At 19.5% G+C, this 72,089-nt stretch overlaps 17 protein-coding genes across 17 annotated transcripts in view; 16 read left to right on the top strand and 1 right to left on the bottom strand. All coding sequences in view use genetic code 6, as the record gives it.

Moving 5' to 3' along the window:
• Positions 1-109: 109 nt before the first annotated feature.
• Positions 110-1,171, top strand: TTHERM_00609490 (hypothetical protein; the record flags this gene model as incomplete). Its single annotated transcript, XM_001010590.2, has 1 exon — positions 110-1,171. The coding sequence occupies exon 1, from the start codon at positions 227-229 to the stop codon at positions 1,169-1,171; it is 945 nt and encodes a 314-aa protein (XP_001010590.1). The 5' UTR covers positions 110-226.
• A 1,031-nt stretch (positions 1,172-2,202) lies between these two features.
• Positions 2,203-2,487, top strand: TTHERM_000609489 (hypothetical protein). The gene has a single exon (XM_012796189.1). The coding sequence runs from the start codon at positions 2,265-2,267 to the stop codon at positions 2,448-2,450; it is 186 nt and encodes a 61-aa protein (XP_012651643.1). The 5' UTR covers positions 2,203-2,264; the 3' UTR covers positions 2,451-2,487.
• A 3,948-nt stretch (positions 2,488-6,435) lies between these two features.
• Positions 6,436-7,569, top strand: TTHERM_00609460 (hypothetical protein; the record flags this gene model as incomplete). Its single annotated transcript, XM_001010587.2, has 1 exon — positions 6,436-7,569. The coding sequence occupies exon 1, from the start codon at positions 6,478-6,480 to the stop codon at positions 7,567-7,569; it is 1,092 nt and encodes a 363-aa protein (XP_001010587.1). The 5' UTR covers positions 6,436-6,477.
• A 1,120-nt stretch (positions 7,570-8,689) lies between these two features.
• On the top strand, positions 8,690-9,154 carry TTHERM_000609459 (hypothetical protein; the record flags this gene model as incomplete). Its single annotated transcript, XM_012796188.1, has 1 exon — positions 8,690-9,154. The coding sequence occupies one exon, from the start codon at positions 8,690-8,692 to the stop codon at positions 9,152-9,154; it is 465 nt and encodes a 154-aa protein (XP_012651642.1).
• A 9,191-nt stretch (positions 9,155-18,345) lies between these two features.
• On the top strand, positions 18,346-19,219 carry TTHERM_00609440 (hypothetical protein; the record flags this gene model as incomplete). Its single annotated transcript, XM_001010585.2, has 2 exons — positions 18,346-18,741; positions 18,821-19,219. 2 exons carry the CDS (start codon positions 18,346-18,348, stop codon positions 19,217-19,219), a joined length of 795 nt encoding a protein of 264 aa, XP_001010585.2.
• Positions 19,220-19,450: 231 nt separating this feature from the next.
• TTHERM_000609439 (hypothetical protein) lies at positions 19,451-19,910 on the top strand (the record flags this gene model as incomplete). Its single annotated transcript, XM_012796187.1, has 2 exons — positions 19,451-19,536; positions 19,625-19,910. The coding sequence occupies 2 exons, from the start codon at positions 19,451-19,453 to the stop codon at positions 19,908-19,910; spliced, it is 372 nt and encodes a 123-aa protein (XP_012651641.1).
• An 8,101-nt stretch (positions 19,911-28,011) lies between these two features.
• Positions 28,012-29,058, top strand: TTHERM_00609420 (hypothetical protein; the record flags this gene model as incomplete). The annotated part of the gene is made up of 1 exon (XM_001010583.1): positions 28,012-29,058. The coding sequence occupies one exon, from the start codon at positions 28,012-28,014 to the stop codon at positions 29,056-29,058; it is 1,047 nt and encodes a 348-aa protein (XP_001010583.1).
• A 2,389-nt stretch (positions 29,059-31,447) lies between these two features.
• TTHERM_000609419 (transmembrane protein, putative) lies at positions 31,448-31,775 on the bottom strand (the record flags this gene model as incomplete). Its single annotated transcript, XM_012796186.1, has 2 exons — positions 31,448-31,568; positions 31,636-31,775. 2 exons carry the CDS (start codon positions 31,773-31,775, stop codon positions 31,448-31,450), a joined length of 261 nt encoding a protein of 86 aa, XP_012651640.1.
• Positions 31,776-35,423: 3,648 nt separating this feature from the next.
• Positions 35,424-36,518, top strand: TTHERM_00609400 (hypothetical protein; the record flags this gene model as incomplete). The annotated part of the gene is made up of 1 exon (XM_001010581.1): positions 35,424-36,518. One exon carries the CDS (start codon positions 35,424-35,426, stop codon positions 36,516-36,518), a length of 1,095 nt encoding a protein of 364 aa, XP_001010581.1.
• Positions 36,519-37,209: 691 nt separating this feature from the next.
• TTHERM_00609390 (hypothetical protein) lies at positions 37,210-37,580 on the top strand (the record flags this gene model as incomplete). The annotated part of the gene is made up of 2 exons (XM_001010580.2): positions 37,210-37,284; positions 37,365-37,580. The coding sequence occupies 2 exons, from the start codon at positions 37,210-37,212 to the stop codon at positions 37,578-37,580; spliced, it is 291 nt and encodes a 96-aa protein (XP_001010580.2).
• A 5,620-nt stretch (positions 37,581-43,200) lies between these two features.
• TTHERM_00609380 (hypothetical protein) lies at positions 43,201-44,229 on the top strand (the record flags this gene model as incomplete). Its single annotated transcript, XM_001010579.2, has 1 exon — positions 43,201-44,229. The coding sequence occupies exon 1, from the start codon at positions 43,216-43,218 to the stop codon at positions 44,227-44,229; it is 1,014 nt and encodes a 337-aa protein (XP_001010579.2). The 5' UTR covers positions 43,201-43,215.
• A 3,950-nt stretch (positions 44,230-48,179) lies between these two features.
• Positions 48,180-48,611, top strand: TTHERM_00609370 (hypothetical protein; the record flags this gene model as incomplete). Its single annotated transcript, XM_001010578.1, has 1 exon — positions 48,180-48,611. The coding sequence occupies one exon, from the start codon at positions 48,180-48,182 to the stop codon at positions 48,609-48,611; it is 432 nt and encodes a 143-aa protein (XP_001010578.1).
• A 2,253-nt stretch (positions 48,612-50,864) lies between these two features.
• TTHERM_00609360 (hypothetical protein) lies at positions 50,865-51,941 on the top strand (the record flags this gene model as incomplete). The annotated part of the gene is made up of 1 exon (XM_001010577.1): positions 50,865-51,941. The coding sequence occupies one exon, from the start codon at positions 50,865-50,867 to the stop codon at positions 51,939-51,941; it is 1,077 nt and encodes a 358-aa protein (XP_001010577.1).
• Positions 51,942-57,332: 5,391 nt separating this feature from the next.
• Positions 57,333-57,716, top strand: TTHERM_000609359 (hypothetical protein; the record flags this gene model as incomplete). Its single annotated transcript, XM_012796185.1, has 2 exons — positions 57,333-57,519; positions 57,592-57,716. The coding sequence occupies 2 exons, from the start codon at positions 57,333-57,335 to the stop codon at positions 57,714-57,716; spliced, it is 312 nt and encodes a 103-aa protein (XP_012651639.1).
• Positions 57,717-64,654: 6,938 nt separating this feature from the next.
• Positions 64,655-64,984, top strand: TTHERM_000609358 (hypothetical protein; the record flags this gene model as incomplete). The annotated part of the gene is made up of 1 exon (XM_012796184.1): positions 64,655-64,984. The coding sequence occupies one exon, from the start codon at positions 64,655-64,657 to the stop codon at positions 64,982-64,984; it is 330 nt and encodes a 109-aa protein (XP_012651638.1).
• A 2,362-nt stretch (positions 64,985-67,346) lies between these two features.
• On the top strand, positions 67,347-67,824 carry TTHERM_000609357 (hypothetical protein; the record flags this gene model as incomplete). Its single annotated transcript, XM_012796183.1, has 2 exons — positions 67,347-67,386; positions 67,559-67,824. The coding sequence occupies 2 exons, from the start codon at positions 67,347-67,349 to the stop codon at positions 67,822-67,824; spliced, it is 306 nt and encodes a 101-aa protein (XP_012651637.1).
• Positions 67,825-71,167: 3,343 nt separating this feature from the next.
• Positions 71,168-72,089, top strand: part of TTHERM_00609320 (hypothetical protein) — a gene marked incomplete at both ends in the record, with an annotated part of 1,083 nt that continues 161 nt past the window's right edge. The window contains one exon of the mRNA XM_001010573.1: positions 71,168-72,089. This exon is cut by the window's right edge and continues 161 nt beyond it. Within this exon, the coding sequence (XP_001010573.1) occupies positions 71,168-72,089 (922 nt within the window).

The raw sequence follows: 72,089 nt of genomic DNA, 5'->3' as shown, positions 1-72,089 counted from the left end.
CAAAAGAATAACTAAATTATTTTAATTAATAGGCTTTATACTTATTAAAAAACACTTTGTTACATTAAATTACTTAAGAATGGAAACAGATTGAAAGTAAGTTAAATTGAACTTGATTAGTTTGTAATATTTTTTCAAATAGTCTAATGAAACCCTCAATCAAATATAAATAAATAAATTAAAAAAATTTAACTATAAAAACAATAATAATAACTATCAACGAGAAATGCATTATTCAAATATTTAAGAGGAAATAATAGTGAATAATATACTCTACTTAGCAAAGAAAAATAAAAAATTGATTGAAAGTGAAAGAAATCTACTAAATAAATGGTTCTAAGATTCTATTAAAAGTTATATTTTGGAATCTACTGCATCTACTTTGATATATAAATATCTTAGGTTAAAATCTTCTGCAGATGTCAGAGCTTTCATCCATAAGCATACAGACAAATATAAACCTAAATATATGTCAATAATTGAATAGTATTTTATCTATATCAATTAATGCAACTAAAAAGACCACTTTTTAAAAAATCTTAACAAAATTCTTATGGATCCTGTTGATATTACTCATTTAAATACAAACGAGTAAAATTACATCATTTTAAAAACTGTAAGAAAGCAATTTGTGTGTCTTCTAATCCTAAAGTACTTTGAAATTTTTGGATAGCTAGAAATTCCTTCATTTTATGAATTGTGGAATACCTTCTTTCCATAAGCAATTCAAATTAAAAAAAAACGTTCAAAATTTGACAAATTACATGAAAGAAAAATGCCAGCAAGTGATATTAAAAATCAAGCAGAATTAAATAACTCGCTTTAAAATTCTTCTGACTCTTTTATTAATTAAACTTCTTTTGATTTTTCTACCAACTAAAATCTCTCAAATTAAAAAGAATTACCTTCAGATTTTTCTTCTTCACAAATAAATAACTTTGATTAATAAAATCTACAATAATCTGAAGAAGAATTAACATATTAAAAGGTCCTCTATTCTTAGAAGTAGCCTATTAACAATAAAATATTTGAAGAGGATAGCTACTAATAAGAATCCATGAGTCATTTTCTCGAACTTCATAATAATTATCATAAATTTTAATATATGGAGGACTTGAGTAACTAAAATATATGCTAATAAAACTATTTAGAAAATAATGAATAAATCTGAATATGAATGAATTATTATGAATATATTAATAAAAACCTAATTATTAACTATAAAAAAACAAAAATTAATAAAAAATAATCATCAAAAAATTAATTCAAATAAGATCCTTTTCTAAAATCATCATAAAATTATAAATTTTATTAACTTATTCTTTATCAACACTCATTCCATTAATTTACAAAAATAATAAAAACCTTATTCATTGTAACAAATAATATAATTAAGAAATTTATTAAAAGTTTTTTATATTTATTTATCTATTATATTACAAAGTAAAATAAACAAATTTTAAATTATCTGATCGTAAAACTTTTAATATATTTATTTAACTATAAAATATTTTTGTTTCTCATTATTTAACTTTAAAATATAATTTTAAAAATATGTAAAATAGCTTGGCAATAAAAATCACAACTAAAAAATGAGATATTATATTTTTTGAGGATAATCAAATTAAAATATGTTAGTTTTAATAATTTCAAGGTTCATTTAGCAAGAAGAAACCTTTTTTTTCCATGCCATCTAAAAAAATAAATACCCCCATTCTTTCTAAATTCTCTAGTAATTGTAATTCTATTTACTAATTTACTTGGCTTACTTACCTAATAACGCATTTATATATTGGTTAGTTAATTTTAATTAATTAAAAAATACCAATAATATTAATTGGGAAGAAAGTAAAGAAGACTCAAAAAAAGCTAAATATGCAGAATGCAATAGTTAGTTGTAAGCGTTTTAAATACCTCAAATAACTCTTATTGAAAATTCTCTCAAATACTATTGAGATATCATAAAATTAATTTTAATAATGTTAAATAGTTATTTTATTTTTGATACTAAATTATTTTATATATCAAAAAAGATATATACCCATTTATTAATATTACTATTATTTATAATTTTTATAGATTATTAAAAAAAGATTAAACAAAATTAGTTTTTTATTATTAATAATTAAATCAAATTTATTAATAATTGTATGATTTTCAAGTTATTTCTTCTAAAATTGCTCTAAGTAATTCTTCCTTTTTTAGGCTGATTTTGAATAACTTCTTTTAATTTTTTAGTAATTGCACACAACGCTTGCCATTTTATGAAATAGAAATATTTTAAATTTTAGTTTGGATTTGAATTTAGTTAGTTAGTTAGCATAGATAGAGTTTTTAAGTTTAAGTTTTAAAAATTTATGAAAGTATCTCAACTAATCATTATTAAGATGACAACTAATAAAAATCTTATAGACTTTAAGAGTAATGGAGATAAGAGGAAAGCGTTTTGAATTATAATACAGAATATTCCATTTTTAATTTTTGTACTAAAATATTTAAATATCTAGATGTATATAAATAGAAAAGCGATAAAAAATTATTGTAAAAAAGGAATGACTAAATGTCTAAGATGATATTTTTTACCATCAACGCTTAAATATGATTCCTTCTTTTCAAAAATCCAAATTTATTATTTACAACATCATCACAAAAAATAAATACTTATCTACATAAATTCACATTAATGATAGTCATAGCCATTAATATTGCATTAAATGACTGAAAAAAGTTTTAAATAATATATTTGATATTAAATATTATATGATTGCTAATTTGTTCTATCTTTAAACTAAACTAAACTCTACTTCTCTATCTTATATTTAAGTCAGCTTATATAAAAATAATGTTTGGTATTTTATTTTTATCAATTAAATATTTTATAAAGTTATAGCCTTCTTGCGGTGAACAAATAAAAAGGTAAAAAAAGCAAAAAAAATAGCTTAAAATTACAAAACTCTAGGTTCAAGATATTTAAAGCAAAAATAGACTCATCAAATAAGACATTCATGAATGAAATGATAGATATTGTGTAAAATAAAATAAAAATTATCAATAAAAGGGTATTTTTAAAAGCTAATTAGATAGTATATAGAACTTTCTTAGATATATTGCTTCTCTTTATCATTTATAAATAATTAGATGTTTAAAATTGATGATATGGTTCTAAAATGAGCTTATTTAGCAATTTTAATTTTGTATTATACATTTTTTGGCTCTAAAATATTATGGATTATTTTTTTTTTAATTTGCGAAGCTAGATTATAATTCAAAAATTCAGCTAAAAAGTAGGGTCGAATGTGAGAAGTAACTTTAAAAATAGTGATTAGAAATATAAATTCAGTAGCGCTTGAACATTTATACATCTGAAACTATTCTAAAAACTTTTTTTAGGGAACAACATTCTATTATGATATATGCTGTCTGTATTAACTTTTTAATTAAATAACTTTTTAATTATAAATTTAAAGAATTAAATAATTAATATAAAAAATAAAGTTTTCTTTTCTTTGTTTGTTTGTTTACGAAATTTTGAAAAATTTATCAAATTATTATTGAACTTTAGATATATTTGTTAATGAGATAATTAATATCTTTATCAATTATATTAAAAAGCATAAGTCTTTACTTCCAATCATATTTGAATGTATTTTTTTTTATTAACTTAACAAATTTGCTTTTCCAAAGATACAATTTCATTCTTTTTTCATATTTATGGCAATATGATTTTCGTTTGATAAATCTAAATTATTTTATATTTTTAAGTTTCAAAAATATAATATATTGCTAATCCTGAAATTAAAATATCACCCCAACTAACTGTTTTAGTACAGATGACTATATTTCATTTAGTTTTTATGATTTTAAGCTAATTATACTCTATCTATTTTTTAATTGTTTTTATCATTCTATTTTTAAATATTGAAAAATTTTGAAAAGCACTTAATGTCTTTTCTCAAATATTGAGCTTAAAAAAATTCTTTTTACACATTTTAGAAAATAAACATTTTTTTTCCCATTTCTAATGATTGTTCAGTTTGTTTGTAAGGGTAACAATTTAACAAGTTTTACTGTAGCTTAATAAACTTCAAAAATTATTTGTTGTATTTATTAAATATGAAAGTATGTAATCTAATTAATCAAGATTGACTTTTTCAAAAACAAATATTGGTTTTAGTAGCAATTTATTTCGGTATTACAATTTAAAATTATGTGTTTTGCTCTGTATCTTTATTTATAAATTTTCCTCATAATCAATTTGCTTGGTTTATAAAATTTTACAAATTTATTCATTTTACATTATGAAATTCATTAACAGGTAAGAAATAACCAACGAGTGAGTGATTTCTTTTAATTTATGGAAAAGTAAATAGAAGTAAACGAAAAAGCATTCTCGATCTCATGCAAAATTTTTAAAATAAATTACTTCTAAAATTTAATAAAGACATTAACAACTCATTATTTTTTTCCTTTTTAAAAATTTTGGAAGCAAATATTTCTTTTAACCCAATCATCTTTAATAAATTAAAGATTTTTATTCTATCAAATTTATTTAAATGTATAAAAAGATGATTTTATAAGCAATCTTTTTTATAATATAACTTGGTGTATTTCCATTAATTAATAAATTTGGCTTATTAGTAATGTTTAAATTAATAAAAAATGAACTAATGAAAAGCGCCAAAATATTTCGTAAAGAAAATAAAGTTTTTTGTTTAACAAAAATCATAAAATTATTCAGTTTTTAACAATTTATTTATAATTATTGCCATATTTAACTTTCATATTAATTAAATGACCTTTAGATTTTTTCCCTTTCATGTAAGCTTGATTATTGGTAAAATTTTGATGTGTTATATGAATAAATTTTTGGATTGGCTCAATATAAAAATAAATAAGACTAGCGCATACATGATTATTTACTTCAAATTACATTAATTTTAACATTTTAATTAGAGACTTATAGTTAAACTTGCATTATTATTTATTTTGATTAATTTTGCATAGAGGCTTGAGGTAATTAAAGTTTTTTGATATGTGTTTTAAATAAATTTAACTTTGCTAAGATGGAAGCTATCGAATTTCATATTAATGGTTTAACTATTATATGACTTCGATGCTATTTTTAAATATTAAAGGGAGTTATATTTTCAGATATAGATTCAAATAGAAAAATAAGTTTCTAAAAAAAAGAGTTTTAGTTGAAGTAAAAATTAAGAGAAGATAAATATTAGCTTAGTGTTTTTTAATTATGCTATGCAATTTAAAGGATGTAAATTAAGATCATATGAATTACTTTAATTGATCTTAAAAGGGTAAATAGATAACTTTGTTTTAATGAATATATATATATCTTTTTCTTAATAATACATCTTTAATATTAGATAAGTAATCTAAATAAATAACAAATTTTGAAATTTACATTAAATTTATATAAATTTTAATTCAGAAATTTTATAATCTATTTTGTTTTCTTCTTCAATTTGTAATAATTTCTCATAGTGTAAGCAAATTAAATAGGATATTTATGAAATGGTTGATTATTTAATTTGGTCGATTTTAGAGATAGCTTAACATCAAAATAAGTGTTATATATTTTGTCAATCACATTATCTAAAATTAGTATCAAATAATTAATCAAATAAGTAAAAATGCAGATTTAAGAAAGAAAAATAGAAAACAACAAGGTTCTTAAATAATCAATCATTCTTTTTATTTTGTTTGATTTGATTGTGAAATTTTCAATGTGATTTAATTTCTGTGTATATATTTATTTTTATTCTTTCTTAAAAATTTTAATCAAAGTAACTTTTTTAAATATGATATTCAGGCCTAAATAGCAAAACTATTTTATATTTAGTTTTACAGTTTTATTTGTTTTGTCGGTGAAATAGAAAATATAAAATATCTTTCTTTTTATTTACATATATTTCGTGGTTTTAAGAGCAAGAAAATCTGAAAATATGTAATTATTTAATCAAAATGTATTTCATCAGATATTTATTTACATCAAAGGGGTATGAATTTTTCTGTGTTTTAAGATAAAATCTTTTCGTTTAATCAAATAAATTATTATTACTATTAATAAGTAATAATAAAATGAACATAACGATGGTTGATAAAGAGATTTTTACCTTGAAGAAATGCGTCAGTGTTTAGCCGATCATAAATTATTATTCTATACATTTGATAGTAGATTACTAATTTCTAAATAATTTATGAAATGGAGCAATTTTGAAAATAAGATGGATAGTTATTAAATAATATTAGCACAAGTAGTGCCTCTTTTATAAATTAATTTAGTTTATTTAACATTAAACTAATCATTTGCATATCTAATTAAGTGAAAAATTTGTATTTAAGTTAAATTTACCTCATTAGATTTTGTATTACATATTTTGATATTATAGCTCTTAAAACACATAAACAATTAATTAGATAAAAAGCAACAAAAAATAATCTCAAAAAATTACCAAAGAAATGAGCTAAATTAACTAAGATGAGTTGATTATTATGAAGAACGTTCTCTTTTTGGCTTAATCAAGCAAAAAAAGCTTATAAAGCTAAAGAAATTTACTAAATAAATGGTTTTAAGATTCTATTAAGAGCTATTTTATGGAATCACTTGCATCTTCCCTAATCGCTAATCACCTTAATTTATAATCTACTTAATCAGTTAAAGCATTTATCCACAAATAAATAGACTAAAATAAGCCTAAATATATGGGAATCATTGATTAATATTTTAATTATATCAAAAAATACAACTAATAATACTCTTTTACGACAAAGCTTCAACAAATTCTTTTGGAACCCATAGATATTACTAATTTGAGTGAAGGTCACTCTTAAAATTGTATGAAAAAAGCTAGAAAATAATTTGTATCTATTCTAATCTTAAAGTATTTTAATTTATATGGCCAACAAGAAATGTCATCTTTTTACGATCTTTGGAACATCTGTTTCCCTTAAGTTGTTTAAGAAAAAAAGAAACTTTCTAAATATGATAATTAGAGCAAAAGTAAAAGGTCATAAGCCAATCTTAAATAAAAGCTAGCTGAAAACGAGTCTTTAAAAACTTCTTTAAACCTTTTAAATTGCAGTAGCTCTGTTTCTCATACTAATAGATCAGAAATCACTAGTTTAAAAGTAATCGAAATCCCAAATATTCAGACAATTAGTAAATCAGACTCTTATTAAGAAAGCAAGTAAATACATTTCCAAAGTAACTATAAATATGAGACTAGTTCTTAAAAGTAAATAATTAATAACCATATCTTTGAAGAAGACAGCTATTAAGTAGAATATACTAAGTATTTTGAGCAAAACTGTAATTAATCTACCTTGTAGTATTATTAAGGCTATTTTAACAACTAAGTTAATAATTAGGCAAACCATTTCAATCATGAAGATTAAAAAGTATTCCAAAAAAACTAGTAATAATTTTTCAAAAACTAATAAGAATATTAATTTTATTAATAACATCAATTATATTAAAATGACTACTAATAAAGTTATTATCCTAATCATAATAATAACCACTAACATATTAACCAAATTAATCATAATTGATAAATTATTACCAAAAATCAAAAAATTAATCTATTTCTAATTCTTACTTACTTACTCTAAAAACAAAACTTAATATTTATTAAATATTATATAAAACATAAAATAATTTTGTGTTAAAAATTTTACTTTTATTTATATAACAATTTCAAAAAATTAATTAACTTTATTATTTAAACAATTAATTGATTTATTTACTAACGTTAAAAAATCATTTATAATAAAGCTTATATTTATATATAATATGTTTTGTAGTTGTAAATTATAATAACATTAATAATAGTAAATATTGTAAAATGGACATTTTAAAATTATTTGTTTTATTAGTTAAATATTAAAATTAATTTTCAACATAAATAAATAGAAGGTATTTTCTTTTAAATATTTGAAATTTATTAATAATAATATAAGGATAAATAGCAGATTTTTAATTTTGGGATTAAAGAAACCCAATCAGTCACAGTCAGATTAATTTATATACACTATTAAGCTAATAAAAAAAATACTAATAAAGCTAAAAGCAAATATAAATGATCAAAATAAATATTAAATAGATTAGTTTGTAAAAAGAAGAAACCAGCATTAAAAATATTAAAATAGAAAAGCACACTTTCATAGAGACCTCATCTAATTAGATGATACTAATATGCTGGAAATAAAATTATTTTTTAATTCTAAAAATATATGGTAATGGTTTTTTCTGTGTAATTTAGTGATTGCATAAAATAGCTTAATGACTTTTTAACTAAGTAGTTATTATGTTAATAATGGTAACTTAAATCGACAAATTTGAGTATAAATTTCTCCCTATTAATAAATATATAGATTTACTTTTGTTACTAAATAATTAGCCTGTATTTAGTTAGCAAATTGAGTCAAAAATGTTAAAAATGAGAGCGTACATTTATATTGATGAAAAGTTTTATTTGAATACAAAAACTAAAATAAATAATTGAGTCAAACATCATCTAAAAGGCAAAAAAACTAAAGATAAATACTATCTCAAAATTAATTTTAGTTTTATAGTTAAATACACTATTTTACATTTAATTACAAAAACTAATGCACTCTCTTTATTTAAATACTAAGATAATTGTTAATAATATTTCGAAGTTTAAAACTAATGGTTAAATACAAAAAAGAAATAATATTTTAAATTATTTTTAACATTAATAATATATTAATAACAATTATAGAATACTAGGTTCATATAAAAAGGAATGATGCAGTGACAAAAATGAATTTATAGCTAACAAATTATTTTTTATCATCTAATAATGATTAATTTTATAGATGTACAGAACTCATCATTTTAATAAACACCACAATAACTAGTAAGAAAATGATACAAATTAGTCATCAGTTTTACCAAATAATCAAAAGAAATGAGCAAAATAATCAATTATACTTCATAATTTTCTAACAGTAAAACTTCAAAGCAAGCAATGAAGCTAAAAGATTTATTATCAATAAAAAAAACAAAACTCTAAAAAGTAAAAATAGAAAAAATAAATATATGCTTTCTAAACTATTTACCTTATTTATTCTACATAGCGATCTAGCAAAGCTCTTAAATTTATCTAAATGACTCATCACTCATTTAGATAAAAATTTGGCTATGCTTATTATCTAAGAGAATTTTTATAAAGGAGGTAACAAGGTAATCTTTATTAATAAATGTTATGGTAATCAAACAGTTAGAAATCTAATATTTTAAATAGCTTATAAAGTTAACTAAAATGTTTAAATATGAATTATAATTGTTAAATAAATTCTTATATATTAATATGTTTTATTGAATTATCTTTTCAAATTTACAATTTTCTGTTTGTATTTAAAATTTAGTCTAAAACAATGATAATAACCTTAACATTTTTTAAAATTAACGAACCAAATATTTGATTTGTTTCTTGATTTATAGAATGATTTGAGTTTTTTTATTTTATGGATATATCTATAATATGAAAAGAAATTATAGATGGAATATGCAAAGTTGAAGATAAAATTGTAGCCTTAATAATAATATGAATACATTAAACAAAAGAAATAACATTTCTTTGGTGTAGAATTATAGTGAACATTATTGGTTTTGTTGAAAAAAAAGAAAACTTTTACCTTAAAATGAAAACAATTATGAAAAATATATTTAATTTAAAATTAGCTAACCAATTTCTTAATTAATTTCCTTACAATATTTAAACATTTTCAAGTAGACTATTAAAATAAATGTTTCTAAAAAAGAGTAAAAGAAAATAGATTTTACTTGAGTAAAATTGTAGTGAAAATTTGCTTACTTTAAATTTAAATACTTTAAGTTGACATTTAGATAGCTTTTACACTATAATTAAATAAAAATTCCTTAATTATTTAATCCTTATCAAAGAAGTAGCTAATGAATATTTAAATAATTAAATTTTATATAATATGAATCTTCATAGATCAATATTTCATTTAATTGTATAAATTGTTTTATAAAATATAGTATTGATAGTTTACATGAAAATCGTTTAATAAAATTTTTTTCATATTAATAATAGCATACATTATTTATTTATTTTAATTGTTTTAAGATTTACTAGATTTAAAATTTACTATTAATAATTTAATTTGAAATTTGTAATTATGATTTGAAATACTATATAATATTAGTTCTATTCCCTGATTTTTTATAGATTAAATGATACAAAATATTAAAACCTAATTTTGAGAAAAAACAAAGTATTACAATGAGATTACAATTTAGCAAATTAAATATTATAGTTTTTTAGTTTTAATGAAACTAATTATTTAAAATTGTTTTTTTTTAGTACAGTCAGTAGACTGATTTAATTTAGTAGTCTTTTTTAATAAAATAGCTTTTTTAAATACAAAAAATAAATATATGCAATTAAATTTTTTTATGGATATATTGTTTATTTAAGGAAAATCAATTAAATTTATCTCATACACGCTAAGGTTTTTTATTCATAATTTTTCTTTTGAAAATAAATTCAATATTTGTGGTAATATTTATTTTAATTTAAGTAAAATAAAAGTATGTAAATATCAATTCTTAATTAATACTTCTATAAATTTTGATTTATTAAAAAACTTAGAATTATTTTAGGTGAGATAAATATCAAATGTCCTCCTATTTAGGTAATAAGCTGATAAGATCAATAAATTGAATGAAGATATTTAATTAATTTAATGTATCATACAAATTTTAGATTTGAATGTTTCTAATGATTAATTTGATTGATAAAATAATACATTATCCTTAAGTGATTTATACTTAACTCTTTTATAAAGAAAAATAATAAATATTATGATATATGGCAGATAAAATATATTAACCTAAGTTAAAATTGATATCTTTATATATTATCAAATTTTTAAGATTTACCTAAATATATTTTAAATAATATTTACTTTAACCAAATTTGTCTTAAAATTTAATTTTAAGGGAAGAAATAACAGAAATATTTATTTGCCAATTTGATTAAAATCCAATTAAATAAAAATTTATTTGAAGTAATATTAAACAATATTATCTTTCCTTAATATAATAAACTATCTATCTAGCTTTTTTGATTATCATATATATTATATAAGACTGAAAACTTAAATGATTTTTCATCTTAACCTGTATTTTTTTCAATCAAGTTTTTTTAAAACTTAAGCGCAAATATTTTATAAAAAGTTATCACATCATTCGTTATTTTGATAAGCATGTATGGATTTTTATTAAATATTTATTTAGTCAAAATTAATCTAATTTTTCTTAAAATTAATTTTAAGGAAAGGAATAACGGAAATTCGTTAATTGTTTTTTTTAAATATTAGATTATGAGTTTGATGAAAATTTTGATTAAGATTTAATCAGATATAAATTAATTAATTGATTCTATCTAGTGGGTAATGATTTGATACATAATCTTAATTAAATTAAGCTTTTTGAGGTGTAAGTAAGTAATTGCATTCATTTTGTTTTTTTTATCAATAGATAGGATTTTTCTATTTTTAACTAACAATAATCTTTATGAAAATAAAATATATTCATTAATTTAGATTGTTATATCAAACAAAAACAAATTTAAATATTTTAGCTTTTTTAGATTTATCATCAGCATCTTTCTCGATGAAAAGAAGCTAAAAACCAATTCTTTTAAATATTCTTTTGATGGTTACTTTTATTAGTTTTTGCAGCGTTATTTCCAAACAAATGAAGAAGCAAATAAGAATCAATTATTATATTTGAAAATTGTAAGTAAAAAAAATATATCTACTAAAAATATTGATATAAAAATTAGTTAGAATTTAAAAAAATTATTCTGAGCTAGTTTTAAATGATGTCAATTGAATTTTAAGTATTCAAAATATTTTATTTTATTTTTGGTGAAATAGTTATATTTATTTTAAAAATTAGTTTTATAAAATTTAGTTGATATTTCATTAACATATTTTCTCCTTTTCATTTATGCAAGTTTACTTTGATTTAAAATTCTGATTAATACTAAATTAAAGATTTTGTAAATAGCTAAACATCATTTTGTGATCTGAATTGATTTTGATAATAATTTAATTTATTGATGATTACTGATCAATCTTGATTATATTAATTAAATAAATATTTATTTTATGATATTAACGAGGGTAAAAAAGAATAAATTAAATTGCGATCATTTAATCATTAATCAAAATGAATATATATTAACTATGCTTAACTTAGATTTATTATTAAGCCATATTATCTAATACTTTTTCTCATGTTAAAAAATTTCTACATTCATTAAACACAAACTTTTAAAAGTGATTTTTTAAATGTAATAAAAATCAAAAAATAAAAATTAGTTTACTAGGTAAATAAGGGTTTATATGTTAACAGTAATAAGCATAAACTGATGCAGATTATAAGTTAATAAATTAAGATTAAATTATTTCATTAATTCATTTACATTAAACTGATTATCCATTAGCAGTTTTTTTGAATTTCGAATTTTGTAAATAAAGAAAGAAATTTTTATATTTAAAGTTATTTTAATAAATCAAAATGTTTAATACGAAATTGATAGTTAATTTTACAAACAAATTATAATTAAGTTAGACTAATTTTATTTTAAGGTAAATATTTTTTTTTATTAAAGTAAATTAAGATTTTAATTAGAACTCTTTAACATAACGCCCTAGATTAATTATTCAAATACTTAATTGCATAAATGATAAAAAATATTTTTTTAATGAGCTTATTAGCTAGTATAAACCATAAAAATTATTTAATTGAATTCCTAAAAAGAATATTTATTAAATATTACTAAATTATTTTGTTAAATAATCATTTTAATATTCTTCTAGTTAAAATATTTTGTTTTTCTTTAAATAATTTATTCTTTTTAAATATTATTTATATTTATAGTCTTTATTTTTAAGATTAATTTTTATCTATTATTTATAAATTTGAGTCAAACCCTTCAAATAAATATAAATAATTAATTATGATTAAATTAAATAAAATCTGGTAGAAAAAATTAATAATAAAATGTTTTAACCAAAAGAGGACTAGTTGGTAATTATGAAAAATATACTCTATTTAGCTGAGAGAAACAAAAAATCCATTCAAAGTGAAAGAAATCTATTAAATAAATGGTTCTAAGATTCTATAAAAAGTTATATTTTGGAATCTATTGCTTATCCTCTAATATCTAAACATCTTAAAATATACTCTTCCGCAGGACTCAAAGCTTATATCCATAAGAAAACCGACAGTAAAAAACCTAAATATATGGGTATCATTGAATAATATTTTATCCAGATCAACAAATACAACTAAAGTGATATTTTTCTAAAAAAACTTAAATAAATATTGTTGAACCCTATTGATATTACTATATTAAGCGAAGAATAAAGCTACAATATTTTAAAAACAGTCAGAAAGCAATTTGTGTGTTTTCTAATCCTAAGATACTTTGAAGTATATGGTATACTAGAAATTCCCTCATTTTATGAATTGTGGAACATCTGTTTCCCTTAAGAAGTTCAAATTAAAAAGAAACTATCAAAATTTGACATGTATGCGAAAAATAAGTAGTAAATCTAAATAGATGATTAATTGGATTTAAATAATTCATTTTAAAATTCTTCTAGTTTTATAAATAGTAGCACTTATCTTAATTATGCCATCTATCCAGATATCTAAAATTAATAAGAATCGCATTCTAATTTTTCGTCTGAAAAAATAAATGATTTAGATTAATCAAATATATAATTATCTGAAGACAATTTGATGAGATATTAATAGGTTTTCTGCTCTTAGAAGTAGCTAATTAATAACCAAATATTTGATGAGGACAGCTACTAATAAGAATCCATGAGTGATTTTCTAAAATTTCATAATAATACTTATAATACATTATAAGAAGAGTAATGACTCTCTCACTAAAATAATAACAAAAAAAACTATTAAGAAATATAAAAAAATATGTATGAATGAATTCTTATGGAATTATGATTCAAAAGTTATTTGTCTCCTTAAAACAAAGATTCATATAAAAATTATTAAAAAATAAATCAAATCTAACAAAATAACTAAAATTAGTATCCCTATCAACTAAATATAAATTTTATTAAAATATTTTCTTTGATATTAATTCCAGCTTAATTTATTATTTTAAGAAAATGAAATACCTTCTTTATAGCAATAAATAACAAAATTAATTATTTAAATAACTTTTAATTGTATATCTCTACTCTTAAAAAAAATAGAATTTAAATATAATTTATCAAATTTAATATTACTTCTTTTAGGTGAATTATGGAAAATGTTTTATTTAGATATTGAGTTTTTTCCTCATACCTCGCATTCGTACATAACAAACCTCATTTTCTATAAAGTTTCGAGATTAGTCATAGCTTCAATTTATTAATTTTTTTACATATTTTTGGCATTTATTTTATATGTTTTTAAAAAAAAAAAAATAATTAATTCTAATAATTTTCAATTTAAATCTTTTAAATAATTAAGTATTAAAATAGAAAAAATATAAATTCTTTGTTATTATCAAAAATAAGATAGATAATAACCAAATTATAATTATGAATACCTTATTTTAATCTTAAGAGTTCTAAAACATAAAGAAAAGGAATATAGATAAATAAAAGGTTTATTTAAATAAAAATAAATTTATCTTTTTTAAGCTTTATTTTTTCTATAATTTTAGATATTAGATTAAAGAAATTTTTTTTTTTCAGATAATTTAAAAGAGGAAGGTTTTGATAATCAATAAAAAAATAATTAATTTTTTATCAGAAAAGTGTTTATTGAGTATCAAAAAATATGTAACCAAAAATTATTTGATTTTAAAGAAAAATAAAAAAAAGGTTTGATTAATTGAATTATGTAAAAATTAATTAATTTTGATTTTTAGCGTATTTTCAAAGGCGATTACAATCAAATCTTAATTTCTCACACTACTTTAATTGAAAGATTCACAATTATGTGAACATTCTTTAATTTTGAATTAGCTATTACTTCCTATAAAAAGTTAATAAATTTAAAGCTCAAAAAGATTCTTACAAATTTGGAAAAGAAATTAGAAAAATTTTATCTATTAAAATGGTTCATTCAATATACAATTAAGAAGGATAACGTTTATGTCTTTCTATTTTATTAGGAATATTAGATGAATTAAATATATTATCAGTATTTAAATAGAAATTTGTTACACTTTGTTAAAATCAAGAAACTTTTTATCAATTATCTCGAAATTTTTAGATTTCACCAATCAACACTTTTTAAATGTAATAACTGGTTTTTAGGTAAAGTAATGTGTAAAAAATAACTTTTAATTATTGATATATAAATATATAAAAACGTATGATAATAAAATATATATATTGAGTGGAGTTTTAATAATAAAAATAGTAATCTGTTAAAAAACTTAAAAAAAATGAATCAATGAAGAATTATGTAAATTTAAATGAAATTTTAAAATCAATAATGTGTTTTTATTGTCAAATTAAGATTCAAATATTGATTCTTTTTCCTGTTTTCTTAATTACCATAATCAATAATGATTTTTATAATAATACAAATTACCCACCTTATTTTAAACTTTGTAGCTATTCATTTATTTGCTAATGTATCATCATAGGTAAGTCTTTGAAACAATATTCTTTTATTGATGAAACAAAAATTAAAGCTTACTTATTACCTATTGTTTTTGCTCTTTATTTATATTCCATCAATAATTCACTTAATAATGAGGACTAAGTATCAAACTAAAACAAAAAATTTTACTTCGAAAATATGAAATCTTATATTAAAAGTATTTAGATAATTAATATGCAAAAGTAAGCTTTAAAAAATAAAAGTACTAAGGTATATTTTACTCAAAACTTATTAATTATATTTAAAAACTTTTGGAGTGGGTAATTTTTTTTAATTTTTTAGCACTTCTTTGTCATAATTTAAACATGAAGATTGTAATCAAATTTTAGATTTACCCTTATTTGTGGTTATTTATTAATAAAATAGATTGATTACGCTAGAAATAATTGAGATAATGTAATTGTATTGATTTTTATTAACTCTTTGATTTTATATAATCAGAAATCAATCTATGTAATTTATTTGAATGCCTAAAAAATTTTATTTTTGTGAATTTAATATTAGTTACTTCTTTAACAATATACAAATCCATTTCTTCTAATTTTTTTATTTTAAAGGGGGATACACACTTAATTACTTTAATATTTTTTATCTTATTTATCCTTAATTAAAGTAGGTAGATTTATTTCTATTGTAGCGAGAAAGATAAATACTTCATATTTTTAGAAGGAAAAGAAAATTATGATGCTTTTATAAAATAAAATAAGCTGATTTCGTTTAAATTATTAAATTAGATTTATGAGAAAAAATTCATGCACATAAGCAATCAAAATACATAAATAGCTTTTTAAATAGTGAGTAATTAATTTGATGTATATTAATTAAAACAGCAGAATTATGACGTAAATAAAAAAATGTGTATCATACAGTGTAAATAAGTAAACGTCTAAACTGGGAAATATATTTATATCAATCATTATTTGAATCCAATTATATTTTTTGGTTGATTAAAAAAATTTCATTACACATATATTAGAAATTGTCAGTTTTAAAATGTTTGGTATGTAAATTACATAACTTTAAATGAAGATAGAATTTAATTAAATGTTTGGATATTTAACTATTATCGAAAACTAAATAAAGTGTAAAATATTACTTTTATACAATTTGTAACCTATTAATCCTTAATTATTACAGCTTCATATTCTGAAGAAAAAAATGTAATCAATCACCAAAAAGTGATTTCTGCTCATTTTTTCTTTTAAATAATTTTTGATGTTCTACTTAATACTGAAAAAACAATCATTGTTATAGTAAACTTAATTATTAAATAATTAAAATAATACCATTAATCAATAATCAATTAATTTTGCTTAAAATAAAAGGCCATATTTAGTCACAGCTTATATTTGTAATTTGAAAAAATAAGTAGTAAATTAATTATTGTTAACTTTTTTCACATATTCTAAATTTTAGGAAAATTATTTTTTAAATAATTTGTCTTTAAATTGGCTTTTTAAATTAATTTAAAAAAATGAACTGTATATGCAATCAACAAGAGCTTAAATTTTTTATAAAATAATAAAACTTATATAAAAATAATATAACAATAATACAGTATCATACATCAAAAACTTTCAATAAATTTAAAAAATTGATAATTGAAATTAAAAAAAATTATTCTATTTTAATTTAATATTTAATATCTAAAAGTGAACATTTTAATCTCCTTAAAATTAAAATTTAAAATGTGTGGCAGTAATAATTCAAAATTATTCAACTTTTTAATTTATTTTTATTAATTAATTTATTATATTTTTAAAATTAAATTAATAAGTATATAATAAAAGTAAGAATTTATTATTATGACAAATATTCTCTTATTAGTTTATAAAAATAAAAGATTTAGAAGTTAACTAAATAAATATAAATAAATCATTTTAAGATTGGGATAAAAGCTATATTATAGAATCTATTGATTCTCCTTTAATTATTAAGTATCTTTATTTAACCACTTTAGTTTGAGTAAAAGCCTTTCTCATAAGCAAATAAGAAATAAATAAATCTAACTACTACATGATATTAATTAAATAATATCATACTCACATCAAAAATCGCAATTAAAAAAAATTTTTTATAGAAAAACAACTAAATATTTTTGAACCTTACCTCTTTTATTCAATTATTCAAGAGAACTAGTGATAAAATAAAAGTACATTGAATTTTTAAAAAATAACTTGTCTGCTATCTAAATTTGTGTTATTTTGAGCTATGTAATTAATTTAAAATTCCAACTCTTAATGAGCTGTGACAAAAATAATCAATAATACTCAATCAAATTAATGAAAAGTTCAATTTAATTAAATAAACTTATCAACCAAAATACTGTATTGTTAAATAAATTTATGGATAATCATTTCTTCAATTTTTATAAATAAACATATTTCATATGTATGTTTAGAGTTTTAGTAATGTCAAAAAATATTAAAAGCAATATGAATTAAGAGTTAAATATGATTTACTGAATTTGCAGTTTAATTATATTTATACCTTAAAGTAGAAAAATTGTTGATTAAATAGATAGCAAGTTTGTAACATTTAAGGATTTGATACATAAATAAATTGATTCTTTGCTAAATCCTACTAATGAATATTCTCAACTTATTATACTTTAGGTGATTCTTAACCTAAGGATGGTCATCCTTTTAATAGATTCTTAAATATCAATCAAATTCATTCATACTAGCATTTATCGCTCGATTTTAGGCCATGATTAACCATCTCCTTATCTTAAACTGTTTCCTTATTTTTTACCTATTTCGTTTTTATTTTCATGGAAATGGGAAATGGAATTAGAGAATAGTCTATCAAACCAAATTGTAGGGATAATCCAGGAAGAAAGGAAGAAGATCGAAACTATATACTTAATCTGCTTTTCTTTTAATGAAAAAGCAATTGTAGATGAAGTAATCATTTTATAAGCAAATGTACTTTTGATATAGGCAGAATAAGAACGTTAAGATCTGATACCAATTATTTACAGACTCTTAACAAGGATGATATTTAACATGGAAATGGAATTATCTTAAGTAACTATTACTTTTATGGAACAATATAGAGTTTACCTATCATCAACTAATTAATAAAGATGATGATAAACTACTATAGGATATCTATGAACTTAATTTGTTGCTAACTGCATCTATCTTAAGTAGCTCAGAGAATTTGAAACATAAATTTGTTTTTGCTAGTCTTGATTATTTTGAAAAAATGTTGGAGAAAGTTAAAAGCATGGGGATAAAATAACCAGGGTTATCAATATAATATGACATTTTTATCTGGAAGATGATGAATAAAGGTATCCCTTACCTACCTATGAATAAAGAAGCATTAAGAGCAATAGCTGATGGATTCAAGATGAAAATAACTTTTGATAGTAATCAATCAAAAATACGAAAAAATAATAAATATATGCTGTAAGGCTCAGTACCTAATGGGCTGAATAAATAGCATCAAATTTTTTCTCTAGAAATCAATTGCTAGAATAATAGTTAAATCAAAAAATGATTATCCAAAAAAATCAACCCCTTTAATTTATCAATGAAGCTATGATAATCTCAAAAATAGATTTCTTGTAAGAAATTAGTTTAAGCTAAACACATGGCTTCCCACACTATACATTAGAGTGATAGAGAACATCAAGAACTTTCCCAGATAGTATATCTATAATCTAAAAATCAATCAATCGTTCAAGTGAAAATATAAGAAATAAATCATTAGTATTTACTTATATGTGAAATGGAAGGAAGAACTAAATTGCAAAGCCAAATGTTATATTAGAAGATATAGGAACTGGAAGTACTGATATAATAAATCGGAGTTAGGTAATAGAAATTATTACATCAAGTAGAATTTACTAATATATGAATCAGAGTTATAATAAATTTCTACACTTCAAGTTATTAATAAAAGGAAAGATGTTGCAAGAATCCAAGCAAAGGCCCACAAAGACATCCTATAAACTTTAGAGCATTATATAAAAAAAATATCTTCTACCTTACGAGATATTTTATCTAAAATAAATACAGAAAACATAGGCCAAGAGTTTTAAGTTTACTAAGAGTTGGAAAAGACTATTCACCCTTAGAGAAAAACATAACAAAAATTGAGTTAGATAATAAATAATATTAGTAATTAATAAATAAATGAATAAGGAAGATCATCTAGAACTGATGAAAAAAGAAAGGAGTTATTATGATGCACTTCCTTTTCTATGATTAAAAACATGATTGAATCAATTGTGAATTAAATATAGGAACAATATAATGAGATAGCTACCAGACTTAAAAGTTCTCAATTGAACATGAATGATTAATTTTCATCAAAATTGAACTCAGATACTTTTTATACTTATATAAAAAATAGAGACTGTTCTTAATTCCATATCAAAAATATCGGTAGGAGAATTTGATTATTTAAGAATTTTAAAAGAAAATAATCAATCATATAAACAGGATAATAGAAAACACACAATATTAAAAAGATTTGAAAAACATTCCTACCTAATTTATCCATCAAATAAATGTTGGAATTGAAGAAGCATTAACCCTAATTAAAGATATTAAAGAAGGAAGAAATAGAATACTTGTCTGCACAGATAACTCATTGGAGAATATTTAGTAAATGGGAGAAATTTTAGATAATATAATGGAAAGAGCGTTCTAATCCGAATAATTTACTCAGTCTATAATGAAAATTGTGAGAGCAGCAAAAAGAACACATTATAAAATGTTAATTATTATTATATTTATAAGTTAATACTTGTTATGTATAGATGTATGAATGTAATAGCAAAATCAAGGAATTTTAAGTATGCTAAATAATTACAATCTATTTATTAAAAATGGAAATGGAGATAATTTTAATATCAATAGCTTGTAAAGAATATGGGTTTATGTTTAAAAAGATTAATAACAAGGATGTGATATATGATCTATTTGCTTGAATAATTGGAGTGATATACTTAAATAATTTTACTTAAAAATTAAAGTCTTGTCTTTGTTTCTTATAATATAAGCTATTATCTTTATTTAAAGTTAAATTATTCTATAACTAATAATTTTAAAATAAATAATATTATTTTCTATTATTCATAAATTTTTATATTTATTCATATTTTTTTACCATTTATTTATTAAAATTATAAACATATTTCAAATACAACTAATCTTTTTGATTTAAGTCACTTGTTTTGTTCTCTACTTTCAATTCTTCTGATTTATTGATACTTTTTTAACTTTTTATATAAATTAGTTTAAATTACTAAACAAAATTAACTAGAATAAAATGTTTAAATTTTAAATGAAATTTAAATCAATAAATAAAAATAATTTTAGCAGAATAAAAAGAAAAATAAATTATATTAAAAGTTAATAAAAAAAGTTTATTACAGCCTAAATAAATAAATAAATTATTTTAAGTAAATGTATTTTAAGAAAGCAAAAATATAATTTCTTTAACAGTACTTTGAGCAAATTCACAGTATCTTTCTTTTACTAAATCAAATCTTGTATTTTTTTTGTATAGTTGAATGAAATATCATATAAATCTATTTATGGAGAATATCCTTTCACATTATTATATAATAAACTAAAAATATAATATTTCTTTTCTTTTTAAAAGTGTTACTCTTAAAATTTATTAAATATTAAAGTCATCTTATAGCATTAGAACATCAAAAACTGTTTTATTATTTTTTTCTTTCAGATATATTTATTTTTAATCAACTTATTGGTTTTCTTTTGAATATTATAATTTTATTTAAGCAGTTCAAGATAATTAAAACTCCTTCACTATTTTGAATCTGCTTCTACATAGAATTTTTAAATTTTCATGAGTTAAAAAAAAATTATTTTATTTTATATTAAATTATTTGTTGATTTTTAATTTAATTTAATAGTAGTGTCTAATATATGTTAAGTAGTTACTATAAAAATAGATCGCAAAATATAATATTTAGAAATTAAATAAATAATAGTGGGTAATTTATTTTGATAATTTATAATTATTCTATATAAAACTAATTGTATTATATATAATATTATGATTTATTTATTTGAAATTAAAAAATATTAACCAGATTATCTAAACTTTTTATTAATTCTCCTTGATTAATGTTTTTCATATATCTTTCAGATGTGAATTTTGTAAATAATTTTACTATAACATCTTAGCATAATCATTAAATAAATGACTTTAAAATAAATTATTATTAAGAAATTAACAAAAAAAATGATATGTTGGGTTGAAATGAATATTAAATAGCTTTATTTGGATAATTTTTAGTACTAGTATTAATTAACTAATTGATTAAAATAAAGTTAACACTATTTAAATTAATAAACATATCTTTTATTGTAATAATATTCTAAAGTAAAGTAATGATTTTAATAATTGAATATTGAGAGTAATAAATCATTATATTTACAATAATATTAAAATCTTTATTTTTATTTATAAGCTATAATAAAAAAATTTAGAGAAAGAATTAGCTAAATTATTGATAATTTTAATAATTGATTGATAGATAGATTATATTGTGAAAAAATGTTTTTCTATATTTTAAATTAGTATTTAAAAATTTAATAGCATCTAATTATTATTCTTATATATCTTCTAATTTTAAATCTACTGCTAAAAAAAAAATTTTGTATTAACAAAATAATTAATTTATCGACTAGTAAAAGATTATCATTATTAAAATAGACATTCATATAATTAATTAGTAATACAAATGATTTATCGACTAATTTTATATTTTTTTATTAATAATAGACAAATTAATATTTTTAAAAATATTTTTAAATATCTTAAATAAGATTTGGAAATTAAACATCATGTTAATTAATTTATTTTAATTTTTACTTATAATTTTTAAGATTTACTATCTATAATTATTTTTTTATATAAACCAAATAGTTATTTTATCTATCAGTAAAATAAGGTTATCATTTAATAATAGATAAATGATTATATTTTATAAATATAATATTTTAAGGGGAAGTAATGATTATAATTATTCAACATTAAAAAAGAATTATCTTAATTCCTCATAATTCGTAATCCGCAAAAAAATAGTGAGGCTGTGGGTAAAAATGATAGAAAAATCATACATTTTAAAAAAATTAGCAATTAGTAAAGCAGTACCTATCGAGGATTTACGGTAATATTTTTATTACTAATATTTAATTTACCATTACAAAAAACTTTGTAGAACTAACAAAATAAATGATATTTTAGCTAGCTTTAAAAGACTATATAATTTTATAATAGATAAATGTATTATTAAAAAATATTTTTTCTTAATTTTAAATAAGGATTTAAAAAATTATAAATCATATGAATCAATTTCAATTAATTTTACATCTAATTTTAAAATCTATAAATAATAAATAATTTTTTTGAAAGTTACTGTTATAAGATTCTCATTTTTAAATATTGACATGTTAGTTTTTAGTAATACTTTTACGCAAATTAATAATTTAAGGAAAAATAATGTTTTAAGTAAAGTAATATTTTAAGGAGATTAATATTTTAAAGGAAAATAATGATTTTAATAATTAAGCATTTAAAGTAAATAAACTCACTTTTTTACCTTTAATTTTATTTAAAAAACCTTATTAACTAAACAATTACTGTATTTATCAACTCATCATTAATTCATACTATATTTAATAATAGACTAATTTCTGTATTAAATAATCATTTTTTAATAAAAAGTTAGAATTTAAATGCAAAAATCAAATAGAAAAATTTCATGCTTTTTAGTTAAATTTTTTTTTTACTGATAGAAAATTTTTTTAGTACTAACCAATCAAATCGACTAATATATAATACCCTGAGACACTGCCTTTTTCAAGGCTACATACAAAATTTGTATTGAATCGACATATTTTTAATTTCTTATCATTTTTACAAAAAAAAATTACTAAAATAATGATAATTTTAAAAGAAATATACTGTTTTAGGATAGAATATTTTCTTTAAAAAAGCCACTGTTGTCTTAAATTTGCTTTCTTTAATATATTTTACTTTTCAAATAGAAATATATTTTACAAATAATTTAAAATGTCTTATAAAAAAGAAATTTAGTTTTTAAATTTCCGGTTGTTAATCAAGCTTGATTTATTTATCTACTTAGATTATTAATTTAAATTTTATTAATTTTTCTATTGAAGTTGACACAAAATATAAAAGAAATATAAACCAAAAAATGTGATCTATTATTAATATAGATAAAAGATTAGATTATTAGAAATCTTACTGTGTTTATAGTTATTATTTTTAAGAAAAATCATATCTAATAACAAAAATTTTCTTAACGTTATTACTTGACATCTTTGGAGTGAGTTAAAAATATAATAGTGTTTTATAAATTTTTCTAAACGAATACTTTTAAGTATTAAGAAGTATACTTTCTTTAAAATAAAATAATGTAAGTTTTCTATTTTCTAAAAAATAGAAGAGTAAATTTTGTCAATTTAAACAAATTATTTAAATATTTTTAATTAACACTTAATGATCATTTTATTTATTGAATAATTCGATAATATCTAAATTATACTATTTTATATTGTTTTATACCATTAAATTACAATTTGGCAAAAATTATTTGAATATTTTAATTTACACTTAATGATCTTTTTATTTATTGAATAATTCGATAATATCTAAATTATACTAAATTCCTTTTTTGTAATGTTTTATACCTTTAAATTACCATTTGTTAATTATGAAATTTACATTAAATGGTATGAAAAATTATTTTAATCAAGAATTTTTAATATTGACTTGATTTGATTTGAAATCATTTTTCGATTTAGCTTTGCTAAAAAATGGTCTTCGTAAAAAAAGAGATCCAATAAAATTTAGAAACATCAATTATTTATTAATCCCTCCTCCCTGTACATAAAACAAAGTTTGTTAATTAAAAAAGCAAAATTGATATTACATCATAATCCTAATTATTTAGGATATTATTACTTTTTTTAAATTTCTTAGAGATTTTTAGTAAGTAAACCTGGTAAATAATAATTGCAAGTGAAATTTTTAATTAAAGAGATAGCGTAAATTGATTTATTTTTAGGATGTGTTTTTTCCATAGCTTCCTTCAAATTAAATAATGACTATGAAAGCGTAATGCAAATTAAAATAGATAAAGCTAAAAAAATTAAGAAATTATTACAATTTAAACAATTTATCTATCTAATTACACTAAATTTTTAAAATATTTTTTATTCTTTCTTATTTAATGCTTGAATTAGTGAATCCTCCTTAACTTTAAATGTTTGATTTTTTATAACAGTGAACTGAAATATTTTCTATTAAAAGCCAAAACATTTTTTATGATTTAATAAATCATCAGCATAATATTTCATAAAAATTGGTAATAATAGAAATAAATTATCAGATTATGAATTATGAATTCGCTTTAAAATAATTACTAGTAAGATAATCGTATAAATATTTATAAAGAAGATTTATTATAAACAAGAAGTGGAATTTAGAAAGCAATAAATGAGCTAACATTAATTAATCCAGTTTAGATAAAATAATATGAATACTGAATGTTCCATACCATACAGTTGATATCTATTTTAATAATTTTTATTTCTTAGTTTCTCTACTGAAATATTATTTAAGTTATAAATAAAATTTACCCATCAAATTTTCAAATTAATAGTTATCGCTGCTTCCTAAATGATAAATTTACTTGAAATAGTTAAGCTAAATCTTACTCTTACTTTTTCGAGAAGAGGAATTTACTACAAGGTGTTGCAGTAAAATATTAATATATCTACTGTATACACTATAGTTTCAGATATTTGGGGAATTTCTGGATTATTTTTAAGAAAATTTTTATATGCAAAAAATATAATTTATAACTAAAATAATAGAAATATAAACGCAAAATAAAATAATTTATGTTATAATCTTAATATTCTCTTATTATAAATCTGTCTTAGATAATAAATTAAGGCTTACTAAATTCTTAAGAGATATTTTTTTTAATTTGTAATTTAGGTGAGATTAAGAGGTTAGGTAATATCAATTACTTTCAATTCTTAACTGTAAATTCGATTAGAAATAATCAAATATTGCTTAATTTTAAAAGCTCACTAATTAAAAATTATGTGTTTTTATTAAGTTATCTTTTTTAATGGCAACAATCCCATAAAATTATCTATATTATCACAAAAATTTAAAATTAATAATTAATTAATGGCTTTTTTGTTATCTAAATAAACATTATTATCACTTTAGAATTTTATTTAGTTTTTTATAATAATTTATGCATATTAAATAGATTATGTTTTTTGGATTGAAAAATCTAATAGAGATTTATTATTTATATTCAAGATATTTTGTTAAAATAATTTAAATAGAATTTACATTAGTCAACTTTGCATTAAAATTATATTTTAATCATAAAAGTAAAAGAAATTTCTATTTAATTTTTTAAATTGTTCATCAAAAAGTATAGAAATAAACTTAGTGGTGATTAGGATTTAATAGAAAGATACTTAAAATGAATGTGTTGGGGGCTAATTAATAAAAAAATAGATAAATTCTTTATTTAAGTAATAGCTAGTATGTTTTTCAATTTTATAAATTAAATAGATTATTTTTAGATTTTAATTATTTAGTTACAACTTTATTATCTTAATTAGAAAGACTCTTTCTTTTTCATTATTGCAGTATTTAAAATATATTCATCTATATTTCTTAAAAAATTAAAAAAAATAATTTTATGATTTTAATTTAAGCATAGAATTATCTTTTACACCAATCTACTATTTAACTGAATGATATATAATAAGAAAATATTTTCAAAATTATTTATTTTTAAATCTACTGTTACTCAATGCGTTGTAGCTTTTACCAAAAAAAGGTGTAGAAAATTTAGATTAATTTTTTAAATAGTTAATCGAAAACTGTAAATACATAATTTCTCTTTCAAAGCACATAATAAAAAGATAGTTAAAATATTTTTTTAATGTAATTAATTAATATGTAAGGAACATTAAGAGATTATGAATATGAATATAATTTAATATGCATGTGTTATAAATTTAATTTTTGATTATGTTTTTAGCTAGAATAAAAAGTAATATTATTTTCTGATGAATGCGAAATATAAATTTAATTACAAAAAATTTTGTGGAGATTTTGTATGACTTTGGTCAAATTTTGAATAATTTAAATGTCTTAATCAATCAAAATAATAAATTCAATATATAGTCAGAGTTGGCTTAAAGAAATAAATTAGTATTACCCATCATTAATTAATAAAATGATTGAATTTGGTTTTATGGATTGTTTAGGTTTAGTTTGAAAAATTTTTGACTAAATTAAATACATGTTAAGCTAGCTAATAAAACTTATTAAAGCAAATAAATTGAATACCATTAAATCTCTGTCAGAAAATGTACTTCTTATTTAAATTATTTACCTAGCCATAAATGAAATTTTAGCGCCTTTTCATAAACATATATTATTCTTCGTAACTTTATATTGCTCTTAATTTATTTAAATAGTTATGCTTGATTATTTTATTTAAATTAGATTATCTTAATTCATGATCTTTACTTAATTAAGTAATTATTGAGATATAATTAGTTATTTCTAATTGTAACATGAAAGATTAGATAATTAATTAACAAATAAATTTAGAATTAATATCTAACATAAGCTGTGGGTAAATTGGCGTAATTTTATTTGTTATTATAATCTAATAATGGCTTTGATTTTAATTATTATATGGTAAATTGCGAATAACTCACCATGCTTTAATAGTACGTATATTAATCTTAAATTTCATGAGTTAATTAAGCAATTTTGACATCATCAAATCCTAAAATAAAACTTTAAATACAAAATAGCATGAGATAGACAATTAATTTAAAGGATATGATTATATATCATCATGCAATAAGTTTATAGTTTTTTAACCATATATTTTCACTTTAAATAAAAAAACAGAATAGAATGCTTGTAAAAAGATTACTTTAGAGTAAATTATCTAGCTTTCATCTAAAAAATAAGTATAAATATTGATAGATCTTTCAATCAAATGATTATCAAAATAATCTAATAAAAAAAGTAACTAATATCATATCTTAATTAATTTTTTTCTGGCTTGATTAGAATAGCTATTACATGAAAAGAAAAGTATTAATTAATTTTTAAATGTGTTAAAGTTTGATTCAAATTATGGATTAAACTTTCCAAAAAAATTATAAAGAATTTTTTGGCAAATAAAAGCAAACAAATCAAATCAACTCAAAAATTACTAAAAAATGAAATAATTAAATAATGAAGAGTTAATCATTAAGAAAAATATACTCCACTTAGCAGACTTTCATAAAAAATCTTAAAAAGGTGAAAGAAATCTACTAAATAAATGGTTCTAAGATTCTATTAAGACTTATATTTTTGAATAGATTGCATCTCCTTTAATTGCTAAATACCTTAATTTAAGCTCTTCCGCTTAAGTTAAAGCCTTCATTCACTAGTAAACAGAGCCAAATAAACCTAAGTATATGGGAATTATTGAGTAATATTTTATCTAAATTATCAAATATAACCAAAAAGACCTTTTTCTGTAAAAACTATATGAAATTCTTTTGAATCCTGTTGATATTACTCAACAAAAAGAAAAGTAAAATTATAACACTGAGAAGATTGTTAGAAAATAATTTGTGTGTTTTCTAATCTTAAGATACTTTGAGCTATTTGGGTAATAAGACATTCCCTCATTTTATGAACTATGGAATATCTGCTTCCCGCTAGAAATTTAAACTAAAAAAAAACTCTCGAAATTTGACAAAAAGGTTGAAAATAAAACTTTGAAATTCTAGATTAGCAATGAAGGTAATCTAAACACTAGTTTAAAAAGCTCATGTGACAAAAAGGTTGAAAATAAAACTTTGAAATTCGAGATTAGCAATGAAGGTAATCTAAACACTAGTTTAAAAAGCTCTTCTTGTTTTTTAAATAGTAGTGTCTTCCACTCTTCTCTATATTTTAATCCCTATTCAAATATTTAAAAGTAATAAGAAGAGCCTTCTGTTTTTATTTCTTCGAAAATAGATGGCTTTTCTTAATCAAACAATATCTAATAGTCTGAAAACTTATTAATGAGCTACTAAGATGATCTTTATCCTTAAAATTAGCCAATTAATAATAATATATATGAAGAAGATTAATACGAAGAGGAGTCCATGAACCATTTTCTCTAATTTTATTATAATTAATAAGCAACTTATCAGAATTAAAATCAGATACCTGACTAGAATATATACAGCAATAACCATTTAGAGCATTATGAAATTAATTATGAATGAATATTTATCCACATGATTTGATTCGCTACTATATTAATCATTCATCATTATAATATAAATATAATTTATCTACCTACCTACTAAAAATGAAAGGGTTATAATGTAACCTCTACAAGAAAAAATATATAATTAACAAATATTTTAGAATATATATTTATATATATATATATATATATATATTATCATAATATATATTCATACTTAATTCAAATATGATTAAATACTTATTAATATATGTAGAATTAACGTTGCAGATTTCGCAGATTTTTTAAGAAAAAGAGAAGAATTTTTAAAGTTATATAATTTATTTTTTGGATTCATTAGATTTTCACTACTTTAAATAGAATTAAAATTACTTGTATATAATATTTTATATTTATAATAATGCTAATAATTTTATTTTTTAATTTTTTAAGTTAATAATTTAATAAGTTTTACAAATTAAATATATTTATGAAATATCTACTAAAAATAATATTAGAATATCTTTCATAAAAAATTGAATAAATTATTAAAAAATATTAAGTATCAAGCAATTACTTTGAGATAAATAAATATGTCAATAATAGGTTTTAATCATCCATATAAATCAAATAAAGTAAAGAAACTATTAGAAAGCGCAACCTTATAGCTTTAAGGAAATTAAAAATACTTGAAAGAAAGTAAGGGCATTTGAAACATTAATAGTTTTTGATTGAAAAAATTTAAATAGTTTATGAGCTAATTAATTGAGATATGATGGTGCGACTTAAAATAATAGAAGATTTATGAATAAAGCAGAGTTTAGGGAAGCAATTTTGTCATAACTATGAATTTGTCAATGAGCATTGTCTTCATTTTATATTTATAAATATATAAACCCTGAATTTTAGTGTATTTCTCTTAAATAAAGTTGATTGAGCATTTATTATTTATAATTATCATCTATTTTATATTCTAAATATGCAATGGATTATTTTTAAAAAATTAAAAAATATATGATAGAAAATTTGAAAATAACAGCATTAATGTTGAATCATTTATACATTTATACGATTTTTCAAAATTTAGATGAAATATATAAATATAATGCCCAGAAAATTTGAATATTTTTGCGAGAAAATATACTGTCCCTTTTAATAATTTAAAGAAAGTTAAACCTTTTATATAAAAAATCAAGATTGTTATCTTCTCTACTTTTTAAGTATGTAATATTGAAATTTTATAATGATAATTAAGATTGATTATATATTATCTCTTTGATTTTTATTAGCTTAACTTTGATCTTATCAATATATGAGTGCTCTTATGAATTTAATTATAACAAAACTATATCCTTTGCTTCTTAGCTTGTTACAATTAATCTAATTATTTGATCTTATTGTCTTTTTAAAAATCTTAAAATGGTATTTAATTTTTTTTAAATTATTAATTTTTAACCTTGTAAAAAATAAAATAGATTTTAGTTTTATCATAATCAAAATAATTATTTTGTTTATTAAATTATTGCGTATACCTATAATATTTTAAATATGAATGAATATTATTCTAAATTAAAAATCAAATATGTTTAATATCATAATTTAATCTATTATTCGATTGTAAATCTAAATCAAATCAATTATTAAATGTAATCATCCTCATAATCAATTATGTAAATTTAATAATTTTTTGATACAAATTTTTATACTGTAAATTAAATATTTTTTAGAAATAACTTTTTATAGTGTAAATTTGTAAAATTGTGCTAAAAAAATCAAACTTATTTTTAGGGGTAAGATTAAAATAGAAAGAAAGTAAATTATTCAAAGATTTTCTATAAATAAATATATAAGCTTAAGCTCTAATTGAAAAAATAAACAAACCATAATTAATAAAAAGGAGAGAAAGTATATTAATACATTTTTTTAAATAATAGTTCTTATTAAATTAATTGCTTGAGAATATTAATTAACTGTATATTTAATTATTTATTTATTTATCTTTTGAAAAGATAATCATCATTTTACTTTTAAAAATGACTATAATAACTTTAAATTAAAATCATTGTATGTTGTTGCTATAAAAAGTGGTTTTAATTGAAAAAAAAATATGAAATTGATAAAATTTGTTTTTTATTTTGTTAATAAAAAGCTCTTTCATCTCTTGTTAATTATGTTATCCACTAAATAGAATAAATATATTTTATTTAAAAATATTTTTAAAATTAACTCTGCATTTCTAACTGAAAAGCATAGTATCAGAAAATGGTTTACTGATCTTACCTAATCTCTACTTACACTTTCACATTAATTAATAATAACTTAGAGAGAAAATAATATACCTTATAAAGCGGTTTTTGAGTTCTATAAGTAAAGAAATAGATTTCGAAAGCTATTGAATATTTTATTTTTAATTATAATTTTGTTCTTCAATTCATCAGAAATTCAGACATCTTTTAATATTTCATCGAAGAATTTAGATAATTATACATATCTAAAGCCAAATAATTAACATTATAAAGAAGCATTAAACAATAATGTTAGCTCTATCTAATTTATAAAATGAACTTGAATGGTAAAAAAGGTATATATTATTAGAAAACAACTAAAAAAATACTCTTTTAATACTTCTATGAGCTACTAGAGGTAAATACTATTCATTCCTATCTAAAGAGCATTTGCAAAGACTAAAAAATGCAAGTATACGCACCTCTAAACTAAAATGTGAATTTAAGACTAAAAAAAATTAATTTGCATAAAATATCTTTAATTATTTTGTTCTTACTTTTCTTCAATAAAATATATAGCCAATATCTTGTCTTTATTTACCTATGATTTATTGAGCTGACTTTTATATAGAAGCTTACCATTTTTATTGCAGAGCTTTAAAATATTATTGGTGTATCATAATTTTGAGTCAAGCTTTAAAAAAATAGAAAAGCAGAGTAATAGTTGTTTTTTTTGTTTTAATTATTAATCAAATTGAATTAATTAATAGTATTTTTCTGCTTAAAGGTAAATACTTTCAAATATCTAAATTAAATTTAAAATAATTTAAAGATCTATTACTGAAGCAAATTAAAAAGCTAACATTTTGCTTATCTAAATTGATTACAAATTGTTAATTATTCATCTGCCCAGAATAATAAGATTCTATTATGTTTGATTAATTTTATGCAAGGTAAATAGAAATTTAATAGAAAAATTAGAACACTAGCTTATTTTGTTTACAGTAAATTAAATAAACTAAGATAATTATCTGTCTCTGTTTAAGATTAAAAATGAAATTTTCAGTTTTTATTTGAAAAAATTATCATTACATCTCAAAAGCTCCTCTTCTAATAAAAGACAATTAGGTAAAAAAGCTACACCCATTCTTTTTATTAATTATTTGAATAATAAAAAATAAATCACAAATAAATTGATTCATGAAATGATAATTAAGAAATTGATAAAAATAATAGGAAATTAAAGAAAGAAATTGATTAATCTTACTAAAAGATTAATGTTAAGATACTTACTTAAAAATAATGTATTAATATTAAAATCATTAAAGCAATTCCATGTAATTAATTAAGGTAAGCTATTATTCATATATAATACGCAGTGAATCCAATATAAATAAAATAGCATATTTTTTAAGAAAATATATTTTCATTTTAAAAAATAACTCAAGAATTAATATGACCTCCACTACTTTTGTATGAAATATTTATTCGTTGAATTGAAAAAAAATGAAACTAATATACTACACATCTTATTATTATTAACTCATAATTTTTGGCAAGGTTACTTTGCTTTACCTATCTATTTTAATAGTTGATATTTTTCTTTCTAAAATATTAATAGATGTAATTTAATATACTCTTTGTTTAATTAACATGAAATTCTGTAAGTTAATTATTTTTGAATTACCTCAATAATAGATAAAAATTACTAGCAGCTATTAGATTTTGCTATTTTAATCTTTCATATATTAATAATAGCCAAAATTATTTCACTATCAATCATCCTTAAGATAATAAATATTTTAAATAAATCAAATTTTTGTCAAATCTAACTTTTTTATAAATAAAAATTAACGCTATTAATACTATTCTTTCTTAGACTTGATAGCAAAAAATAAAAAAACACTTTATTTATTTTTTAATTTGTATATATTTAATTGATAAATCTATTTATTTATTTGTTGCTTTTGAAATTTCTATCAAATTTGTTTACTCTTACTTAGTAATATTAATGTGAGTGGGTAGGGTGGGTAAATAAATATGTTTTCTCATAATTCTTGAATTAGGTTGTGGTTCCTCAAATTTTTAAATTAAGTAGGAAATTTTTTAGTTCAGATTTTTTATATTTTAAGGTTATTTATTTTTAGATATATATAACAGTGAGTATACTTATATATTATCTTCTTTAGGATTTATTACCTACAATTATTTCCATTAAATTGATTAAAAAAACCATACATTTTGCAAGTCTTTAATTACCTAATTTTCTATTCGAAATATATCAAATTAATAATGTGTAATCATCTTTATGTAAATTTGTAGACTGGCGTAATATTAAAATATATTAAGAGTGAAGAGCGTTTCGCAGCCCATTTATAACATTTCATCAAAATTAAAGGAAATAAATTATATTACTTTTTTATTAATAGTAATTTTTTGAAATCTGCGAATAATTTTTTATATGTGAGTGTCAGTTAAATTTATTTTATATTTTTAAATAGAATTTTTAAAATTTAAAGTATTTTATTTTTATATGAATTTCTAATAAAAAATTTGAAAATAATATCAATTTTTAACTTTAATAATGGATTTAAAATATAACAGTAGGAAGATGTAATAGCCTTAAAAAATAGTGAGAGAAAAAATATCTTAGTTACTATTTAATAACCCTTTTTACTTAGTAATCTTACATTTGATAAAATAGCATACTAAAGTAATCTATCAGCAAGTAAAAATATTATTTACATAGATTAAGTTTAAAATTGATAATATGCATGTGTTAACTTACAACTTTTTTAGCAATCTAAATATTTAAATAAAATTTAATTAAAAAGTAGTTTTTCCATTTTTTGTAATTTAATTATGATATATCTAATAAAAAACTGTCATGAATATTAAAAATACATTACTATTCTTCATAAAATCTAAACCATATATCAAGTTTTTTTTTTGTTCTTTTATTATTGCTTTCATAATAAATAATACATTATATGCATGCTTACAATTTACTTATTATTCCTTTAATTTTATATTTATTGTAATGATAAGTAAGTTTGTTTATTACTTATGTAATATACAGTTCAAATTATAAATATTAATAGTTAGTTAATTGATCGATTTAGATTTCCTGATAAATTCTTGTTTAAATTTACTTTACAATTTTATTAACTAAATTTGCTGTGAAATTTATCAGTTCTGAATCTGCATTATTTTTATCAATAATAAGAATTTTTTATGAGTTATATTTTAATTAGATGTTTGTTTATAAATTTGATAGTGAATAAAAACAAGACAACCTAAATTAAAAATTCAAATAGCCAATTATTCAATTAAGTATTTTCAGAATGAATAAAACAAAGAAATAGCCACTTTTTACTCAAGAATAAAAAGTTGTTATATTTTTATTAATTTTTAAGTAGAATTTTTATATGTTATCCTTGAGATTTGTTGTCATTAATACTCTCTCTTTCTTTATATGTGGTTGAATTACTATGGTTAAGTAACAAATAGAAATCTTAATGTAACTAAATTCTGATCACCGTATTATCTATTACTACTTTTTCTATTAAATTAAACATCTTGCTAACTCAAAGTAATTATTTCATTTAACGATAGCTATAAGATTCTAAAAAATTAAAAGTAAACCTCTGGTCAGATATATTTAATCAGTTTAATTGCCAAGTTAATTTATTGGAGGGTAGGGAAATAAGTCTATTTTAAAACCCGTATTTTTTTAATTAAATAACTTTGACCTTTTTTTTAGTTTATTTATAATAATAATATTAATATAAAAAGATACGAGTTTTACCATAGGTAACAACTTGAGTTTTTAGTCAATAATCACTTAAATTAATTATTATTTGTTATTTAGTTATTTTGATATTATCCTGTTCTCACAGTTTATGTAAACAAACCAAAAGTTTTTAAAACATCGACAATACATTTTGCAGCAAAATAAATAATCCTTTTGATTCCTATTAAATTATATTAGTTTACTTTACATTAAATTTCATCACTTCATTATTAATTAAATGCGAAAAGTTCTATTTAAGTTATTTAAATTTTCTAAGCAAATTCCTTTACATATTTTGATATATTGAAGAACTGCACTTATTAAATATAAACAATTAATTTAATAAAAAACAATACAAAAACAAATTCAAGAACTTCTAAAAAAATGGACTAAAATAACTAAAATTAGTTGATTATTAAAAACAACATTCTCTATTTGGCTAAACAAAGTGGTTAAGCCATTCCTAGCCAAAGAAATTTACTAAATAAATGGTTCTAAGATTCTATAAAGACCTATATATTTGAGTCTTATGCATCTCCTCTGATCGCAGATTACCTAAAATTAAAAACCTCCACAGAAGTCAAAGCCTTTATCCACAAAAAAACAGACAAGAATAAACCAAAATACATGGGAATCATTGAATAATATTTTATTTATCTCAAATAATGCAATAAATAAGATGCCTTTATAAACAAACTTCAATAAATACTTTTGAATCCTGAAGACATTACTTCAATGAAAAATCAACTCTCTTACAATACAATGAAAACTGTTAGAAAATAGTTCGTGTGTTTACTAATCCTAAAATACTTTGAATTATTTGGCCAATAAGAAATGTCCTCCTTTTATGATTTGTGGAACATATGCTTCCCCTAAGAACTTCAAGTCAAAAAAAAACTCTCTAGGTTTGATAAAAAGAGCGATAATAAAGACTTAAAAAGCATTCATCTTAAATAAGATTTTGATTAAGACAAATCTTTACACAATTTACACACTCCTATTAACTTCTTAAATCGCAGCACTTTTTTTTCCTCTAAAAATTAATCAGAAATATCTAACTAAGAAATTTTCACAATCTCAACTATTTTAGGGATAAAAAATTAATATCAAGTAAAATAAGATCAAAGCTTTTAAATTAGCAATAACTTTAATTTTAACTCTGAGAAAAAACCAATAAATAATAGAATATTTGAAGAAGAAAGTTATGAAGAAGAATCTATGAACCATTATCTGCAATTTAATAACTTTTCAAATTCGTTCTAAAATGAATAATAACAATCTATTTAAATTAATTGTGATGAAGACTATTTCGAAAAGTATTAAAATTAATAAGAATTTTTCAATGTCTCATAAGATTAATAGTGCTTTTAATAATAAGGATATTATGAAGATTAACTTTGTGAAATTAGCTATCCTTAAAATTTTCATTTTTAGTAATAAAATAATAACTAAAACATGAACTAAATTAATCAAAATTGATAAATTAATGCTAATACCATTAACCTTCATATTATCAAATTATTCTTTTATAACACTATCTCTAAAATAAAAAAATTAAAATAAATAGAAACATAACTAAGTTCTTATTCACTATAAAAAATAAATATATTATTTATTAACTATATAATCTATTATAGTTAATTTCACTCTATTTATATGTCATATAACAAATAAAATTTAATTAATTTTGATAAATTTAATATTAAATCGTTTATCAATAAAATAGTTTTATAAAATAATATTTAAAATATTTAATATCTATTTTCATTTTACAATTTTTATTTAATTGATGGATGTGAGTAAATACTGCAAAATCACTTAATCTGGAGACTCAAAGTATGAAACAAAAGAATGCTTAGAATTTTCATTTATAATCTAAATACTAATTAAAAAATCTTAGGATATTTGAAGCTTATTTAAGGATATAAGGTATTTTTACATTCTTGCGTTATTCTATTAATTTACCCATAATTTGTTAAAATTAAAGATAGATATTGATCTGGTCATTTAAATGATCATAAAATAAGAAAAATTAATACTATAAATATGTTACCATTAAAATAATACAAAGTTGTTATTTAATTTATTATTTTAAATGAGTTATTATTTATTTCTCTGGTCTACTTTATTTTTTTAATAATGTTTTTTTTTATCTTTCTATTTTACATAGATGGCATAAATAGATTTCAGAGTTTTATAAACAAGTGAAACAAATTAAATTTCAAAGAAAGCCTTCTTAAATGAAGTAAAAATTCAAAGCTAATTTTGATTTTTTAGATTTAAGAATCAATTTACATATACTTTGATAATTTAATTGCCAAATAGAGTTAATAATAAGTAGAAATAAGTTGGATCATTATAAAAGGATATCAGCTTTAACAAAAAAAATAAAATAACAGCAAGACATTTATTAAAGGGAGAGAAATCGATCAGAGTTTACAAGATGAAATCACTTACTTAAGAGTCATATCATCTTTAATAATGATGTAAAATTTATGGTTTGAATCATTTTTATTGAGATAGTTAATAAAATCAAAATGAGCGATGATTGCTTTATATAAGAAGTTATAGCATTAATAATGGTAAATTAATTATATAAACTCTTCTTTCTAAAGAATCAATCAAATAAAAATTTAGTTAGCTAGCATAAAAGGAGAATAATTTTTAAAGGATATAGATTGATTGATTCATTGATTAGGTTCAAATAATAATTTGACTTTGAATTAAGCAATCTAAATAAAGTTTTCATCAACGAAAATTGAAAGATTGAAAAGAGCAAAGAAGAAAAACAATATCTTAAAATGGTTAAATAAAAATACAACTAATTTAGATATTAGAAGAAAATGTTTATCGTTTTTATTTTCATAAGTGATTATATGTTTATAATTATTTGCAATCTTGAAAAAATTATTCAATATGTTAACATAAAGCTAATTTAAATTATTTGTTTATAATATATGTCTTAATATTAAAATTGGAAACTATGAGTACTAATTTTTCACTATTGTAAATAAATGAACTAGCTAAATGCGAAGCTTTGTGGCATTGCTAGTAAGTAAAATGTATTTTAAACTTTCTAATGTAGAAAATTGAGGTATTAATGAACACTAATACCTTTAATTAATTATTGAAAATTAAATAAATATCTAAAATGTCATATTGATTATATTGATTGGATTAAAAACAAAGAAATATGCCTTTTATACTTATTAATTTTCTCAAAAAAGGTAAAAGAATAATCGAAGCAATCTATATGATTTCATTTTTTTCTTTAACTCAAAGCTCTAAATACTTAAACAAACACATTTGTTAATTCATGTATAATACTATCTTATCTTACCTAAATAGAGAATAGAAAAAATATTAATTAGTGTAAAATTAAATATGTTCTATGATGAAAATGTTTTCGTAACTAACCAAATAAATTTCCTATAAAGGTTTTTTATTATTATATATCTCTAATATAAAAAGAAAATTTGATCATGAAAAATTAAGGTAATATGCTATTCTAAATACTAAAAGATTCGAAATAAATAGTATGTTAGTATGTGTCATTAATTTATTAAAAAATAATTGTTAATATTAGTTTCTTATGTTAATAAATGTAAATTCATACTTCTCTTTTAAGAAGCATATCTTCTTCATATTTTTTGTCTACTCTAAAGAAGATAATTTAATTTTTTAAATTTAACTAACCAATTTCTTAACTTATAGAATGAGTTTGGTATGTATTTTTATTATAATTTGTTTTTCTAGACTAAGGTTACAATGATTGAAAATGATTAAATTTATTCAAGATTAGAATATGGAATTGATTCAATTAGATAATAAATATTAAAGTAATTAAAATAAAATATTTTCGAAAATAAATACAGTTTTCTTGTAAAAATAATGATATTTATCTTAAAATAAAATTTTCTAATGAAGAATATTATTTAATTTAAAAACCAACTTACAAAGCTCTTTATTAAACTTACTTAGATTTCTTACAATTTTATAAAAATATAGCTTTAATTTTTAAATAGATTATTTTTACAAAGCAAAAAAAAAAATAATTTTTATTAGATCTGGACTTTTAGTGAATAAATTGGTATTTTTGAAATATAATTACTTAGAAATATTTTATTTCATTTTTAAATAAGCATATTGAGCTTTTCTATTAAAGTACTAACCAATTATTAATTTATCGACTAAGAGATTATCAAATAGATATTTGTTTTTAATTGAATTAATACAAAATGAATTTAATGCAAATCCTCATAAATTATTACATTATTTACATTTATTATAAATAGTATAAAAAATTTAAAAAAAATAATTTATACTTAATTTTTAGATGAACTCTCTTTAATTTAAAATTATTTTAAGGTATATTATTAGTTTAAATTATGTGAAATTAATTGCGTGATTTCAATAAGTTTTTATTTAATAATGAATCAAGCCTTTATATTACCTACTTATAATTTCTAATTAACTTACAAAAAATATAGTAAAAAATAAAGTCTATTTATGGCTAAAAAAATGAATTTATATCACAAAATAGATTTAAAAGCGGTAAAAAGCTATTCATAAGATAAAATAGTAAAGTAAAGTATTCAAAATATAAACAATAATATGTATGAATTTTATAGAATTCTTTGAGAAAATACATTTTTGATTTTAATATTATTTCTTTGATCATTACTATTTTAAGATGCCTAATGATCAAAGAAGTCAATAAAACTTATTTGCAAAAACATTTACATAACCAATTCTAAAAGATGTGTGTCATCGCAATATAAAAACTAAGAAATTATATTCAAAAGCTTCATTAAAAATGGTACAATTTTGTAGAAATTATCTTAATATATTAATAATAATAAACTTTGCTTGTTTTAATAGCTGAATAATTTTTGGAAGCTTAATTCAATTAAAATGCTTAAAGAAAAGAGCTAAAATAGTTCATTTTATTACTTATCAATTTAATGTCACTAGTAAGATAAATCAAAATATAATAATGAAATAAAAAAAATATCGCAGTTTAAATATCCCTTCAAAAATTTAATGGCTTAAGTAGAAAAATATTTTTGAATCAATATAAACTTTACTATTTAATAGATAAATATTTTTTACATTCTATGAGTTTTTAATTGAAATAAACGAAATAAAGTAGTATTTATAAATACATTTTAAGGTAATAAATTTATTGAAGCATTTTCAAAAAGTATTAGAAAAGAAATACAATGAAAAACAATATTTTAAGTTAAGCATCTTTGAAATATATTTAATATGATATCTAAATATTATTATTAAATTTATTTGCTAATGTGATCTATTTGATTATAAAGGGGATTTTAAATACAAGTAATTAAATTTGCAAAGTATAAAATCTATTGTATTAATTACTGGTTAAATTAGCCTTAAAACATTTTTAATAGTTGTAAAATCAACAAATTAGACACTAATTATTTAATTTCAACTAATATCCATTTTTTTAATTAGCAGTTATTATATTTTCAATTTAAAAACGAAGTTTGAAATAAATCTATTTATTTAAAGATATCTTGAAAGAAATTTAGAGTAAACTAAATTTTGATATCAATAAAATTTATTAATGTAATCTTAATGTTTTTTATTAAAATTTTTATTAATAAACGGTAAAAGCAATTATATTTTAAGGTAAATATTTTTTAAATGAAAATAATTTAATTTTTAATTTATTTATATTGATAAAAAACTAAAATAATTTCTATTATTAGAAAAGAAAATGATTATACATTGATTATAGTTTTTATTTAACAAATTAATAGATTGTTTTAAATAAAACTAGTATGCCAAAATTAATCCTGTATTAAAATAATAAGAAACAATATCAAGATACATATTTAATCCAAATTGTTTCAATAAATATTATAGAGAAGGCAAAATATATTTTAAGGCAACTGTTTGTTTAAATCAATTTCTTATTTAATTAATTATTAAAGTAATCTTAATAAATAACATTAAGTAGGTGTTTTCTCATATGATAAAACCACAATTTTGATTAATTAGATTAAATTACTTTATATCTTTAGTATAAAATCAATTATCGCAAGTTGTAATGCGTAAATAATCGTATTAACCTTATCAAACAAAATCTTTTATAAAAATTATGATTAAATATATTTTAAGACAAATAATATTACACTAATCATAATTTTTAAAATTAAGTTATTTTAATAATAGAAAATTAAACAAATTTTGAAAATACAAAAAGCGTTTAGAGTAAATTTATTCATATAAAGCAAAGAATATCGAAGAAGGGGGTAGGTTATGAAAATGTAGGAACTTCTCAAAAAATTAATTTTAGCCATATATTCCAAAAAAATAGTTTAAGATTTAAAATATTAATCAAAAGAACACTCCCTTTTTTACCAAAATAAATAATAAAAATACATTTTTTAAAAGCTGTTACTTTGTTATTTAGCTTGATAAAATATGTAAATGTAAATTTTATTTTAACAATACTAATTTCATAATTCGATTTTTGTAATATATTTCAATGGTGGATTGATTTCTGATAATTATATTCTTTATTAACAATTAATTAAAAGTTGCTTTACATAAAATAAAAAAATGTTCTTGTCACTTCTTCAAACTATTTAATCTAAGAAGAAAAAAATTTAAATTATGTGGTAAAAAGTTAATTTATTATTATTCAAATGAAATACCATTAAATAATTGATAAAAGCGATTGTATTAATAATTTATTCTTTTTATTTTTCAATAGTTTGTAATTCAAATCCAATTAAAACCACATGAATTATGTAAATAATATCTTTTTTAACTTTTTCAAACTAATTTTAATTACTTTGTAATAATTTATTGATTTTAAAAGATTTTTGTCGTATTCTATCATTATAAACACTGTAAATGAATGTTTATTTAAAGAAGATATATATATTTTTAATATTTAAACTCATCTATATTTATTAAATCTAAAATAGTCCAAAATTAATGTTTTATTTTTAGATAGAAATTAATTTTATTATATAAATGACATGAAAAAATTAAATTTTACTATCTTATGTTAAAAATATAATTTATTCAGTTAATCTTGAAGTATTTACCATAGTTTTGGTAAATTAAGCTGTAAATTATTAATATAAAATCAGCATAATAATAAATAAGTATCAGGTTTTATATTTTTTGTGATAGGTTTCCACAATTAAAATTAGATTTTTAATAAGTCTTTGAGAACAGATAAGTATTTATTTTATCTAATTCGTAAACTATAATAAATTTTTTTTGATGTCTTAATCTAGATTTTATTAGTCTACGTTTATTAGCTGGTTGATATTACTGTTGATTGTTACTAAACTATAAAACAGATAATATCACTTTTATTAAAATTTAGTTTAATCATTTGAAAAAATCAAAACTAAATTATAATTTTGTATGCCTATTAGGAATTAATAATTTCAAGTTTACTTTAATTAGTGATTTACATCAGCTAGTTTATCGTTTTTAATCTATATCTTGATTTTAAGATTAGCGAAGAATACTTTTTAATTGATAAATCCTTTTGTTAGTATGCTAAAGTTACTAAATTATCAATAGTTCTTTCAGTGTATTTATATTTTTTTGCATTTTTACAATATATATAAACTAGTTGAATAGGATATTTAAAGCAGTTTGCTATTCATCAATATTTTTTTGTATCTTTTATATTATTTAGAAGAAACATAAATATCTAGAATATTTTTCATAGTTTTGAAAAGTTAAGTTATTGCAATCTATAAAATTTAAAATATTAGTTGAATGTAAATATTCTTTATTTATGTATATATTTTTGAGAGAACGAAATAAAAAGTTTAAATTTAACATATATTTTTCTATTTCTTTAAATTATTCTTTTGGGTACTTGTACTTGAGCTTAAATAGTTTCTAGTTATCTTGAAGTTATTAACTATAATATATAAAAATGAAAAATTTAAATAATCAGAATATATGATAATATAATATTTTCATTATTAAGAGAAATTCTTAAATATGTAAGTACAAAAAGAAGATCATTTTTTTAATAGCATCCAAATATATTAAATTTATTTAAAATATAGTAAAGTTAATTGAACTAATAATAGGATGCTTGTATTTTATTACTGTAAAATCTTAATTCTTAAAAAGTATATTAAATAAATTAATAAATTACAATTAAATGAAAAGAAATTAAAAAAATTAGTTTCAATAATATATCTAAATGAAATAAGATAATAACGAAGAACTCATTGTTTTAAATAATATTCTCTTCTTGGTTAATTTAAGTAAAACAAGTTAATCAAGTTCAAGAAATCTACTAAATAAATGGTTTTAAGATTCTATCAAGAGTTATGTATTAGAATCTGTTGCTGCTCCTCTGATAGTCAAACATCTTTGTTTTAGCTCTACCGCATAATTGAAAACATTTATTCACTCACAAAAAACTATTTAATGCAAACCTAAATACATGAGGATTATTGAATAGTATTTCTTCTATATCAAAAAATACAATCAAGAAGATCTATTTATATAAAATCTTTAGTAAATTCTTTCAAATCCTGAAGATATTACTTAAAGCAGCACAAAAAAAACATACAATACTTTAAAAACTGTGAGAAAATAGTTTGTATGCCTTTTAATCTTAAAGTATTTTAAAATATATGGATAATTAGAAGTACCTTCGTTTTATGAGCTGTGGAACATTTGCTATCCTTAAGAAATTTAAATAAAAAAAAAACTCACTAAGTTCGACAGATAAATTAAATCAGATATAAAGATCAAAGAAGAAGTCAATTGTAATGATTCTTTAATTTCCTCTACTGATCATTTTTTGAATTGTAGTTCCTCACTTTCTTTATCCAATTAATAAGACTATTTAAATTAAGAAATTTCTACTTATATAAACTCAAGAAAAAATAGTGATAAGTAGTTGTTCGAAAACACGAATAATGATGCGTAAAGTAGTGATTATTCTGATTACAATTCATGCAAATAACCAATTAATAATAGAATATTTGAAGAAGATAGTTATGAAGAAGAATCTATGAACCATTTTCTGTAATTTAACAAACAATTCTAATAATAAAATGAAGAGCAATCTACCTATTCAAAAGATTAATTTGATAATGACTAAGTATTATAGAGAGGACAATATTAATTGTAAAATTTTTAACAAAATACATAATTCAATTGATAATAAAGCTATTTATTTCATAAATGTTCCCTATTAAAAACAATATTATATTAAAATTTCATTTTTTTGCAATTAGATAACCATCAAATGTAAATTAACACTTTCGTTTTGTGTTAAATCTAATATTATCTAATTAATAATTTATTTAAAAAAACATATATAAACTCATTCAGACCTACTTTGAATGAAGACACTAATTAATTAATCAATTATTTATTCATGCATATTTACCCTGAAAAAAAGTAAAATAAATTCAATATTTTAAATATTTATAGTTTCTAAAGGTATAAAAATCTATTTAGATTAATTAGATTAAATTTAATAAAAATTTCTTTACTGTTTCTAAGATTAAAATCAGTCTGTATTATTATAATATAGACCATAAAAATATAAATTAAATACAAGAAAATTGGAAATTGGAACAATTTTTTCCATTTTTCACATATCATAAAGTCAAAATCTTTAAATATCAGAATTTAATTTATAAAAGTGCTGTATTACAGTATAAATTTTAAACTCATAGTATATTTAAAAATAGATTTCTAAATAATTGCTTTCTACAGAATTTAATAATATTATGTTATTTTTCAATATTTTATTTATAATTTTTTTTCTAAATATTAATATTAAAACTATTTTAACTGAATAAATCTGTATTTTGAATTAAATTGATTTTATTTTAAAGAGCGAAATAGTTTTGAAAACAATAAATTAATGCAAATGCATTATAGCTAAAAATTAAAAAGTACTTTTCTAAAATATTATTTTTAAAAGCTTTTATAAATATGTTTTTCAGAAGCAGGAGGGAGTAAAATAATAGCAATCTGCTGCCATCTATGCAAAAATAATTAATATTGCTTTTATTATTAAAGAAACATCTTAAATAAGATATCTTCAACCCTATTAAAAACACAGTTTTATAAAATATAAAAAGTGCTTATATTTTTAACTCATTAATTTATGCTAGGTAGAAGTAGGTTAACTCAAGTAGAATGTCTAAAATTTTAACTAAATTAAACAAATATTATTTTTATTAATATTTTAAGTAAATTAAATAGCTTAAAATAAGTATTTATTCATCAAGTAGAAGTAATTTTTTCATAACTTCATTATCATTAATACTGATTAAATTAAAAGTATCGATTATATATGTAAATGAGTTTAGTTTTTTGTAAAAATTTTTGAGCGAGCAGTAGCTTATAATTAATTAATTCATCTAAAATAGTTCAGCATATTAAAACTTTGTTATAGTATGAAATAAAATTAGAAAAATATTTAAATTATTTGTTATTGCTACATTTGCCTAAATAAATAAATTAAGGGTGTTCTTTTGCTTTATATCTAAATTTTAATTTATCAAGCTAATTTTTAATTAAAAAAAGAGTGAAAGAGAGACTTGATAGAGAAATTGATTAATAAGGTCTTAAATTTTTTAAAGAATAAATACAAGATATCATTAAAAAGATCTTAAAATGTACAAAAAAATTTTGCTTCATTATTATAATAATAAAAACAAATATATATTTTTATTTTAATTAATACTAAGTAATTGGCTAAAATCTATCATTTAAATTCTAAGTTAATTAAAATTTTAGTAATCTTCATTAAAACTTTAAGAAATTAGCCTGAATATTTTATTAGATATGTATTAGACATTCGGGTTTGAGCCTTAAATTCATTAAATTCTTTATTTATTATCAATCAATTTTTTTTCTTTTATAATCATAAATAACGCTAATAACTAATAAAAAAAATATTTTTTAACTACAAAATCTAAACATATAAACAAAAAAATATATTCATGTTAAACATCCTAAAATATACTCTTAGTTGATTTATTTCAACAACCGGAAGAAAGATTTCTAGAAATATTTGTTGCAAAATTTATTATATATGGAGTAAAAAATATTAAAGGGGTAAGCGAATATTTTAAAAATGATTTAATCAGATTTTTAATACTAATAATTTTAAATAATAATGTATTATTTCATTCATAACTCTTAAATTAATAAAATTATTTGGAAAATATTTTGATGAATATTATTTATCTCTTTCTTTTTTAATATCAAATATTTTGTTCTATCTAAATCAATAACCACAAATTATCTAAATAGTTAATTTTGAAATTCTTTATTAATCAATTATTTTTAAATACCTTTAATTTCTACTTTAGGTTAAAGTTTTCATAAAAAATACATTTTCTATTTAAGGATATTTAAAATTTAATTCTAATCATACACCGCTAATTGTTTAAAACAATAATTTGATTTACTATATAATAAGAAAAGGACTTATTTTACAACTTTTAAAAGTAAGATTTGTTTAATGAAATAATTCAAAATATTTTAAGAAAAGAAGTAACTTAAATTCTTTTTAATTTTTTTTTTTTTGAAACTTAATAATTAATTGATCAGTCAGTGTAAATAAAATTAATATTTTTTAGATTAGATTACTTTGAATTAATAAACTGAAATTTTATGGCATTTATTCTTGATGTGCTTACATTATCTGAAATAATTATCTTTTTTGATTTGCCTAAAATTTGAGTTACAATGAAATAAGAATTAATTGGTATTCTCATTATTTATTTTCTATTATTTTTTAAAAAGCAGATTAGATTAATTTTTGTGTATTTCAAAAATAAATAACAACATTCTTTATTTTAGACTAAATTAATTTCTTTTAATGAAAATAAAAAAGAAAATAACAATCAAAATATTACTTCTGAAAATAATATCTAATAAAATTTACCTTTATAATTTAGCTTGATATCAAAGTTAAAATTATTAATCAATGGTTCATTTTAATATTCAGTTGCTATCATACAAAGAATCACAATTTTTAAGTAAAATTAATGGCACTTCAAAAACATAACTTTAATAAGTTATATGGTTATGGCAAAAAATAAAATAAATTATTTTTAAAAATATTTTATATCAATTAAAACAAACTTATAAATTTGTAAAATTAGTTAAATTACTCCTTTTTATTTTTGTAAAAATATTAATTTATAACAATAGATGTAAGCTTTATTTGTTTCTTTTTAATTTCTGATTAATCATTTCATTAATGTTGTGAGCAAATTTTTTGTGGTTGCTATTAAAATATATTGGGTTATTATTTTTTGATTTAAAAACCAAATATATTTTTAGATAAAAGTTCTTTATGCTTCGAATTTCTTTTAAAGGGTATTATGACTTACTTCTAATGATTTTATTTCTTTTAAATTATTTAAAATTCCTAATAAATTCTAAGCTTTTTATGGATTTTCTTTGTTGTTTTATAATCTTTTATGAAGATAATCATCCTAAAATTTATTATTTAACACAAATAGGATATTATTTGAGATAACATATCTGTTTAAATAAAGATAAGAAACTTAAAACAACAACCAAAAGATACTTTTAGTTTATTTATTATAACAAATATATCGGATATATTTTAAATTATTGCAATCAAATGCCAAACATTTTATAAGTTGAAAATATTAATTCAGAAATTATTATTGCCAATTAGAGTTAATGTGTTATATTCGTTATGTTTTAGGATAAATGCTATTTTAAAATGAAATTAATTTAAGCGTTGATATCTATTGTCTTTTTAAAGATAATTAAAAAATATTTAAGTGGCTTAGCTAGTTTTATTTTCAATAAAAAAGATTTATATCAAAATAGAGTATAAGAAAAAAGGGGATAGGACAGTGGCCTCATAAAATTTTTAAAATTTACTATTATGAACGGGATTTTAAAATATACATAAATTAATGGTAGTTTTAGTAAGTTAAATTTTATTAAAAGTTTCTCTTCAGAGGCACATTTAATAATTGATTAGTCTGTTTATCATTGATAAGGAATAAATATTTAAGAAGTTATAATTTAAGATTTTAAGTAAAGCTTAAGAATATTAAGGTTAGAATTATTTATGAATGAAGTGATATATCAATAAAATCTATGAGTTATGGAAGACCTCCTTCCCCTAAGAGATTTAATAGAAATAAACTCACCAAATATAACAAAAAAGAAAAAAATATAAATTTAAAAATGCTATCTCAAAATATTAATACCTAAAATGATAAAAAACTTTCTAATTATTAATCTAAAAAATTTGTAAATATTAATACTTTGTTTTCTTTTATTAGCGAACATAATATATCTCTTGAAAATTTAAGCAATTAAACATTAAATAATGTTGATTAATCTAATATATAATAATATGAAAATTTTTAAGTAAACCAAAGCTTAGTCAATATACCTTAAAAACAGCCTATTAACAATATGATATTTGAAGAAGAAAGCTACGAATTAGAGCCTAAGAGCAATTATCTACAAACAAATAATAATCTAGAGCTATTATAAGAAGAATAGATAAAAATCTAAAATTGAGGTACATGCAAAAACTATTTAAAAATAAAACTGTATTACAATTATTACCTTTAATAAGAAAATAATATCTATTTTTACAAAAAATTCATATCATATTTTACATTATTTTTTTACTTAAATAAAAAAATAAATTTATCCTCAACTTTATCATATTTATTTTACATAAATTAAAACAATTAAGTTTATGTATTATGTACCAAAACTTTGTCTTTTAATAGTAAGAGTATTTCACTGTAAATTAAACCAGATTTATTAATTATTGAATGATTTACAAATTACTTCTTCTTAATTACCCTAAACTATTCTTCCTTATTTTCGTTAATTTTGAATAATTTCTTTTGCTTTTTTAAATAATCATATATAAAGTGTACCTTTTTATGAAATAAAATACATTTTAAAGTTTAGTTTTATATTAGTTAGTTAGTTAGTTAGTTAGAGCTCTTAGGTTTAAGTATTAAAAATTTATTAAAGTATCTCAAACAAAATCTTTACTAAGATGAAAACTTATAAAAATCTTCAAGATTGAAGAAAAGTAGATAAAAAATGAAAGTGTTTTAAGTTAGCATTGAAAATATTCCGTTTTTGATATTTTACTAAAATTGTTTAAATATCTAGTTATAAACAAATATAAATATTCTGTTTAAAATTCTTGTAATAATAAGGAGGGACTAAATATCAGGAGAATATTTTTAGCCATTAAACACTTAAATATGTATGATTCCTTCTTTTCAAAAAGCCAAAATGATTATTTACAAAACCATCACAAAAAAATAAATACTTATCTACATAAATTCACATTATTATGCATCTAAGTTATATATTTCATTCAATTAAAGAATAAAGTTTAAAAAAAATATATTTAATATAAAATATTCTAATATTGCTAATCAATCCTACTATCTATAAACTAAATTCTACTTATATTTAGATAAGCTTATAAAATAACTATTAATGAAATTTTTATCTTAGTCATAATAATGATCACTAACATATTAACCAAATTTATTTTAATTGATAAATTATTATTACCAAAAATATCATAAATTAATATTTTTGTAATTTTTACTTATTATATATTTCTATTTTTCTTACTATTTTTATAGCTTTATATTTTAATAAAAATAATACAATTAAATATTTAACAAGTGAACAAATTAGGTTTGTATTAGAATTTTTAAAATGTAATTTAATTTATTTATTTATTTTTGAAAAAAAATTTTCCATCAAATAAATTAAATAACTTTATCAATTACTATCTAATATTTAGTTAGTTATGATAAAAAAAACTATTGTGATAATATAGCTACTACTGCATTATATTACTTACAATAAGTTTTTTATTCTACATCTTAATCATTTTCTTAATATTTATTTTTAAAACGCTTAAGAAAATTAATCAAAATACAGATAAAATTTATTTTTTTTAATTTTGAGATTCAAAAATTATTTACAGTAAATATATTTGTTTTTAAATTTTTCTAAAAAATTTATCCTTAGTTAAAATATAAAATTTTTATGTTCTTGATTTCTATACTGTGCTCGGTGCTCTAGGTGGGCATTTATTCAAAGTTACCCTAATTTTCTTCTTGTTTTTTCAATACTCCTTCAAAGCTTAAGTAAAATTAAATAGCATATTTATCAAATGGTTGATTATTTAGTTTGATTGATTAAATAGAGAAATATTTAATAGAAAATAAAAAATCTAATTGATCCTAAGTGTGTAGGTAAATTTTGTTTATGAAATATGTCTCTTTTTCTTAATATTAAAAATCTAATTCTCTTTTTGTTTTAATTTGTAATTCCCCTTCAAATACAAGCAAAATTAAATAGGATATTTATCAAATGGTTGCTTATTTAGTTTGATTGATTAAATAGAGAAATATTTAATAGAAAATAAAAAATATCTTTCTTTCAATTTACATAATTTTCATGGTTTTAAGACAATAAAATTTGATAAATATGTAACTAAATATTTAATTAAAATTTATTTTATGTATTTCATCAGAAATTCATTTATATCAATTGGAATTTAAAGTGTAGTGTCTATTAAAAATTAATTTGGTTTTTTTTACATTAAATTAATAGTTTGCATATTTAATTAGAAATAAAAGCTTTTATTTTAAGCTATTTTTAACTAATTCTTGATTTTAAATTACGCACATATATAATATGGAAATTTCGCTCTTAAAAACATATAAACAATTAATTAGATAAAAATCAACAAAAAAAAAAACTCAAATAATAACGAAAGAAATGAGCTAAATTAACTAAGGTGAGTTGATTATTATGAAAAATGTTCTCTTTTTAGCTTAATCAAGCAAAAAAAGCTTATAAAGCTAAAGAAATTTACTAAATAAATGGTTTTAAGATTCTATTAAGAGCTATTTTATGGAATCAGTTGCATCTCCCCTGATTGTTGATTACCTTAATTTAGAATCTGCCTAATCCGTTAAAGCACTTATCCGCTAATAAATTAACTAAAATAAGCCTATATATATGGGAATCATTGATTAATATTTTAATTATATTAATTAATACAACTAAAAGTACACTTTTACAGCAAAGCTTCAAGAGATTCTTTTGGAACCCATAGATATTACTAATTTGAGTTAAGATTGTTCTTACAATTGTATGAAAAAAGTTAGAAAATAATTTGTATCTTTTCTAATCTTAAAGTACTTTAATTTATATGGCCAACAAGAAATGTCATCTTTTTATGATCTTTGGAATAACTGCTTCCCCTAAGTTGTTTAAGTAAAAAAAAAACTTTCTAAATACGATACAAAGAGTAAAAGTAAAAGGTCATAAGCCAATCATAAATAAGAACTTGCTGAAAATAAGTCTTTAAATACTTCTTTAAACCTTTTAAATTCCAATAGCTCTACTCCTCATTCTAATAGATTAGAAATCACTGGTTTATAAGTAATCGAAATCCCAAATATTAAGATAATTAGCAATTCTGACTTATATTAAGTCCCTTTCTAAAGTGAAAGTGACTATAAATATGAACCTAATTCTTAAAAGTAACCAATTAATAATGGTATCTTTGAAGAAGACAGCTATTAAGAAGAATATATTAACTATTTTGATTAAAACTATAATTATTCTACCTTCTAATAAAATAAAGACTAATTTAATAACTAAGTTGATTATTAACCAATCAATTTCAATCATGAAGATTAATAACTACCTTTCTAAAACTAATAAGAATCTTTCTAAGATTAATAATAATTTTTAATAGACTAATAAGAATATTTATGCTATTAATAACATCAATTATATTAAAATAACTATTAATAAAATTATTATCTTAATCATAATGATGATTGATCACTAAAATTTTAACCAAATTTATTTTAATTGATAAATTATTACCAAAAATATCATAAATTAATCTTTTTGTAATTCTTACTTATTTACTTATTTACTCTAAAAATAAATAAATAATTAATTAAAACTTAGTATTTATTAAATATCTTCTTAAATATTATATATAAAAAAAATAAATTAGTATTAAAAATTTTACTTTTATTTACCATAAAAATACCTAAAAATTTATTTATTTTGCTATTTATAATTAATATTTTCATTCATTTATTTATTTACTAAAGCTAAAAAAATATTTTTAAAAAAGATATTATTTATATTTAATATGTTATGTAGTTATAAATTATAATATCTTTAATAATATTAAACACTGTAAAATGGAATTGAATCTAAAGAATACAATAAAATGTTTTTTGGACGCTCTTAAAATTTTAATTTGTTACAATCCAATCGCTCATCAAAATGTGATCAGGTGGTTATTCGAAAATTTATGGTATTACTGAATTGATTAATAAGTTAATTTACTTAAAATTAATTTTTGAAATAAAATGATAATAATTTGCATTAAAAAATAAAAAATGATAAAAAAGTTTCATAATTAAACAAATAAATGTTTTTTTAATGGTTTAAGAAAAACCAAATTCAATAATCACAATTTAAATTTTTAAATGCCAGTATATTTCTTATTTGTTTTATCAGTTAAATATTAATAATTAATACACATCATTTTTGCTACCAAAACATATTGAATTTTAAGTATTTATTTTTTATTAACAAATTAATATTTGAAATTACTCCTAATAAGATAAGGATAAATAAATAGCTGGTTTTTAATTTTGAAATTAAAGAAATCCAATTAATAAATCAATCAATCAAATTAATTTAAATATACTATTAAGCAAGCTAATAAAATAAATAGTAATAAAGTTAACTACATATATAAATGATAAAAATAAATATTAAATAGATTAGTTTGTAAAAAGAAGAAGCAAGCATTAAAAATATTAAAATAGAAAAGCATACTTTCAGAGAGACCGCATCTAATAATATGTTGGCAATCAAATCATTATTTTAATTCTATAAATATATGCCAAAGGTTTTTATTTTTTTTGTGTAATTGAATGATAGCATAAAGTAGATTAATGTAATTAAGTAGCTATAATGTTAACAACAGTAACTTAAATCTACAAATTTAACTATAATTTCTCCCAATTAATAAACATAAAGATTTGCTTTTGTTATTAAAAAATGAGCCCATATTTAGTTAGCAAATTGAAGTCAAAGATGTTAAAAATGAGAGTGTTGATCTAGATTGATGAAAATTTTTATTTGAATAATAAAACTTAAACAAATAATCTAGTAGAAAGTCATTTCATCTTGTAGGCAAAATGACTAAAGATAAATATTATTTCAAAATTCAGGTAAGTTTTATAATTAATTGCAACATTTTACCTTGCAATTACAATAGCTAATACATTTATTCTTTTTATTTACATACAAAGACACTTCCTTATTAATAATATTTTGAAGCCTGAAGCTAATGGTTTAATACAAAAGATAAATAATATTTTAAATTATATTTAGCATATTTAGCAATACACATATATTGATAGCACTTGTAGAATACTAGGTTGATATAAATAGAATGACTAAGTCAAAAATATTAAGAGACAGCTAAGAAAAGATATTTTATCTTCCAATATAAATTAATGCTCTTTATGAAAAGAACTCATAAATTTAATCAACACCAAAATGGTCAGTATGAAAAATGACACAAATTAGCCATCAGTTTTATCAAATAATCAAAATAAATCAGCAGAATAATTAAAATTAACTATACTTCGTAGTTTTCAACTTCATAGCAAGAATAAAAGCTAAAAGACTCACTCATTATCAATCAAAAAACACAAATTTAAAGTAAAAATAAATACTCTAAATCTTCATTAATTAAGAGCCGCATAAATTAAGGGCCAAAAAAAAATTTTTATTGTTAATTTATTTGGTTATATTTAATATCTATGGTTGAAGAAGATTTTTACTAAAGAGGTAACAAGGTAATCTTTTATAATAAATGTTAATGAATTCAGATGATAATTAGAAATCAAATTTTTTGAATAGCTTATAAAGTTAACTAAACCTTGAAATATGTATTAAAATGGTTATATAAATGTTTATATATTAATATGTTAAATTGAATAAGCAAATATCATAGAGTTAAACAATTTTTTTTCAGCCTTATATATTTTGAATTAAATTTGTTGTTTGTTTGCTTTTATTCTTTCAAAGTACGAATTTCTCTTTTTATTTGTAAAATAATGATAATAGCCTGACATTTATTAAAATTAACTAACCAAATATTTGATTCATTTCTTATCTTACCAAATGATTTGAGTTTTTTTATTTTATGAATAGCATTTACTTGGTGTAGAAATATAGTTAACATAATTGGATTTGTTTAAATAAAAGAAAAATTTAACATTAAAATGAAAACTATCCTACACAGTTGGTGATATTTTAATTACAGGATTATCAATATATAAATATCAAATCTTAATTAATACTTCAATAAATGTTTATTTATTAAAAAATTTAGAATTATTTTTAGCGAGAAAAATAAATTTCAAGTTTCCTCCTATTTAAATAATAAGTTGATAAGATAAATTAATAGAATGAAGATCTTTTATTAATTTAATATATCATACACATTTTATATTTGAATATTTTCTAATTATAATTTTCATTTATAAAATATAAAACATCCTTAAGTGATTGATGCTTAATTCTTTAAGAAAATTAATAAGTATTATGGAAAATGGCAGATAAAATATATTAATTAGCCTAAGTAAAAATTAATATCTTTATTTATTATCAAATTTATTATTAATATTTTCCTAAATATATTTGAAATAAAATTTAGATTAACCAAATTTGTCTTAAAATAAATAACATTTTAAGGGAAGTAATAATAGGAATAATTATTTGTCAATTTATTTAAAATCCATTTAAATAAAAATTTATTTGAAGTAATATTAAACAATACTATCTTTTATTAGTATTATAAACAATCTGTCTATCTAGCTAGCTTTGTTTGATGATTACAAATATTGTGTAAGATAGAAAGCTTAAATGATTTCTGATCTTAACTTGCATTTTTTTAAATGAAAATATTTAAAACTTATCTTTAAATAAAAATATATTTAACTATTTAACAATTTTTAACTATTATAATAAATTAAATATTATAATGAATAGTTTTGCACAAATGCTTTGTAAAAAGTCATAAATTACATGGCACATATCATTCATTGGTTCGTTATTTTGTTAAAAAAGTAGAGATTTTTATTAAGTCTGTATTTACAGAATTTTTCTTAAAATTAATTTTAAGGAAAGGAATAACGGAAATTGGTTAATTAGATTTTTCAATATTAGATTATGAGTTTGATGAAAATTTTTGATTAAGATTTAATCAGATTTTAAAGTAATAATTAATGAATGGAATCAAACTGTAAATTAATTGATTCTATTTATCAAGAGGATAAATATTTGATACATTATCTTAATTAAATTAAGATTCTTAAGGTATAAGTATTTAATTGTATTTATTTTATTATTCATCTATAGATAGGATTTTTCTATTTTAAACTAGCAATGATATTTTGAAAATAAAATATATTCATCGATTTAGATTGTTTTATAGAACAAAAATAAATTTAAGTCTGTGTTTTAGCTGTTTTTTTAGATTTATCGCAAAGTATCTTACTTAATGAAAAGAGGCTAAAAACTAATTATTTTAAATACTATTTGAATGCTACTTTTACTCATTTTTGCAGTATTTATTCCAAAAATAAGAAATAAATTACAATCAATTATTATGTTGAAAATTGTAAGTAAAACAAATATATCTACTAATAATAAATATAGATACAAAGTTAGTTAAAATTTTTTTAAAACTATACTAAGCTAACTTTAAATGAAATCAATTGAATCTTAATTTTAAATATTCTAAATATTTATTTATATTTTTTTTGGTAATAGTTATATTTATTTATTTAAAAATTAGTTTTTTACAATTCTATTGATTTTTCTTTTAAACATTTTCTCCTTTTTATATTTGCAAGTTTACTTTGATTTAAAATTCTGATTAATTCTAAATTAAAGAACTTTTTCTTATGTTTAAATAAATTCTATGCTCATTAAATGCAAATTTTAAATAGCGATTTATTTATTTTTTAACTTTTATAAAAATCTACATACATGCATACATAATTTAAAAGTCAAATAATGGTTTATTAATGGTAATAAGCATAAATTTATGCAGTTTGTAAGTTAATAAATAAAGATTAAATTATTTTATTAATTATATATGACTTAATTAATTTACTTCTAACTCTTTATCGACTAGCGACTATTGTTTGTTTTAATGTGTAATTTCGAATTTTATAAATAAAGAAAAAAATTAATTTTTATATTTGAGTTATTTTAATCATCAAAATAAACGATGTTTAATAAAAAATAAATTGGTACAAATAAATTATAATTATGTTAGACTAATTTTATTTTAAGGTAAATATTTTATTAAATTAAAGTTAATTAAGAAGATTTTAATTAGAAATCTTTAAAATAATACTCTAGATTAACTATTTGAATACTTATTTACTTACTTCCTCAATTCTATTTTTCAATAAATATTTTTTTAAACGAACAAGCTAACTAACTAGGTAATATAAAACATAAAAATTATTAAATTGTATTACTCAAAATAATTTAAATACTAGTTAATTATTTTATTAAATAGTAATTTCATATTACTCTAGCTAGTTAAAATATTTTGTCTTTTATTAAATAGCTTAAGTCTTTTAAATATTAAGTAGCATAAAGCAAATAAATAAAAAAGTAAGGCAATTAAATATTTATTTATAGTCTTTATTTTTAAGACCCATTTGGCTTTGTATTTCATATAAATAATAAATAAAAAAATAAATTAATTATGATTGAATTTAAAAAAATCAGGTGATTAGGTGATAATTAGTAATAAAATGTTCTAACCAAATGAAGACCAGTTGGTAATTATGAAAAATATACTCTACTTAGCTGAGAAAAACAAAAAATCCATTCAAAGCGAAAGAAATCAACTAAATAAATGGTTCTAAGATTCAATAAAAAGTTATATTTTGGAATCTATCGCATATCCTCTGATCTCTAAACATCTTAAAATATACTCTTCAGCAGGACTCAAAGCATTTATCCATAAGAAAACAGACAAAACTAAACCTAAGTATATGGGAATCATTGAATAATATTTTATCCATATCAACAAATACAACTAAAGTGATATTTTTGTAAAAAAGCTTCATTAAATTTTGTTGAACCCTATTGACATTACTACATTAAACGATGAATATAGCAAAAAAATTTTAAAAACTGTCAGAAAGCAATTTGTGTGTTTTCTAATCCTAAGGTACTTTGAGGTGTTTGGTATACTAGAAATTCCTTCATTTTATGAATTGTGGAACATCTGTTTCCCTTAAGAAGTTCAAATTAAAAAGAAACTATCAAAATTCGACAAATATGCAAAAAATAAGTAGTAAATCTAGATCTAAGATTAATTTTATTTAAATAATTCATTTTAAAATTCTTTTATTTTTATAAATAGTAGCACTTCTCTTAATCATGGAATCTAACCAAATATCTAATAAGAATCGCATTCTAATTTTTTGTTTTAAAAATTAAATGGTTTAGATTAATAAAATATAGAATTATCTAAAGACAATTAGATGATCTAAGAATAGGTTTTCTGTTCTTAGAAACAGCCAATTAATAACCAAATATTTGAAGAGGACAGCTACTAATAAGAATCCAAGAGTCATTTTCTAAAATTTCATAATAACAATTATAATACACACTAAGAAGAGTAATGCCTCTCTCATTAAAATAATTGCAAAGAAAACTATTAATAAGTATATGAAAATATATAAATTGAATGAATTCTTATGTAATTATTATTTAAGTATTATTTATATCCTTAAAACAAAGCTTAATATAAAAATTATTATCAAATAAATCAAATAAAATCTAATAAAATAAATAACTAAAGTTAACATTTTCTATCATCTAAATATAAATTAATTTTATTAAATTATTTTCTCTGACTTAAATTCCAACTTAGTTTATTATTTTATCAAAATTAAATACCTTCTTTTATAGCAATAAATAACAAAATTAATTATTTAAATAACTTTTTATTTTATGTAAGTATATATTTATCTCACTCTCTACCATATAGAAATATGTATATAAAATCGAGAATAAATTTAATTTATCAAATTTAATATTATTTCTTTCTTTACATACATACATACTAACTAGCTAGCTAACTAACTAACTAACTAACTAACTAACTAACTAACTAACTAACTAACTAACTAACTAACTAACTAACTAACTAACTAACTAACTAACTAACTAACTAACTAACTAACTAACTAACTAACTAACTAACTAACTAACTAACTTATTAACTAACTAACTAACCAACTAACCAACTAACCAACTAACTAACTAACTAACCAACCAACTAACAAACTAACTAAATAACTAACTAACTAAATAACTAACTAATTTTATTTTCAAATGTTTTCATAGAGATTACAATCTAATTTAAAGATTTTTTATTTCTTACTTTAATTTAATTGAAATATAAATTATGTGAATATTTTTTAATTTTGAAATAGATTCTACTTCATATAAAATTTAATTAATTTAAAGCTCAAAAAAATTATTTCTAATTTGGAAAAGAAATTTCAAAAAATTTGTAAAATGGTTGATTCATTTATTATATACAATTAAGAAAGATTATATTTCCGTCTTTCTATATTTTCAGGAATGAATATCAGATGAATTAAACAAACCTTCTTTTATTGTAAGTATTTAAATAAAAATTTATTACACTTTGTTTAAACCAAGAAACTTTCAATTAATTTATCTCACAATTTTTTAAGATTGATTTCACCGATGTACAGCTAATTTTTAAATAAATGTAATTATTAGTTTGTAGGTAAAGTAAGTAAGAATAACAGAGCATTTAATTATTGACATAAATAAATAAAAATATATATAAAATAAACATATTGATTGAATGGAATTTGGGTAATGAATATAGTAATTAGTTAAATCAACTTAAAAAAAGAATCAATCAACAAGAATTAAGTAAATTTAAATGAAATTTTCAAATTAATAATGAGTTTTTATAAATTGATTATTTATTTTTCCTCTTTTCTTAATTAATTACCACAATCAATAATGATTTTTATAATAATGCAAATTAGCCACCTTATTTTAAACTTTCTAGCAATTAATTTACTTGCTATTCAAATATCATAAATAAGTGTTTGAAAAAAACAACACTCTTTTATTGGTGAAACAAAAATTAAAGCTGACTTATGACCTAATGTTTTTGCTCTATAATGATATTTCATCATTAATTTGTTTAATAATGAATGATGACTGACTAAGTATCAAATTAAAATATAAAATTTTACTTCAAAATATAGATGAAATCTTCATGTTCATTATTGTAATTATTATATTTTAAACTGATTATAAAAGATTTTTCATTTATTTACTTTCTTTAAATCAATAGCAAATGTATATCAAACCATGATTTAAATATAATAAAATTCACCTTAATTCTTCAAGCTATGTAGATTAAAACTGTAATTTATCTGTATGAAATTTAAAAAACCATGAAGAAATTTTCCAGCAAAAAATTCCATAAAATTATAAAAATATCATATAAAAAATGATAAAGTAAATCAAATAAATAGAATAAAGGAAAATTTATAAGATTAAAATAATTTAAAATTAGTATTTGTATCTATTTATATACTATAAAGAAAGTATGCTCTTTTCAAATATTTTTTAAGAATTAAAATATCTGTTATAATAAATAAATTAAGTAGGTGAATATATTGCTGAGTTCTACTTTATAAATTAAATGAATGAATGTCATTTCTCAAATAAAATTTTGAGTGTATTAACATTTGTTTTGGATATTTTCAAAAACAATTGAGGCAAAAATAATATATGATTTTGATCTTCCTTTATTATTCAATTAAAAAATGAATCTCTTGATGTAATAAAATTTGTTAGAAAATTACTGATGTAATATCCTCATTTATTTTTAAATAATGAATGACATGTAAGTTTATCGTAAAACTTTTAGGCAAATTAATACTTTAAAGAAAAAAAATATTTTAAGTAAAGTAAGTAATGTTTAAGGAGATTAATATTTTAAAGGAAAATAATGATTTTAATAATTAATTAAGCTTTTAAAGGAAATAACCGCACATTATTTTACCTTTAATTTTATACAAAAACTTCATAAACTAAACAATTAATGTATTTTATTTATCAACTCATTCATTAAAAATTAGTACTATATTTAATAATAGATTAATTTCTGTATTAAATAATCCTTTATTTTCAATAAAAAGTTAGAATTTAAAAGCTAACAAACATCAATTTGACAAATGAAATACTATTTTGTTTTTTTACTGAAAGTTTTTTTAGAACGAACCAGTAAAATCGACTTATTTATTTTTAATTTGTTTTGCATTTTTACTAATATTATGCTTAGATTATAATAAATTTACTTTCTTAGCGTAGAATATTTTCTTTAAAAAAGCGAGTGTTGTCTTTAATTTGCTTTTTTTAAAATATTTTACTTTTCAAATAGAAAAACTGTATATTTATTTTACTTATATTTAAAAATAAACATCATTTCACATCAGCAAACATCAAATGGAAAAAAATTTTTTACATAAAGGTTTTTTAGAACTAACCAATAAAATCGACCTATTTATTAATTTCTTTTATATTTTTAAATATAATGCTTAGATTATGGTAAATTTACTATGTTAGGATAGAACATTTTCTTTAAAAAAGCCACTATTTTCTTCAATTTGCTTTCTTTAAAATATTTTACTTTTCAAATAGAAATACTGTATACCTATTTTACATATTTTTTAAAATGAATGTCACATCAAGAAGAAATTTAGTTTTAAATTTTCTGTTGTTAATCAGGCTTGATTTATTTATTGATGTGAAAAATTACTAATATAGATAAAAGATAAGATTATTAGAAATCTGACTGTGTTTATTAAGAAAAGTCATATCTAATAATAAAAATTTTCTTAATGTTATTTGATATCTTTAGAATGAGTAAGTTAATAATTAAATGAGCTTCACATATTTTTCTAAACTAATACTTTTAAGTATTAATAATTACATTTTCTTTAAAATAAAATAATTTAAGTTTTCTATTTTCTAAAAAATAGAAGAAGGACAAATTAATTTTGTCAATTAAAAAAAATTATTTTAATATTTTTAATTTACATTTACATAAATAAATAAATGATTGTTTTATTTATTGAATAATTAGATAATATCTAAATTATACTACTTTGTATTGTTTTATACCTTTAAATTAATTACAATTTCTTAATTAATGAGTATGGAGAAATTTAATTCACACTAAGTGAGTTATCATTTTATTTATTGTATAATTGGATAATATCTAAATTAATTATACTATATTTCTCCTTTTTTTGTTTGTTTTTTTCCTTTAAATTAATTAAAATCTCTTAATTATGAGTTTGGTAAGAAACAGTATGAAAAATTAATTATTTTAATAAAGAGTTTTTAATATTGTGTTGATTGATGTGATCTGGAATCATTTTTATTTGGATTTAGCTTTTGTTAAAATATGCTCATTGTTAAAAAAAAAGAATATAATAAAATTCAGAAACATTAATTATTTATTAATCCTAAGTGGTGGGTATAAAAAAAAAGAAATTCAATGAAGAAGCATCATCAATATATCATCATAACCCTAATTATTTACGTCATTATTATTTTTTAATTTCTTAGAGAGTCTGAGAGAGAATAATTGTAAGAAAATATATTTTTTAAGTAAAGAGTTAGTGGGAATTGATTTGTTTTTCCATAGCTTCCTTCAATTAGTAAATAAGGACTTTGAATGTTTAGGCAAGATAATAGAAAATATTTAAAAAAATAAGAAATTATTACAATTTAAACAACTTACCCGTCTAATAACACTAATTTTTAAAAATATTTTCTATTCTTTCTTATTTAATGCTCTGATTAATGAACCCGCCTAACTTTAAGTGTTTGATTTTTTATAACAGTAAACTGAAATTTTTATATTGAAAGCCAAAATATTACATAAGATCTAATAGATTATCAGTATTATATTTTATAAAAATTGATAATAACAAAAATAAATTATGAGGTTATGATCTTTGCGTTCGCTTTAATAATATTTGCCACTAGAATAATAATATATTTTTATAAAGCGTATTTATTACCGAAAAGTGATGAAATTTAGAAAGAAATAAAATGAGTAAATATTAATTAATTCAAATCACATAAATTCATATAAATACTGAATGCTCCTTTTTCTCTTCTTAAAAATTATATGATATTTATCTATTTTAATAATTCTTATTTCTAAGTTTTTCTCTTGAAACAAACATTAATTAAGTTAAAAATTAAATTTACCCATCAAATTTTTAAATTAGTAGTTAGTTATCAATTATTCCTAAAAATTCAATTTAGGGATCCTTGGGAGAAGAGGGAAATCAGGGAAAATAGCTAGGATAAAATTATATTTTTATTTGAATAAAATGCATGGTGTTGTAGCATACCATTAAAATTTCAACATTATTTATACACTGTAGTTTCAGATATGCTGGGAAACTCTTGTTTCTGAAAATTTTTAGTAATCAATTAATTTTTTTATCTTTATATAAATATCTCTTAGATAATAAATAACTTAAGGCTTAATAATGTTTGTAGATATATATATATTTTTTTTAATTTATATAAATTACTTCTGGTTATGTAAAAATCACTCGCTAATTAAAAATTATGTGTTTTTATTAATTTGTTTTTTTTAATGGCAATAACCCCATGGAGTTTCCTTTTTTATCATAAACAATTAAATTGATAATTAATAAATAGTTTTTTTGTTATCTAAATAAAGGTTACTATCACTTGAAAATTCAATTAGTTTTTTATAATAATTTATGCGTATTGAATAGATTAAATAGATAATATTTGGTGAATTGAAAAATATAATAGAGATTTATCATTTATTTATTTTCAAGAACTTTTTTTAGAATAAATAGAATTTAAATTGGCAACTTTGCATTCAAAAATATTTTAATCATAAAAGTAAAACAAACTTCTATTTAATTTTTTAAATTGCTGATCAAGGATGGCCAATGTAAACTTTGTGCCGTTTAGAATTTAATGAGATCTTACTGAGTACGTTGGAGTCTAATTGATAAATTCTTTTATGCGAGTAATTATTTCATATGATTTTCAATTATATAAATTAAATAGATTACTATTTTTTTAAACAATATAGTAACAACCTTTCAATATCAATTAGAACTAATCTTTAATTTTTATTCATTGTTATAAATTTTTAGACATATTTATCTATATTTTACAAAAAATTATTTTATGATTTTAATTTGAGCATAGAATTATCTTTTAAATCAATCTACTATTTATCTGAATGATATAATAAGAAAATAATTTCAAAATTATTTATTTTTAATACTACTGATACACAATGCGTGCAAAAAAAATAAAATGTAAACAAAATTTAGATTACTTTTTTAAGTAGTAAACCGAAAACAAACTTTAAATACAAGATTGGTCTCCTTCAAATCACATAATAAAAATAGTTAAAATATACTATAGATGTAACTATTTATGTGAGAAACATTCAGAGATTATGAATATGAAAAAAGTAATATGTAATAATATAATATTGCTAATCCAGGTATTGACATTTGAATGATAAGTTGCCTTTTGTTTTTTTTTATTTAGGTTTGTCAGAATTTATCAGCTCTACATGTGATTTTATTAAAAAGATAGGCCTTTTTTTTTTAGAAAAACTAATTTTTTTGCTATTTGATTTATATTTTTCAATCTAATTGAGAAAATCATAAAATTGATAATTTCAAATATTAGATAATTAATCACAAATTAGTTTAGGATATATTAATATCTAAAATAAGCACAAGAAGTAGGAATTGAATTAATTCTATTTTTATTATAAGCTAATAATGGGTGTGATTTTAATTATTATATGAAAAATTGCGAATAACTAACCATACTTATAAAAATTTAAATACAGAATAGCATAAGATAGAAAATTAATAAGAGGTAGAGTAAAAATATGATCAGACAATAAGTTTTTTTTGAAATTAAATATAGTTTATTTAACTATAATATCTTCGCTTTAAGTAAAATAACAGAATAGAATGCTTGAAAATAGCTTACTCTAGAATAAATTATCTAGTAAGCATCTAAAAAATAAATTTAAATATAGAGAGATAAATCTTGCAATCATATGATAATTAAAATAATTTAATCAAAAAATCAACTCATATCAGATTTTAATTAATTATTTTCTGGCTAATTTTAGATTTGAAAGGATATTATATGATTATGGGGTAGTAAAAAAAAAAAAAAAATTATAAATAAGTGAGTTAAAGTTTGATAGCAAATTCTTTGTATTTATGATGATTTAAATTGTGGTAATTTATTTTCAAAAAATTATATAAAGAATTAATTGATAAATAAAAACATAGAAATCAAATAAATTCTAAAAGTTACTAAAAATGAAAAAATTAAATAAGCAAGAGTAAATCATTCAAAAAAATATACTCTTCTTATCTGAAATTCATAAAAAACTTAAACAGGTCAAAGAAATCTACTAAATAAATGGTTCTAAGATTCTATTAAGACTTATATTTTTGAATCGACTGCATCTCCTCTAATTGCTAAATACCTTAATTTAAGGTCTTCCGCTTAAGTTAAAGCCTTCATTCACGAGTAAACAGACAAAAATAAACCTAAGTACATGGGAATCATTGAATAATATTTTATCTAAATTATCAGATACAACTAATAAGACCTTTTTCTATAAAAACTTCATGAAATTCTTTTGAATCCTATTGATATTACTCAACAATAAGAAGATTAAAGTTACAAAGCTCAGAAAACTGTTAGAAAGTAATTTGTGTGTTTTTTAATCTAAAGATACTTTGAGTTATTTGGGTTGTTGGACATTCCCTCATTTTATGAACTATGGAATATTTGCTTCCCATAATAAATTTAAACTAAAAAAAAACTCTCTAAATTTGACAAAAAGGCTCAAAATAAAACTTTGAAATCCTAGATTAGAAATGAAGATAATCTAAACACTAGTTTAAAAAGATCTACTAGTTTTATTAATAGCCTCGACTTTCCTCTTTCTTTTAATTCCTAATCAACTATTAAAAATTTATAAGAAGAAACTTTTACTTAACTGTCTTCAAAAATAGATGAATTTTATTAACCAAATAATTTCTAATTTTCTGAAATTTAAGATGATCTAAATCATTAAAAGCGCCCTTCTTGTTTATTTAATAGTAGTATCCTCAACTCTCCACTTTCTTTTAATTCCTAATCAACTATTAACAATTAATAAGAAGAGACTTCTACTTAACTCTCTTCAGAAATAAGTGGCTTTTAACCAAAGAATTTCTAATATTCTGAAAAATAAAATGATCTTTATCATTAAAAGGGCCCTTCTTGTTTATTTAATAGTAGTATCCTCGACTCTCCACTTTCTTTTAATTCTTAATCAACTATTAAAAATTAATAAGAAGAAACTTCTACTTAACTCTCTTTATAAATAAGTGGCTTTTAACCAAAGAATTTCTAATATTCTGAAAATTAAGATGATCTTTATCCTTAAAAGTGCCTTTCTTGTTTTTCAAATAATAATGACCTCTACTCTCCTCTTTCTTTTAATTCCAATTCAAATATTTAAAATTAATCAGGAGAGACTTCTATTTGTCTCTCTTCAGAAATAAGTGGCTTTTAACCAAAGAATTTCTAATATTCTGAAAATTAAGATGATATTTATCTTTAAAAGTGCTCTTGTTGTTTTTTAAATAATATTATCCTTCACTCTCCTCTTTCTTTTAATTCTAATTCAAGTATTTAGAATTAATCATAAGAGACTTTTACCTAACTCTTTTCAAAGATAGATGGCTTTTAACCAAAGAATATCTAATAGCCTGTAAATTAAGATGATCATTATCCTGAAAAGAAGCCAATTAGTAATTACAATTAATCAAAAGAGATTTGTATTTGTCTCTCTTCAGAAATAGGTGGCTTTTAACCAAAGAATTTCTAATATTCTGAAAATTAAGATGATCTTTATCTTTAAAAGTGCTCTTGTTATTTTTTAAATAACAGTGTCCTTCACTCTCCTCTTTCTTTTAATACCAGTTCAAGTATTTATAATTAATCAGAAGAGACTTTTACTTAACTCTTTTCAAAAATAGATGGCTTTTAACCAAAGAATATCTAATAGCCTGAAAATTAAGATGATTATTATCCTTAAAAGAAGCCAATTAATAATAATATAATTTAAGAAGATATCTATGAATAGGAATCATGAACCATTTCATCTAATTTCATAATAATTAATAACAACTTATCACAATTAAAATCAGATACCTCACTAGAATATATACCACAATAACCATTTAGAATATTATGAAATTAATTATAAATGAATATTTACTTACATCATTAGATTCGCTACTATTCCAACCATTCATTATAATATTATATAAATATAATTTACCTACCAAATAAAAATAAAAGGGTTATAAAGTAAGTAACCTTTATAATTAAAAATATATCAAAATACATTTTCATACTTTCTTTACTCAAATATTATTAAATACTTTTGAAAAAAATCTCTGTATTTAAATGAAATTTTTTAGCCTTAGAAAAAATAATTTAAAGAAAATAAAAAATCTTTATTACAGACAAAATCTAATTAATAATATTTGAAATGCGCCAACAGCTATATTAATATATATTTTTTTTGTTGGATTTATTTGTTTCTCACTTCTTTATGGATTTATTTGTTTCTCACTTCTTTAAAAATAATTAAAATTATATGTATACATAACTTTATATTAATAATAAATAATTGAATAAGTTTTAGAAAAAGAGTGAATAAATTATTAAAAAACTATAAAGAATCAAACAATTATTTTGAGATAAATAAATATGCGAAAAATAGCCTTAATGATTCATACAAGTCAAATAAAGCAAATAAACTATAGGAAAAGAAGCAACCTTATAGCTTGAAGGAAATTAAAAATACTTGAAAGAAAATAAGGGTATTAGTAAGTAATATTTATAGGTTTTGATTGAAAAACATTAAATAGTTTATAAGCTAATTAATTTAGATATATATAATGGTGTGATTTAACATATTAGAAAATAGTGGATAAAGCAGAGCTTATGTAAGCAATTTTGTCAGGAATTATGAACTTGTTAAAGAGTATTGATTTAACTTTATATTTACAAATTTATTTTCTTTAAATTTCAGTCTATTTCTCTAAAAAAAGTTGATTGAGCATTTTTTATTATAATGATCATCTATTTTTTTTTCTAAAAAAATAATGTACTATTTTTTAAAAATTTTTAAATATACGATATAAAATATGAAAAAGATAGAATTAGAGTAGAGTCATTAAAAAGATTTTTCAAAATTTAGATGAAATATATAAATATAATTGCCAGAAAATTTGAATGTTGTTATCAATTTTTAAAGATTTTTTAGATCGGTAGTAGTAGTCATTTTAATATTATATTTTTGCGCAAAAATACTGTAAATTTAAAAATGCTTTTAATAATTCATTTAAAGAAAGCTAAACCTTTTATATAAAAAATGAAGATTTTTATCTTTCCTTCTTTTCTTAGTATGATGTAATATTGAAAATATCTTTAAGGAAATTAAAAATACTTGAAAGAAAATAAGAATATTAATAAGCAACATTAATAGCTTTAATTGAAAAAAATTAAATTGTTATGATCTAATTAATTGAGATATATATAATGGTGCAGTTTAAAAAGTTAGATTGTGGATAAAGCAGAGCTTAGGAAAACAATTTTATTATGAACTTGCTTAGGAGCATTGCTTTTACTTTATATTTACAAATGTATATACTATAAATTTCAGTATTTTTCTCTAAAAAAAGTTGATTGAGCATTTATTATTGTTATGTTCATCTATTTTATTTTCTATAAAAATAATGGACTATTTTTTAAAAATATTTAAAAATGAGATAAAAAATATGAAAATGACAGCATTAAAGTAGAATCATTTATATGATTTTTCAAAATTTAGATGAAAAATATAAATATAATGGCCAGAAAATTTGAATATTGTTATTTATTTTTAAAGCTTTTTTATCTAGATATTAGACGCTTTAATATAATATTTTTGTGCGAATATTCTGTAATTTACATACACTTTTAATAATTCATTTAATGAAAGCTAAATCTTTTATACAAAAAATCAAGATTTTTATTCTTTCTTCTTTTCTTAGTATGATGTAATATTTAAAATTTAAAAGTGATGGATAACTATGATTGGTTAAATATTATTTTTTTATGTTTATTAGCTTAACTTTGATCTTACATCTTACCAATTTATGAGTGCTTTTATACATGAATTTAATTATAATTAAACAACAGTATATCTTTGCTTCTTAGTTTTTTATAACTAATCTAAATTCTTTGAATTAATTTGATCTTATTATCTTTTTAAAAATCTTATAATAGATTTAATTATTTTTAAATTTTTAATTTTTAACCTTATGAAAAATAAAATAAAATAGATTTTAGTTTTATACTTAATTAAAATAAATATTTTTCTTATTAAATTATTGTATATGTCCTGATTACAGATAAATACATTCAAATATCTAAATTAAATTTCAAAAAATTTGTATTTAAAGATTTATTACTGAAGCAAATTAAAAGCTAACCTTCATTACTCTTATTTTCACTGATTGCAAATTTTTAATTATTCATCTGCCCAGAATAATAAGATTCTGTTTACTCTTGATTATTTTATGCAAGGTAAATAAGTAGAAATTTGCTAGAAAAATTAGAACACTAGCTTATTTTGTTTAAAGTGTTTAAGATTAAAAATTAAATTTTCAGTTTTTATTTGAAAAAATTGCCATTACATCTCTCTTAATATAAATTTTTTGACTAGGATAAAATAAAAATGTATTAAGAGAGAGTGATAAGTGTTTATGCACACAGATAATTTTCAAAATTTCCTCAAAAGAAAAGGAAATAAATTAATTACATTAGATTTTTATTAATGCAATTATTTTTTGAAAGTAATTTATTTATAATTAATAATTAATTTTTGATGTGTGAATTAAATTTATTTTATATTTTTAAATGGAAGGAATTTATAAAATAAATTTTAAAGTATTTTATTTTATATGAATTTTTATTAAAAAAATTTCAAGATAAAATCACTTTATTTTTTAATTTTAATAAAGAATTTAAAAAATAAATAAATTTACATTAAGAAGAAGTTGTAATAGCCTTAAAAAATAGAGAGACGAAAAATAAATATCTTAGTTACTTACTATTTAATAATCCGTTTTACTTAGTGAGTGATTGTAGATATGATAAAAGGTTTTACTAAATTTAGCTATCAGTGCATTAAAATATTATTTAAAGTGTTTAATTTTAAAATTAATTAATTGTTAATATGTATCTGTTAGCCTAAAAATTTTTTAGCAACCTAAATAATACATTAAAATTTAATTAAAAAGTAGTTTTTCCATTTTTTTTAATGCTAATAAGATATAACTTAAAAAAAATTGTCTCGAATATTAATAATATATTGCTATTTTCCATAAAATCTAAATCAGAAAACATATTTTTTTTTATTTATTGTTGATTACATAATAGATATGACGTTATATGTGTGTTTACAAATTATTAATTATTGTTTTAATTATATTAATGTTAAAAATAAGTAAGTTTGTTTGTTTTATTAGAAATGTAAGAATAAAATTATATATATTAATTATTAATTAGTTGTGATTTAAATATCTTAAAAAATACTGTTCATTATTTTCTTTACAATTTCAATAAGTCAATTTGTGAGATATTAATTTATCAGTTTTGATATTGCAACATAATATCAATCACTGAATAATATGAAATTTTTTCAAGTTGTATTTTAATTTGATATTGGTTTATAAATTTGATAATAATAAAAACAAGGCCAATAAAAAGTATTTTTACAATTTATTGATTATTCTTTTAATTATATTAATTTTTTTAAGATAAATAAGTTTGTTTATTTCATTAGAAATGTTAGAATCAAATTAGATATATTAATTGTTAATTCGTTGTGATTTAGATATCCTAATAAATACTGTTAATTATTTTCTTTACAATTTTAATAAGTCAATTTGTGTGATATTAATTTATCAGTTTTGAAATTGCAATATAATATCAATCAATAATATGAATTTTTTAAAATTAGTATTTTAATTTGATATTGGTTTATAAATCTGATAGTAAATAAAAACAAGACCAACAAAAAGTAAGTAAGTAGGTAAGTAAATAAGTAAGCCATTAGCAATTCAAGCAGGTAATTTATAAATGAAGCATTTTCTGAAAGAATCTAACAATAAATTAATATGTTCTTTACTTATGAATATAAAGTATTTATCTACTCTTTAGTTTATAAGTACACTTTTTATAGGTTTGTTTTCATTTATTTTTTGTTTTGAGGTTCGTTCTTTATAATTAACAAACAACCTCTCTTTCTTTATATATGGTTAAATCAATTTGGTTTTAGTAAAAAATATGAAATCTTAATGTAGCTACATTCTGATTGATCACCATATTATCTGTTACTACTTTATAGATTAGATTAAATATATTGCTAAAACAAAATAGTTATTTCATTTAAATATAGCTTTAAGAGTTCTTACAGTTTACGTTGATTGATAAATTCTTAAAATAAGTTGTTTAGCATCGACAGAATATATATATATTTATTTTGCAACAAAATAATCTTTTCCATTCTTATTTAATTATATTAGTTTACTTTAAATTAAAGTTTCGTTACTTTATTATAAATGAATTAAATGCAATCGATTTAAGTTATTTAAATTTTTTATGAAAATTGGCATTGCATATTTTGATAAATTGAAGAACTGCACTTAATAAATACAAGCAATTAATTTAAAAAAAAACAATATAAAAAACAAATTCACAAAACACTTCCAAAAAAAATGAACTAAGCTAACCAAAATTAATTGATTATTATGAAGAATATTCTCTTTTTGGCTAAACAAAGTGGCTAAGCCATATCTAGCTAAAGAAATCTACTAAATAAGTGGTTCTAAGATTCTATAAAAACCTATATTTTTGAGTCTTATGCATCTCCTCTGATTGCAAACTACCTAAAATTAAAAACATCTACAGAAGTTAAGACCTTTATCCACAAAAAAATAGACAAAAATAAACCAAAATACATGGGAATCATAGAATAATATTTTATTTATATAAATCAATACAATTAATAAGACGAGTTTATAAACAAACTTCAATAAATAATTTTGAATCCTGAAGACATTACTTCTATGGAAAGTGAACTCTCTTACAATACAATGAAAATTGTTAGAAAATAGTTTGTGTGTTTGCTAATCCTAAAATACTTTAAATTATTTGGTCAACAAGAAATGGCATCCTTTTATGATTTGTGGAACACATGCTTCCCCTAAGAACTTCAAGTTAAGAAAAAACTCTCTAAATTTGATAAAAAGAGTGATAATAAAAAGTAAAAAATCATTCTTAAATAAGATTTTGATTAAGATAGCTCTTTACGCTCTTCTTTAAATTTCTAAAATTGCAGCACTTCTCTTTCTTCTAATAATTAATCAGAAATATCTAATTAAAAAATTATCACAATCTCGGGTACTCAGATGATAGATAATTAAAATCAAATAAAATAAGACCAAAATTTATAAATTAGCTATAACTTTAATTTTAATTCTTAGAAAAAACCAATAAATAATAGAATATTTGATGAAGAGAGTTATGAAGAAAAATCAATGGACCATTATCTGCAATTTAATAACTTATCAAATTTGTGCTAAAACGAATAATAACAACCTACTTAGATTAATTGTGATGCAGATTATTTCGGTCAGT

The sequence above is a fragment of the Tetrahymena thermophila genome, assembly GCF_000189635.1.
Source record: "Tetrahymena thermophila SB210 genomic scaffold scf_8254754, whole genome shotgun sequence".
Taxonomy (NCBI): domain Eukaryota; phylum Ciliophora; class Oligohymenophorea; order Hymenostomatida; family Tetrahymenidae; genus Tetrahymena; species Tetrahymena thermophila.
The sequence above is the reverse complement of the archived record's forward strand: the minus strand, read 5'-3'. Positions and strand labels throughout refer to the sequence as shown.